This window comes from Hylobates moloch, unplaced genomic scaffold (genome assembly GCF_009828535.3).
Source record: "Hylobates moloch isolate HMO894 unplaced genomic scaffold, HMol_V3 SCAFFOLD_6, whole genome shotgun sequence".
NCBI lineage: Eukaryota > Metazoa > Chordata > Mammalia > Primates > Hylobatidae > Hylobates > Hylobates moloch.
The window spans coordinates 42,502,949-42,575,037 of NW_026652281.1; the positions used below are offsets into that span (position 1 = coordinate 42,502,949).

Here is a 72,089-nt window from a genome sequence, read left to right on the forward strand (position 1 = left end):
GAATTTTGTTATAAACCTATTTCAGTTCATTTTTTTTCCTTTGCTCTTTTTGTCATGATGAAAGTTTTCAAACATATATAAAAGTAGAGAAAAGAGTATCACTGTAGTCATCATTCATCATTAACCTCAATAATTACCAGCATATATTACGTTACCCTCACTTGCTCCCCCATGCAGTATAATATTAAAGCATATACAAAGTGTTATATTATTACCTCTATAATCTTTAATCAGAAATTTTTTAATGACAATTAGGTTAACGCCTCATGTTTCAAAATGATATTTCTGTGAAAATTGGTAATACCCTTAATAACGCAGCTTCATCTATAATCCTAGACTTGACTATGGGTAATGAGTAAGAAATAAAAATTATCAAAACTCTTGGACATTACCTGAAAAGGATATGCGTGATGATCATATCTTGTACAATAGGATTGCAGAAGAAATGTAGATGGAATTTGTGGACCATAGATATCTAACGAACAAGTAGAAAAATAATTCAGATTTAATTTGGGAATGTATTGTGTTCATACCACATACATTTCTTTGATATAAAAGTAGTAAGAAATTGATATTTGATAAACCCCTCGTATTCACATCCATAAATATGAGAAAATTATCAGCAAATCATCTATAAGAAATACAGGAAGAAAATACAACTCTTATGGCATAGGGAACTTAAAGCAAAACAGCTTTCAAACACTATAACCAAAAGAACACCAAGAATGAAAAAGGTTAAAAGAGAAGTAGTTGTTCACATAATTAGAGAAAAACAATTAGTTGAATAGAAAAAAACCTAGAAAATATAGCTTAAATATTACAGCAAACATCACAACTTAATAAAGTGATTTTGGAAAATCTCTAGGAAAGTATTGAAAACTAATTATTCTCAATCTTCTCTGAACATATACATAAGTGTTCATTTAGTCCTCTTGCTTTTGCTTTGACACAGCTCAGCCTGGGCAACTGTGGCATATTACATCAGAGACAGTGACACTCAGATAAGATGAGAAGGTGAAGCCCAGTAAGCCCTGGCTCAGTATATTGGAATTTCCTCCAATGGCATATGAGTAGTTAGATAGTCAAACCTCAATATCACAGTAAAAAGGTGATGTTCTAATACAGACTTTGAAGAAAATAAAAGTAAGTCCTAATTAAGAGAAATATTTCAATATGTAGAGGACATAGGTAATAATACATTTAATAATTATAGTACAATTTTATATACACATACATTACTAGATGATTAGAAATCTGGATTTTCCTTTGCAAAGAGGTGTTTCCATATGCTGCCACTGGTATCATGAACTAACCCACTAGGTGTTTTTAATTTAAGAGCTTAACATATCTAAAAGATATTCTCAATAGAGAGATCCATGAATATATGCTGTTTTTTAGCAAAGTGAATCACGCTGTGACTAAACTTCCTTTCCAAAAGGAATAATGGAAATTGCTCCAGAATTTTGAAACAACCAATATCCCAAAGTTCATTGATTTCTGTAAAGCTTTTAAAAGCCCCTTTCCATTAAGTTTATTCAGGGAAGCTATTATCCTTTCCGCTGAAGTTGTATTTTGAGGAATGTAATGGAGATCTATGAAAGAGATTAAATGAGGATTCAATGATAAGACGGTAGCATATTTTTACCTTTCCTTTTTTATCATTTCATTTCAGACATTGTGAGTACAACTTTGTGGAAATTAAGGTGCTTCTCCTGGTTCCAATAATAAAATTCCAATGAAAAAGTGGGACCCTACCTTCATCATGTCATCTTTTGGCCCATACTGAAATTTAAGGGACTTTTCTAAACTCTATTTCTAATTAATAAAAGGTAAGGTTTTTAATGAAAATAATAACTACCTTTTATAATTTAGTGCCAGTTATAATCTATATATGTAATATATATAATATTTATACATTGTATTTACTATATGTATAATACAAACAATACAATATTTATACACATGCACAAAATATATACAAGGCATACCCTCATGGATAGAAAAGATTAAAATTGGCACTAAATAAATGGTACTTACATACCCACACATTTACAATACTTCAAAGCTATTATTATCTCAATTTTCCAGATGCAAAAACTAAAGCTTAGGAAATTAACTAACTTGCTCAACACCATGTACCATTTAAGTGGTAGATGTAAATTAATAAAATCCTACTTTGTTACCTTCATAGCCCAAATTTCCCTCAGTACAATAGAAGGGATTGGGCTAACCCTTAGGACAAATAAAACTTGTTCACAGTTTTCATATATCTATCATTTTCTCATTTTTTATTTCTTGAAACGAATGAAAACAACTACAGGGCCTACAGCTCGAGGAAACTTTGTCCATCATCTTGCTATAATGGATTTTTTTTTTAGCAGTGTTCTATTCAAAATAATATACTATTATGCTTGGCCATAGAACAAACAAACAAACAAACAACATAAAACAAATACATACATACAAAAAAGAAACAAACAAAAAACCTTAGGAGCTAGTAGTAGGATAAGCTGAGTCTTTTTCCTTCACTGATTGACATCAAAGGAAAAAAATTGATTTATAATGTGAGAATTTTTCACTAGATGGAAAGCAGAAATCAAGAGCTTCCCCCCTCACCCAATGCTGATAATCTGTGAGTACACACTGGTACAGCTATAGAGCTAAAATGTTTAAATCCCATCACGAACGTTGTAAAATGAGCTCAGTCCTGAGCCCCCAGGCAGAATTCTGCCCCGCCAGCCCTTTTGCTAACTAGTAACTAAAGAATAAATGAACCCTGGCAGGCACAGGGTACTTGGGACCCTGTTCTAGCCTCTGGTCATGTCTACTCTGATTGATCCATGCCCAGGAATACTGGTGGTTTTGTGATTTGAAAGTCACAGCTGCTGTCAGCACAGATTGAATCACTTCAGGAGAAATAAACAGTTAAATAAATATGAAGGGAAATTTTAACTGATCATTGGATAAAACGAGGTTTAGCACAAAAGCAATGAAAGAAATTTCAAAGAGAAACATCAATAGCTTTGACAGTCTTTCAAACAAGTTTTACATACAAAATTAAATGATGCAGTGGAAAATATGTATGAAAAACAAATATAATAGAAAAAGTATGAATATATAAAATTCATATCTTAAATGTGAAATTAATTGAACAACTTAAAAGGTAAAGGAAAACTGGAAACATATACAGTTTATTTAAAAGTACAAATAAACAAGAAATACATTTTAAGAATTCCAAGTGTATCTTTTTTAACTTAAAAAATGTAGCATAATTGATCTCTTCATAGTGAAATCCTCCAATTTGAAGTGATTCAAACATTTGCTTTACAAATGACAATGGGATACTAAACCCACAGATATGTAATATTTCTTGGCAGTGACATTAAAATACATTTATAGCTTTTAAAGAGGTTTTATATTTTGCTAATTGTCTAGGGTTAGTTATGCTAGTTAATGCTATAACCATATAAGTCAGGATTGAAGATGTTACTGCCTATAAGATCAAACAAATTTGCAGGTGAACTCATTGAAAGACCTCTATTTCTGGATCATACATGATTCTTAATATTCTGTTCAAAATTAAGGTGCATTCTCAAGCCAAATTAGATGTTAATTACAATAATTATATTAAGTATGATTAAACTTTTTTCTTGATTCTAATTTTCTATTTAAAGTTTGCTATATCAACCTTATTATGCAGGTACTTACTGTTATCTTACATGTCCTTTGGAAAGAATAGTGATGTACGTTTAGATGCATAAATTAAATTAGGATAAAGTTTGGAACATTATATTATTAATTATTTGTAGAACAACTAGGTGGTCAAAATTGTTTTAGCTTTAGGGTTATTCTCAAGTAGTTTGCAATGAAGATTTTTAACAGGATCTTGCACCATATCTGGTGCTTCTTTCCAATGGAATATCATCATGTAAATATACTGTTTTGGAATTACAATTGAGTTTCTTTTAGCAATACAGGTGCAAATTGTTCATATTTGAACCACAATGCACACACTTCTTAAAAGCCCATTTAAAAAATTATGCTTTTAAAAATGTTGTTAATGGAAATATGCAACACTTTATAATTAACCAAACCTACAACAAATTAACGTGCTGATTGTGAAGGCAAAATAACACTAATCTATAATTACAATCAAGAATAGCAGAAACTGAAAACCATAGCCAACTCAAGACAAAATTTTTATGAAATGCAGGATCCAGAGAGACTTTTTAGTTGAATCCAAAGTAAACCAGACACATGTGCCCTATTATATCCTTTCTGAATTTTGGTAAGTCTTCATCATTTATTTAATAGTTTACTAGTTGTTTGCATATAAAACAAAATTATATGTGGTTTTCTGTCATGTTTTCAACAATGAATGAAAAAAGATCTTGAATGTTAAGCTTGAAAACTCCCACTGGCAGAGCAATAGTTACTCCATGCTAAGAATCATATTATAAAAGTTACTACTAAAGGACAAAACAAACAAACAAACTGGCAAAACAAAAGAAAACAATGTACTCTAAATCCCACGATGTCAATTTATCCTGGCACTTTCATTTTCACCCCTATACATTGAGGTTATTTTATTTATCATTTATCTTCCTAGAAAGAGAAATATTATTACATAGATGCCTGTGTTTATAAGATGGCATTGACTTTTAATTTTTATTGGCAAAGTGTAGACATTAGAGAATTCTAGCTGATCATTTGCAATAAATACACATTCTGTATGTTGGAGTTAGCAAAATAGTTAAATAATCTAGACTGCTTAGGTTCAAATATCATTTCCTCAGATTATTGACTGTAACCTTATCTATACCTCAATTTCCTCATTTTCAGAGGATAATAATCGTATCTATTTCCTAAAATGACCATGAGAATTAAATGGGATAACATATTTAGTATTTTACGTGGTATATGACACATAGTAAGGATTCAAACATTTTTCTAATACTGTTGTATATGGCTCTGTAATTATTTTCTACCCCTGCATGAACTAAAAGTCATAGAAAAACTGCATAAATGTTCCACATTAAAATACTGAATGCTTCTTCCTGCTCACTCCAAAATCTCTTTAACATCTTGCCACATTAGAGAATCAATTGTTTTATAAATTGTTTTGACTCTGCTTTAGTTTTGAATAAGAGTTCATAAAGATGTTATCATGTTTCTTAATGTGAAAGAGATGCTAATCATTTATATAATTGTTAAATATTCTAAAAGCATTTCTAGTGGTTTTACATGAACTAAGAACAAGAATTAGAGCACACACATGCTAGCCTGATAGAAAGTCACAATATCACTCTCTCATTCACTCACACATATCCTTAATATTCTATATCAAGCTCAAGAAATGAAATTTGCGTAATTCAATCCTATGATAATAATTTCTCTCAGATGAGATAATTTATCGTAGAATGAATAAATCGATGTTTCTGTTGCAAATTAAATACTTAGAGTTTTGTGCTTGGAAAGTGCCCTTTCCAGGCAATACATTTACTGGCACATAATTCCTTGTGGGCCCCTATGTAGCAACTTTTCAAATTCATTGTTAGATTCAGTTTGAGGAAAGCTTTGTATTCAGGGTGGTTCTTTTTCTAAAACGGGAATAATCTGTGACAATAAAGCCATTAGCACAATCTGTTGTATAATAGATTTTCAATAAATCAATGAAGGACTGAATGATTTGGTTGGCTGGAAGAGAAGGTGTAAGAAAAAGAATATCCATAAGAGCAGATTACTTTTCTGTGAGAAAATACAAGCAATTTTTTTTGATACAGAGTCTATATATTATTAAAGTTTGCAATTAAGGGATATTTGCCTAAAATATTCCTCATTATTAGAGTGGAAAGTAATTTATTTAGTTATATATTTTATTTTTATTTAACGCTTATTGGCTATTTGGTTTATTCATTACAAAAAAAAATTGGCAAGAAAATAACATAATTTTTTAAAAATAATATAGAAAATTAAAAATACAATTTTATAATATAGGGTAGACTTTATATAATCATATAACCTCTTTCACAATCCAGGAAGTTGCATTTGTTCCGTATCTTGTGGATAAAGGAAATAACTAGTAAGTAGATATGACGTTAGTGGTCACTTATCCAGATGTTCCCAAAAGATGGTCAAAGGAACTGCTAGAAGATTGGCTGCATACGAATCGAACCTCCCTTAAAAAAATTATAGGATAAAAATATGTATATTTTGCTCCTACCAAGTCCTTCTAATAAAATGATAAGCAGTCTAACAACTTTTTTTAACAAGAAAGAAACTTGGAACCCCCAAGACATTAAGAGGTTTGTTTAAATTCACGAAATTACTTAGGAGCAGAACAACTCAAAACAGTTAATAATCTCATTCTACTGCCAAATAACAACTTTTTATCATTACATTTCTCACAAAATTAATATTTGTGTTATCTTCAATGCATGCATCTTTTTAGTGTTTATAAAACAAATAATTTGCAAAGAAAAATAGAAGTTCTTTAAAGACAAGGAGTGTTTTTATTTATTTATTTATTTTTTGAGACAGAGTCTCCCTATGTCGCCCAGGCTGGAGTGGGGTGGCCAGATCTCGGCTCACTGCAAGCTCCGCCTCCTGGGTTCACACCATTTTCCTCCCTCAGCCTCCTGAGTAGCTGGGACTATAGGCTCTCGTCACCACGACCAGCTAATTTTTGTATTTTTAACAGAGACGGGGGTATCACCATGTTAGCCAGGATGGTCTCAATCTCCTGCCATCATGATCTGTTCACCTCGGCCTCCCAAAGTGCTGGGATTACAGGCGTGAGCCACCGCACCCAGCTAAGTTTTTTTTTACTCTTCTTCATACCCTTGGTTCCAAGGATAATGTTGAATCTTAAAAAAAATGAATTTTCACCTTGAATTAAATTGCTTTTTCAGAGATATTGCCCCAGAAAGAAAATGGATTCAATACTACTATACTGTTGTGTCCGGAATTGGTGGGTTCTTGGTCTCACTTACTTCAAGAATGAAGCCGCGGACGCTCTAGGTGAGTGTTACAGCTCTTAAGGTAGCGCGTCTGGAGTCTGTTCCTTCTGATGTTCGGATGTATTCGGAGTTTCTTCTGGTGGGTTCGTGGTCTGGCTGGCTCAGGGGTGAAGCTGCAGACCTTCGCAGTGAGTGTTACAGCTCTTAAGGCGGCGTGTCTGGAGTTGTTCGTTCCTCCCGCTGGCTTCGTGGTCTCGCTGGCTTTAAGAGTGAAGCTGCAGACTTTCGCTGTGAGTGTTACAGCTCATAAAGGCAGTGTGGACCCAGAGTGAGCAGCAGCAGGATTTATTGCAAAGAGCAAAAGAACAAAGCTACCACAGTGTGGAAGGGGACCTGAGCGGGTTGCCACTGCTGGCTCAGGCAGTCTGCTTTTATTCTTATCTGTCCCCACTCACATCCTGCTGATTGGTAGAGCCGAGTGGTCTGTTTTGACAGGGTGCTGATTGGTGCGTTTACAATCCCTGAGCTAGACACAAAGGTTCTCCACCTCCCCACCAGATTAGTTAGATACAGTGTGGACACAACGGTTCTCCAAGTCCCCACCAGACTAGCTAGATACAGAGTGTCCATTGGTGCATTCAGAAACCCTGAGCTGGACACAGGGTGCCCATTGGTGCGTTTACAAACCTTAAGGTAGATAGAGTGCCGATTAGTGTATTTACAATCCCTTAGCTAGACATAAAGGTTCTCCAAGTTCCCACCAGTCAGGAGCCCAGCTAGCTTCACCCAGTGGATCCCGCACAGGGGCTGCAGGTGGAGCTGCCTGCCAGTCCCACACCGTGCGCCCGCACTCCTCAGCCCTTGGGTGGTCGATGGGACTGGGCGCCGTGGAGCAGGGGGCGGCGCTCCTCGGGGAGGCTCTGGCCGCACAGGAGCCCATGGAGGAGGCGGGAGGCTCAGGCATGGCGGGCTGCAGGTCCCGAGCCCTGCCCCGCAGGGAGGCCACTAAGGCCTGGTGATAAATTGAGCACAGCAGCTGCTGGCCCAGGTACTAAGCCCCTCACTGCCCTGCCGGCTGGGCCGGCCTGCCGCTCCGAGTGCGGAGCCTGCCAAGGCCACGCCTACCCGGAACTCCAGCTGGCGGGCAAGCGCGGCGCGCAGCCTAGGTTCCCGCTCGCGCCTCTCCCTCCACACCTCCCTGCAAGCTGAGGGAGCCGGCTCCCTCCTTGGCCAGCCCAGAAAAGGGCTCCCACAGTGCAGCGGTGGGCTGAAGGGCTCCTCAAGTGCCACCAAAGTGGGACCCCAGGCAGAGGAGGCGCTGAGAGCGAGCAAGGGCTATGAGGACTGCCAGCATGCTGTCACCTCTCACTATAACAGGCATTTAGAATTAGAATATTAATAGTTTGGGTAAGTGATTATGGAGCATGGGGGTGAATTTAGTTGCAGCAGGTGTGTAATATTTGGAAGTCCGCAAGTAATTCTGACAAATCACCATTGAACTAAGCTTCTCTTCTCTCCTTGAAAATTATTGATTTATAAACAAATGCTTTATTTTGGAATGTCAGAAAAAGCAATAGAAATAAAATTTCCTAAATTAATTTCCCTAATTTAAACAAGACTAAAGATATATTTATTTTGCTGTTTATTTAAAAAACTCAGAGCTCTTCCAGTTTATGGACTCCATCCCAAGACACACAAATGAATTTTTTATGAAGTGTTTAATGTGCCTTATCTGTATACTGGAAATCTTGTGTCTAGTTTTTGAGTATGTTTCTTTCAAGTAGAATGTACTAATATTTTGAATGGTTTTTGTTCAACTTTTTGTCTTTTCAGACCTTTTCTCTTTTCTTCGTTAGTAATCTAATTTACTGCCTTAGTTGATAACATTTATAGCTGTAACTCTAAGTCCGGTATTTCTTAAGCTGTAGACATGCATTATAAACTGAAATTTATAAAGTTCAACTTGTATATTCCAGAGATGATTCTGACTCAAACTATCCTAAACTAAATTCAGCATTTTTCTTCTGTGAACTGTTTGCTTTTGACTTTTCTAGTCCAATCACTGGTGCTATCATCCATCTGGTGGATCAAGACAGAAATATGGATCTTTCCTAGAAATGACACATACTACTCCCAGTATTTCCAGTTAATTACCCATATGTTATGTCACCCCATTCTTAAACTTCTTCTTTGGCTTAATGACAAGTCCAAACTCCAAAGCAGGGCTACTGACAGCCGTTACGAATTTGATCCTGCCTATTTCTTCAGTCTTCTCTTCTGAAAATACAAGTTGTTTCCTGTTCTTGGGAAACTTCAACTCCCTCTATCTCCCAGACAAGTCATTTCCATTTAACATTTAGCCTTCAGATTACCTTCCATTACCTCCAGGCAGACTCCTGCAGGATCAGTGTCTATTCAGTGGATTGATAATGTTGTATTTTATTTCTCAGTTTGTTGGTCAGGATTCTCACCTCTGCTCAAATAAGCCATGTTTCATAGAACAATCTTACTGTAAATGAAATCCATAGCCCCATTACTAGTTTGCAAATGGTTAATAAGATTTTAAAAAGTAAAGAAAATCAAAAGTGTTTAGCAACTGTTTTAGCAATTTGACAGAATCCTCTTATGTTCGATGGATCATATAAAGAATTGGCTATGTATGTCTATTTCAATTCTTTGGCAGTCTATTTTTATTGTGTCATACAAAAATGTCAGTCAGTAAGGGAATCACTGCCATCAAGGAAGAGCAATGTACTATTATATCACTATAACCTAACACAGGGCTTTACTTACAGTATTTATATGTATTGATTTATTGCATGAATAAAAATATTAATGAAAGTTATATATATCTCAAACCTTACTTAAATTGTGTAACTAAGGCTTAGATGAAGCAGACATGTTAAATATTGAAAACCAAGAAATATGAAACACAACGCTTATGGAATTGCATCTTCTATATTTATGAGTAGTTAGCAACTTTTTCAGTTGCTTACATTACTTTCACAATATTCAAATTGAATAAAATCAAATTTTGGAACAATTCTTGTTCACAAAAAGTATCATTTGCAGCATTTTATATTCAAGAATATTGTATCAGAAATTATTACAAATTCTTAGGAACATTAAGCACTTTTACTGACCAAAAATACATACTCTGCCTTGAAGATGGACAAAGAAAGAGTCTACATAAAAAGTTTCACATCGCTGAGTCTTTCTCCCTGCAGTGTTTTTTTTGTTTGTTTGTTTGTTTGTTGCCTCTAAAGCCTTCTCTCTCCTCTAAACTCTTGCCTCTCACCAGTTTTTTTTCTGTCTTAACCAGGAAGCCAGGAAGGAATTTTTTTGAGCAATGCCTTCATGAGAAATGAGTGAGTGTTACTATGTTCATTAGCAGCTAACAAATTAACTTTTTTATTATTAATAACCATAGTGAATTACGTAGGTCTCCATTCAGACTACATCTTTAGGAACCAGACACTTGTTTTTAGGTGCTGTCGAGGTTTTTATGTATTGATATTTCACAGCTTACTTCCTCCCTAGGAATTGGCCTTTGCTGATCATGGCTGCCTCGCTTGAGGTTTCATCTTATTTCTAGGGATTTTTCAAATCCAAAAATTAGTGATGAATGGGTACAAATGATCAGTTTTACTGCTTCATTTTGCAACAACTCTGCAAGTCCCTCCTAGCTCTTTTGCATATCACGAGATAGACTGAGGTCTTTGTTGCAACTTTATTGCATTACAGCTTCTACTTCTACCCAAACCTGTTTTCTCCTTTCCATACAAGTGTGTTTCTTGAGGACACGCCCTAATAAACCATCTAAGTATATAAATACATCTTAGAAGTTGTTTTCTGGGGGAAACTGATTTAAGAGAATGAATGAAACAATTTACATTGGAGATATATATATATATGTATATTATATATATATACAGTTTACATTGGATATATATATATACAGTTACATTGGGGATTATATGTATATATATATATATATAGTTTACTTTTGAGATATATATATATATATATATATAAACAGGAAGCCATATATGAACATACCATGTATAGCCATATATAGAAGCCTGAAGACGCATATGTGAAGACACATAAACCAAAATAAGTTTAATAATATGGTAGATGTCACAAAGGAGAAATATATAAACTAGTGGTTCAAATCTATACCTGGGCTACTCACAAAGTATTAAAATGCAAATAGAATCTCTGTGGAGAAAAACACAACAGTGACTATTTAGTGCAGTGGTTCTGAAACTTTATTAAAACAAAATCACAATGTTGAGAACATGTAACAAATTCAGTTGCTTTGAGGCAGGGCTAAGGAATCTGTGTTTTACCAAAGAACTCAGTAAATTTTGCCTAAGAATATATAACATGCTCATGAGAGAAACTTTTCATAGCATCTGTAGGCAAAGTCTATGTATGTGTCCTTAGTGTTGAAGCAAAAAAAGGAAACAGGTTTAAAAAAGCAAGAAAGTTAAATGAGGAAAACTATTTTGTGTTTTTTTTCCCAAAAGAATCATGTAAAATTTTGCATAGCAAAATTTATATAGACCTCCTTTACATGTTTTTTTCTTTAATGTTAGTTAAATGAGATTGACTTGTAAAAATTTACCTCATATTGCAAACTTTTTGAGTACATGCCCTTTGGATTATATGAAAATCACCTCTGGCATTTTGAAGTGAGCAGAATTATTGCTTATCTTTGGGAAAAGCCAGTATGTTGGTAACGTGTGGAGTTTTTACCTCAGTGCTTTTCTTAAGCTACAGCATTTGTAATATTAATCATTTTCAGGCTTGCAACTGTTACTTTGTCCTAATGGCAAAACTGCTTGCTTTCATTCCAGATCTTTCCTTGGAATATCAGATATAAATGTATATTTGCCTTCTCTACTTTTCTGAGTACCCCATAGCCTTTTCAAGCTCAGCATATACAAAAGCTTTCCTTATTTTAGTCACCCAAACATGACCTTGTCATGTATTTGACTTTTCAGATAATAGTATCTTTATTTACTCAGTAGACCAAGCTCTTTATCAAAACATCTTTTCTTAATTAACTCTACATAGTTTGGTGTTAAATTGTTCCTGATGATTTTACTCATACATATCCCTTGGATATAACCCTTCCTTCTTTCCTACTGACTTGGTCTAGACCTCATTCACTTAGATTTTTGCAGTCATTTACTGGTTTCCCTATATTTGTTATCTTCCTTTTAATGTTCCACGTGGCCAAGAGGGTTACATTCCTGAAACTTCTGAATATGCCTCTACTTTTTTCAAAAAATAAAATTTCTAGTACCTTGGTAGCCTATTCATAAACCTTATCTTACCAACTCTTCAATCTACATTTTACATCAATGCATATCCAATACTTTGGTTATATAATTCTCTCTTGCCAACTTCCACGTGTAGATATAATATTTAATTTAAATTTAAACACAGAACTTTAAAAATATTTTAATTGATTCCTTTAAGTATAACAACCACTACATGCTAATATAACTGTTACATAGTTCATGAAAAGTAACTATGTTTTAAAAAATAATTTAATAATAAAGGTGGTATGGGTTTTACAAATCTGCTCTATGGCCTGGGAGAGGACAACTGGATTCTTCTATTTACTTCTGTAGTCAACCTATTGAGATACTTTTCTTTGGTTAAGGTGTATGATGAAAATATGACCTCACAGAGATATGTAAGTGGAAAAAGGAAGAGTGTTTAATAGTCTTTTCAGATGATCATGGGAATTATTTTTTGATATGATATCAAAACTGTACAAGTGGTGGTTTCTTAAGGCCTAATTATATCTGAAACTATAGCAATGAACTTTTCATACACTGAAAATCTATTGGCTTATCTTCCCTTTGAATGGATATTTTACCCATAATTATGCATTTGTCCTTCAGAAAATATTGGCTCATTTTGTTTCACAATTTTTTTCAAATGTTGAAAAAATTCATTACAAAATGGTGGCAAATAAAAATTTTGAAAAAAACCTATTGACTTGGAGGCTCAAATTTTATCACTGGAGACAAATCAGGTCTTTTTTTTTTTTTTTCCTATGACATGTCCTTCTCAATTCATTCATGTTCAAGAAATCTGCTAGTATCCAACTCTGAAAAATGCTAGTTTTTCTATCACTCCTTCTTTCAAGTAAAAACAGCATTCCATCGAAAAACGGCTGGTTGAGCCTACAACTCAAACAATCAAACGTGTGCATTTTTTTTAGAAACAACAATCATACTTTAGTATTCGTTGCTCTACGAATTCTTCCCGTTTTGTCACACAACATAAAAAGCATGTATACACAAGGATCAGGTTTTAATCTGAACATAGTCTCACTATCACTCCCTCACTGCCTCACAGAAGATAGTCATTGTAAAATAAAGCCCTTTTTTTAAAATGTTTTATTCTACAAGTCCTGGTGGTGAAGGATACAATGACTACTATTAGAATTTTGTGCCACTGCATCCAGTGGTTTTAATTACCAGTAACTTGACAACTTGAGAAGCCATATTGGAGCCTGGGTCAAAAGGAAAATATGTGTATGTTTTATTTATGTTTTAATGGTTCAATTTATTCCAGACTATTATTATGGTTTAAAAATATTGAAACATTAAAACATTCTTTTTTTTTTTTTTTTTGATGCAGAGTCTTGCTCTGTCACCCAGGCTGGAGTGCAGTGGTGTGATCTCAGCTCACTGCAACCTCTGCCTCCCGGGTGCAAGCGATTCTCCTGCCTCAGCCTCCAGAGTAGCTGGGACTACAGGCATGTGTCACCAAGCCCAGCTAATTTTTTTCCTATTTTTAGTAGAGACTGAGTTTCACCATGTTGGCTAGGATAGTCTTGATCTCCTGACCTCATGATCCGGCTGCCTTGGCCTCCCAAAGTGCTGAGATTACAGCAGTGAGCCACCACACTTAGCCTAAAACATTCTTTTTCTTAGACCCCAGTGTCCCTCAACATGGCACCAGTCTTTAATTAAAATTTTGTTGTTTTGTTCATCTTGTTTTTTTTAGTTAATTTTGATTTGTAAAATATTGGACTAAAATATCCATATGGTTTGGCCCTGTGGCCCCACCCAAATGTCATCTTGAATTGTAATCCCCAAATGTCAGAGGAGGGACCTGGTAGGAAGTAACTGGATCATGGGGGTGGATTTCCACCATGCTGTTCTCAGGATAGTGAGTGAGCTCTCCTGAGATTTGATGGTTTAAAATTGTGGCACGTCCCCTCTTGCTCTCTCTCCACTGCTCCTCCATGGTAAGACATGCTTGCTTCCCTTTCTCCTGCCATGATTCTACGTTTCCTGAGGGCTCCGAGCCATGTCTCCTGTTAAGCCTGCAGAACTGTGAGTCAATTAAATCTCTTTTCTTCATAAATTACCCAGTCTCAGGTAGTTCTTTATAGCAGTGTGAAAATGGACAAATAAAAATAGTATTTGTCTTGATTACTGAGTTTTTCTGTGCCCCCTTTAATTATACACTCAACAAATGCCTCAATTTCCTCACCCCAAACCCCACTCTAATCCCAAAATACCTTTGCTTTTGTAGCATCATTGTAAATATCAAAACAGTAAAACAGGCAAATGTCATTTTAGAACTATCATGAATCTTGTGGACCTCGTAGACTTCCTGAAAGGATCTCAGGGACCATCTGCAGGTCATACTTTGAAACCATGCATCAGGCTAAAATAATTAAAAAGTTATTTTAAAAAATTTTATTCTCATAATTCATCCCTCCTACCACATGTGACAAAAGAAAGTAAAACACATTGTTTTTCAAAATTGCCACTATCCCATATAAGAAAGTATATCGATTCTTCAAAAGATATACATGTTGGTTGAGCATGGTGGCTCACGCCTGTAATCCCAGCACTTTCGGAGACTGAGGAGGGTGGATCACCTGAGGTCAGTAGTTCGAAACCAGCCTGGCCAACATGGTGAAACCTCGGCTTTACTAAAAATACAAAAAGTAGTCAGGTGTAGTGGCGTGTGCCTGTAGTCTCAACTACTCGGGAGGCTGAGGCAGGAGAATCGCTTGAACCCGGGAGGCAGAGGTTGCAATGAGCCTAGATTGCGCCATTGCACTCCAGCCTGGGTGACAAAGCGAGACTCTGTCTCAAAAAACAAAACCAAAAAAAACAAAAAAGATACACATATTTAAAAAGAATTGTTTTAAGGGATTTTAAATGGATATATAGAACAAGTTAGGTGGAAACACCCTCAAAAAAGTTAGGTGAAACAACCTCAAAATACGGGGAAATCTTCCCGTATCTGTGTCCAATTCTAAAGTAAATAAAGTCAGTGAGCCTACACTATTCACATGTAACTCAAGAAAGGTCTTTTCAGAATGATTTTCTGAATATTGGCCATGACGCATGTAAATATGTAACAGGTGATTGTGAAGTTGTTCAAACTAACAATCTTTAACTGTTGCTCATTATCACTATCATTAGAGTGAGGCATTTCTAATTATCTCCAAGATTATGAACTTTTTGAAATTAGAGATCATACTTTTACTATCTTGAGGTTCCCCACACGATTAAGTATCATGATTTAAACACAAATGTTTATTAAAGTGAATTGAGTGCATAGGGATGAAGGTCTGATGACACGGATAATATGATTTTATTCTCAAATTCTATGAAAATTATATTTATTTAACTAAAATATATTTCTCATGCATAATCTACTCAAGTAAGACTCTAGAAGCTTGCTAAATTATTTTCAAAAACATATCGTAAGTTTAAATAGGTGAATTCTTAAAATAATTTATGTGAACACTGAACAATTATCCCTTAACTTGTACTTTAGTTCATCAACTTTGTATGCGAATAAATTCTATACATGGTCACATTTTCAAAATATCTTGTACAAACTACATTTTAGAAAAGGGTAATTAGAGATAGCCTTTAACATTCTGAGATTTTTTTTCATCACAGATATTAGGTTAATTATTAACCCTTTATTCCTACTGGTAGAGAAAAAAGTCAATATGTTATGATAATTGTCATGCCATATTTGTGCATTATATCAAATTAAGAAGTTGCATGAGGCCACCTTTCCAGAGTATCTAGAAAGACAGTTTTGCATAATTAAAGTTAGAATACAAATTGCCATAAGAGTGATTGGTAGGCTGTTTGCTAAGTAAGAAATGTTAGTGAGCAGTAATATCTGTGCTAAAGTCTAGGAATCATATAATTATAGCATATAATATAAACAATAATGTGGCTTATTAGGTTTCATAGATGTTCAATGTTAAAAGCAAGAGAGTATTTCAAGTAACACTAATAAAGAGTAGGAGAAAACTGCTGTAATCATCCTGTGATTAACGACAATCACAACAACAACTCATGACCTTATTCTGGGAAATATTTTCTAATAGTATATTCCATTCAACCTATCTCAAGAAGTAACAATTTTATTGCTGTACAGAAACAGAAAGACTAAAAGGTTCACATAAACTAGAAAGGCAAAGGATTTATAAACTAACAGTTTATTCCATAGAGGTTTTATATAGATGCATTGCATTGCTTAGTGAGGAAAATTCTTTTAGTTCACAAAAGGATTTAGACTGAAAAGTTCAAAGACTGGGCATTTTTAAAAGTATCTTTACTGCCTTAAGTGCTAAACTTTATGAAACTAAATCAGGGTTAGGGTGGAATGAAACTTGCTCTTTGGAATGAAAGTTCCTCTCTAACAAGACAAATGCAATCAGTTTAATGAACTCTTCTAGGAGACAAGTGAGAGATGGAAGAAATTACTTGTTCATTATGCTAATTTTAAAAAGAGAATCTAAAGCCTATGAAAACAAAACTGATTAAAGCATATCCAGTTTGGCTACTTAGAGCTGTGAAGCACAAAAATCCTCACATAGTGTGCAAGCCCTGGATATTGATTGGAGATTCCACATAATTACTATTTTTTGTGTGTGATGAACATGGGTTTTGGATTTTACCTATGACTTTTTGACTTATTAAACACATATGGGAAATAGAAATTCAAGAAGAGAGAGATCACTGAGCAAACCAGAAGGAAACTCTTAATTTTCCATTAAAATTAAGCAGCATATAAACTAAAGCATATGGGATAATTCCTAATGGTCTTCTTTTATGAAACTGCTAGGAAGTCCAGTTGAAACAGTGTTCACAATATATAATGCTGGCCTGACAACAGAGAAAAATGTTTTTCGCCAGCTTTTGTACATTAGCCAGTCAGAGGGAACTTACAGAGATATAAGAGTTTAATAATAATTTAACAGCTCTTTTTGATCCACCCCATATCCTTGGTGAGGGTTGGAAAGCGTTCCTTTTGCACTCACAGTTTCATTTGCGAGCAAAGGTCCTAATATATCATGAGATGTATGAAATTGAACTCTGAGCTGCTGAAAACAGAAAGTTTATTTCTGGGTGAGGTTAAATTTGATCAAATTCTTTCCTAAGAATCAAGAGATCAAGTGGACTAAAATTTGAAATTAATTCCACCTGAAACTTAATATGCCATATTAGAAAAAAGTTCATATTTTCCAAACAGTTTTATATGATGAAATATATCTCAAGCTATAAATACAGGACTGATGAAAACTCTAGAAATTTTACAACCTTTTTTTAAAAAAAATAGTTTGATGCAAGTGATATGGATTTATTAAGTAAATTCAGTACTCCCCACTGGCATTTTACCAGATCTAGTTCATATAACTAAAATGAAAAAAAAAAAAAAAAAACTGTCTAAGCAGAGCAGATATAAAACAGTTCACATTTCATGCCATTTTAGTAGGTTTTTCCTTTATTCTTAAGACTTTGTTTAACCAAGTCTTTCTCTGTGAGGAGTGTATGTGAGGAATTCAGCATGTAGGGACAATCAGTTACATTCTATATGAACTTAAAATGTTCTTTCCTTCTTTTAGTGTAAACTAATTGGGAAGACCATTTGTGCCTCAGATTTCAAAATAGTTAATGGTATGGACAAAAGTGCCAACAAATAAATAACATTGTATCTCTATTGATTGGATTTTTATCTTTGAAGATTATCTATGCTCCTTTTACTGATATTTTTAAAATAATGTGATATGCTGAATGAAAGCATCGAAGTAAAAGTCAAAGACTTTTTTCAGTTTGAGTTCTGAAACTAACACATACCAAAGTTAGGACATTTGGCAAAGCATTATCTATCTAAATACATTTCCTCATTAGTAAAATGGAAGAATAATCTGACTCTTTATATCTAACTCAGTGTTAATAAAGGACAATATATCCCAGAATATAATCTGCTAAGCTTCCTTCAGAGGAGTCAGTAAACTGCATATTATAAATATTATATATATATTATATATATAAAATAAATAAACAGAAAGTTTATTTCTGGGTGAGGTTAAATTTAGATCAACTTCTTTCCTAAGAATCAAGAGATAAAGTGGACTAAAATTTGAAGTTAATCCACCTGAAACTTAATATGCCATATTAGAAAAAATGTTCATATTTTCCAAACAGTTTTATATGATGAAATATATTTCAAGGTATAAATACAGGACTGATGAAAACTCTAGAAATTTTATAAGCTTTTTTTGTAAAAAAAAACATAGTTTGATGCAAGTGATATGGACTTATTAAGTAAATTCAGTACTCCCCCCTGGCATTTTACCAGATCTAGTTCATATAACTAAAATGAAAAACAAAACAAAAAAAAACTGTCTAAGCAGAGCGGATAGAAAACAGTTCACAAATTCTGGGGCCAGAGGTGACCCATATAATTAACATCTAAGGGTTCATCCCAAGAACCTGATTTTTAGCAAATGCCCCAGATGGTTTGAATTATTTGTAATATAATTTCTAAACAATAATGCATTATGCAAACTAGTAGTTCTATATATCCTATGCCTTTAGCACACATAGTTTTCCTAAAACAAAAATTGTACCTACTAAAAGAAAGGGCATTAGCACCCTTAGTGCAAAAGCAACATAATGTAATCTTGATCTGTAGCCTTACAGAATATTCTTACTCCCTTGTTGTCATTATTTCTACACTTATACTTCTCATTTGGTTTTGTCCACATGCGGGAAGCAGCATATACTATAAATCGTGCAAATTAACTATCTTAAGATTTGCAACCACTCAGTAGCATCTCGGCTTTAACTTAGTTGTTCTCAAAGTGTGGACAGGGAGCCAGAGGCATCCTGATCACCTGAAAACTTGTTTGAATCAGAAAATCTGGGGTGGCATAGAGCAAGCTGTTTTATAAGCCCTCAAGGTGTTTAGAGTGGATGCAAATGTATGGGAGCCATTGCTTTAGGATAACTGGATTAAGGGCCACTGTTGTAGGATAGCTTGACTAACAACTTAGGATACTTCTGACATTAAGTTTGATCTTCAGTGAGAAAATGAAGCACATACTCCTTAACACAATTTACACATTGTATTTATCTTTTCTTAATTCAGGATAATTGTGCTAAGACCAGTGTTGTTTTTTTACAACTTATGCTATCGTCAAGCCACTCTATGTCTCCTCAAAGGCTGCCTAAAGAGTCCTTAACTCTTGTATTTTGACATAGGCTTTAAGACAACTCCGGATAACCGTTAAAGATAAATTTTCTGGTAGGAGGTATCTGCATCTTTTAGCAAAAGGCTTGATTTTTTTCTATACCTAATTGTACTGAAAGATTAGCTATCTTTTCTCTTCTATTGGAAACAGAGATAAGGGAACTGACTGGAGTTTGCTTTCAGCTGGAGGCCCACAGGGGAATGAAAGTTATGCTAATGGTATGCTGAGAATTTTATTCTGCCACAATTTGAGATCTGCATCTAAAACATATAAAATAAATTTTATGCATCTAATTTTTATCCAGTCTTTTAGAGTCATAATTTGCGAGATAAATTAAAGAAAATTAAGAAATTAATTTTCTTCCATCATTTTTACCAGGCTTATTATGGGGAAACATCCATGCTATTATGAAAATGTGAAAGAAAATCATTTTGTGGTTGTTGTTGTTGATAATAAGAATGACATATTTCTAGACTACTGTATACCAAGATGAGGTATTTGTAACACTGGCTTTGTGTAGTATACTGAACATGCTTCAGCTGAAATACACAAATGAAAGACTGCCATTTTATCATCCGTCTTCTTTTGATTTTCTTTTTCTTTCTCATTTTATTTTCCTTCTGCCAATGGTTCTGTTCTGAATTCTCCTTTTCTTGCCTGGGCCATGCTACAAAATACTTGCTATTCTCATCGTTGCTGCCCACTTGGGCTGGTTTCTAGTTTTCTTGGCTAGATATACAAAGGGACATCCCAATTCTATCCCACAACACCAGCAGTTCTGCATTCTCCAAGCACATGGTTAATGTAGGAGAACCTAGATCCAGAAAATAGCATGCTGCTCTCATGAATACGACTAACTAGTTCAGGATAGATTCATCATCCAGGGCCAATCCAATTCCCTGCCCCAAGAATTAGAAGAACAAATACATATGGAATGGAGACGCAAACTTGGGAGCTGGGGTCAGTCATGTCTTATTGCGTAAGTAAAAATCGTGAGACTTTGTCTTTGATAACAGAAGAGAAAAAAACTGTGCTCAGAGAGTTACAGAAGACAGAGATGGAAAGAAAGGATCCTGATCCTATTTTAGTCCTGGTTCTAATTTATTCTTGATGTTAGGATTTAGCCCTATATTGGGGTCTGAGATGTCGCACAAATACATTTCTTTTTTGTAATAGGCTAACTCAATGGGATTATATTTCTTTCAACCCAAATTTCTAAATTAATTTAATATTATCTTCTAGTTTCTTATTGAAGATGGACAGTTAAATTGATTGTTATGAACTGGGGCAAGAAATCTAAAGAACATGTCACACACTTCTGCTGTTAAATGTGGTTTGAGTTCAAAACGTTAATAAAAATGAGTGTTTTACAGACAACCTACAGAATGGGGAAAATATTTGCAAACTATGCATCTGACAAAGGTCTAATATCCAACATCTATCAGGAACTTAAACAAATTTACAAGAAAACAGGAAACAACCCCATTAAAAAGTGGGCAAAGGACATGAACAAACATTGCTCAAAAGAAGACACACATGCAGCCAATAAACATAGGAAAAAAACAATATTACTCATCATTAGAGAAATGCAAATCAAAACTTCAATGGCAAACCATCTCACACCATTCAGAATAGCTATTATTAAAAAGCCAAAAAACAGATGCTGTTGAGGCTGCAGAGAAAAGGGAACGCTTATACACTATTGGTGGGAGTATAAATTAGTTCAACCATTGTGGAAAGTAGTATGGCAGTTCCTCAAAGAGCTAACAGCAGAACTACCATTCAACCCAGCAATCCCTTTATTGGATATATACCCAAGGAATATAAATCATTCTATCATAAAGACACATACACTTGTATGTTCATCAGAGCCCTATTCACAATAGCAAAGACATGGAATCAACCTAAATGCCCATCAATGGTAGACTGGATAAAGAAAATGTGGCATATATACACCATAGAATACTATGCAGCCAGAAGAAAGAATGAGACTATGTCCTATGCAGGAACATGGATGGAGCTAAAGGCCATTATCTTTACCAAACTAATGCAGAAAGAGAAAACAAAATATTGCATGTTCTCACTTATAAGTAAGAGCTAAATAATGAGAACACATGCACACATAGAGGGCAACAGCAGATTCTAGAGCCTTACCTGAGGGTAGAGAAAAAGGAGGATCAGATACAATAACTATTGGGCACTAGGCTTAGTATCTGGGTGATGAAATAATCTCTACAACAAACTCCCATGCCACAAGTTTATCTACATAAACAAATCTGCGTATATACCCCTGAGACAAAAAAAAGCTTAAAAAACATGAAGTTTAAAAACTATAGTCCTTCTTGGTAAAGAACTTTGTGTTCTTTATTGACATTTTAAATATTATGGTGCTCACAACATTTTTAATTCATTGTGATTTAAAATAATGTTCCTTTGAAAATAATTTAAGTAGTTTATATTGTTAATTATGGTTTTTAGATATTTGCCATATATTATAGTTAAGAATAAGCATACAAGAGATGCATGACATAATGTTCTGCTCTCATACATACACACATTGCTAGATGCCTTTATCTATTCTGATCCACAATAATATAGGAACCAAACATTCAAAATTAAAATACTAATAATGTTAAAAGTGAAAAACGGGCAGAGACATTTTGAATTTTACTCTAATTTCCAGAATAAAATGAATTTGTTATGAGTTCTATATTGTAGATATGTGAGTGGCATGTTGAGCATAGTCTCATACTATTGTTTTCTTCTTAGCATAGTTTTGGATCTGAAATAACGTATATGAATATGTATATAACAAAATAAATTACAGTAAAAAAGAGTGAAAGTTTTTTTAGGTGCTGATTCTAAGATACCTTCCTGATTTCACACTTCCCTTCTGAAGAAGCACCATTTTTATAGTTCTTCTTCCAAATTTCAGCCATTTGGTTTATTAACATAAGAGTGCAAATTTATCTGCGTCTCGTTTCTCTAATTCTTTTGTCATCAAATTAATTCCAGAATGTATATTCTTTCCATATGTTTCTGGATAGCGGTATTGTTTTAGACAGAATTCTTATAATATCTACCTAGAAGAGGATGAGGGGGACTGACATTTATTGATTACTTATTAAGTGCCAGTCAACTTCTTTGGATTATTAAATTATGCTTCCCACACAACACATACTCATAAATTTACATCTTGAGATTAAGATTTTCCCCTAAGTAACTGAGGCTCAAAGTAATTGAAAAACTTGCTGAACATCTTAGACCTTTGAGAATTGAAACTGGAATTTCAATCAGAAGCCTTGTGCTCTTTCTAATACATCTGTCACCTGTTTCAAGTAAACAGTAATGTGCTGAATATACGGAACTAAATTTCACATCACTGAATAAATGGTTTGATACAAATATTTGCTTGATAGTGTAGGACTGACTTTTATAGTCGGAAACCATTGTATTTTGGCCAAGTCACAGTTTTTGCATTTGTTGCAGTCAAATAGAGACATGTGAAGGAATAGATGATTCTGCCTTATTAATTCTATGCAAGTAAGTTATAGAACTTTTGATTCAATGGAAAATTGTTCTGATAGATCTTTTTGATGTTTAAGAATGTACGCTTATGTTTATCTTAAAAAGATGAGGTATAGGTATAGAGCATAAAATGAGCATCTTAACTAATTACCTTTACCTTTCAGTAGGCGTTATGCTCTCCTATCTGAGAGTTTTAAGTGTTTGATATATATCGTCTTCACCTAGAAGAGAGGCTTTGGTGTTAATATATATTGCACATTTTACTTTTAATTCACTTATTTGAGAGAAAAATAGTCAGAATTTTTATAAGGTGAACACTAAAAATTGGTTTGAAATGCAACTATAAGATATGAAGTATGTGCATTTTATATATTAGCACATAGAAAGTAATGAACTCTATCTACTCTCTTTAATAAATGTACTATATCCAGAACAATGTAACTATAATAGCCAGAATATGATGACATTTAGTTTCTTTAAAAGTCACAACTAACAAGGTATGCAAAAAAAAAAAAAAAAAAAAAAAGGCTATTTTAAGTAGGGAATTTCCTAAGACAAAGTAATAGCTTTCTTCTGAGTCTATCTTTGGATACCCCGAGAAGACTTGATTTTTTTGTATGTGTTGGATGCTTGCCAGATATATGTGCCTTCCTGTATGTTGAATTATTAAAAGGGCATGAGTCCAGGAACTCATTATGCACAAACACTGTTGTAGTCCACTGAAGATTGACGGTCAATTAGAGACACTACATCTTGGCAAACATTTTGGAAAAATTTTTTTTTGTCTCTCTGATCCAAACAACATTTGGGGGAACCAAGCCACATGATATGGATGAAAATAATTCCCTTCTATTTAAACACCAGATAACAGGCATATGACCCATCTTATTAATGTTTTCTGGAAAGAAAAGAAAAAATAAAAAGAAAGAAAAAGAAAGAAAGAAAGAAAGAAAGAAAGAAAGAAAGAAAGAAAGAAAGAGAAAGAAAGAAAAGAGAGGAAGTAAGGAAGGAAAGAAGGAAGGGAGGGAGGAAGGAAGGAAGGAAGGGAGGAAGGAAGGAAGGGAGGGAGGGAGGGAGGAAGGGAGGGAGGGAGGGAGGGAGGGAGGGAGGAAAGAAGGAAGGAAGGAAGGAAGGAGGAAGGGAAGGCAGGCAGGAAGGAACAAGGAGGGAGGAAGGGAGGAAGGGAAAGAAGGAGGGAGGAAGGAAAGAAATATGTATCATGTAGGTCATTTATGCAGTCCAGAATAACTGGGAAATTTTGTGCCTTGACATATATTACCAACTTTGGTTTCTAGCAGAGGTCCAACAAATCTTTTTATAAGTTAACTTTCTAATTGTTATCTATTATGGTACCTTTGGCCCTTCTCACTTTCATTATCTATTACTGATGACTTCTTATGTTGCAGCCACATACACTTTGTGACAAAGTGATAACACTTTGTCTCCAACTCTTATTATTTCTAAGTTTTTGTACTATTGAGAATCTTGCCCTGAACACCTAGAAGAGACAAAAATACCAACATTTCTTCTCCACATTGTGCCAAGCAGTTGAATTGACATGTTCACACTCTTGGAAAGAGACATTTTTCAACTATCTAGGTGTCAGTGAACTTTAGCAAAAGCTATACATTACATTAAAATTATTTTTTGGAATGTAGAGTAATCTACATGCATTTTTCATTCACAGTATCTGAAAGTGTAGTGTGCTTAACTCATGTGGTCTTCTAAGGCCTTTTGCTGCCTCAAGACAAATGAATGACACATAAATCCGTGCAGAATAAAAAGTATTAACACGTGATTGCTTTGGATTATTGTTAACAGCAAAAGCATTTTTTTTTTTTTTGGTATCTGTGTTGTGTCTTTTTTTTTCCCTGATGAGATACACATTTTTCCTCAATAGGCTAACTGTTTAGTGACATTCCACATTCATAAATAGTAGAAGCCTTTCTAAAAGCATGGATTTTCAACAATTGCTTTTATCAAATGTAACATAAGCCTTGCCTCTTTCACTCATATCCTTTCTCCTTGCAATGATATCCAACAGTTAACAAGAGGTAGACAAGATGTCTTTTGGCTTTAAGATCAATACTCTATGTAGGCAAAAGTCAAGACCAAAAATGAATTATTTAAGTGTCAGTTTCTTTTTGAAAATCTGTTCATGAAGCAACTTACTTCTATTTAGTCTGAAGCAGCAGCAATAGCAACAATCAGAGTCAATCTCAGGAGAGAGCAGAGAGCCATATGTTCTAGACTGACAGAGGCATTCTGTAAATAGTTGTGCTAAGATTGAAACTTGAGTCCAAAAGTTGTGCTATAAAGGACTGTACTCTTCTCTCATTGTAGTACATACATGTAAGCACTAAAGGTCACATTTCCTAGCTTTGGGTTCTATATGACTAGTTTTCTTTATGCATTGTTGTTCTCTGGTTTTTGAAAACTGATGCTAATTCAATAAGTGATGTGCCATGTATTTGAGGGAGAAGAAGTAATGTTGTAGGAGTATATCATCATAATAATGCTACATAACAAAATGACTCCAAAACTCAGTGGTTTAAACAATAAGCATTTATTATTGCTCACAAGCTTACTGGCTTCCTGAACTGTGCTTCAAGTTGGTTCGCACCAATGCATCTGAAGGTTAGCAATGAAGCTTAACTGATCTCTGCTAGGCTCTTTCCTGTTTCTGGGGTTTTAGGGAACAACTAAACTGACTTGGATCTGCTCCACACAAAGTCCAGCAGTTCAGCCTAAGCAGGAGGCCAACAGAAGAAAAAGAAAGAAGAAGGCAATGAAGACTTTTAGACCCAACTTTGACATTGGGACATCATTATTTAAATCATCTTCTTATTTTTTTAATTTTATTTTTTATTGTTTGAAGACAGTCCTTCTCTGTCACCCAGGCTGGAGTGCAGTGGCACAATTGTGGTTCACTGCAGACTCAGCCTCCCAGGCTCAAGCGATCCTCCCCTCTCAGCCTCCTGAGTAGCTGGGACAACAGTTGCATGCCACTGTACCTGGCTATTTTTTAAACTTTTAGATGATGCTCTTAGACAAAGCCACGTCACAAGTCTGTCTCAAATTTATTGTGTAGAGGAATAGACTCCTTTCATGGATAGTGGCTGCAAAGTCACAATGCAATATGGATAATGAGGAACATGAAGAATCAGAATTGCTTTTGCAATAAATCTACCAAAAAGAACCCTGCATATACTTAAAAGATATAAAAATGTGTCCTATAAGTGTTCAGTCCTCAATTCTAACCTTTATAATGTAGTATTCAATTTTCAGTAGACTTGGAAATTATCTGGAATTAATTCCAGCTATCACAACAAAAATTTTCAACTAAGGTTTATTATTATTATTATTATTAAAAATAGAATGTTTGAGTGCAACATGAAAGTTACATCTTTGCGTTTCAAGTCTAACACTGAACTGTGTAACTGCCAACCTCCTAAAACACTAAACTCGGCAACTTGGTGTTATACTCTAGGAATCTCTCTTTGGAACACACATCAATGTAACAAAACATCGTTTTTAATTAACAAAATGCCAGGCCCATATGTTGCCCACATCCTCATTGGAACTCCCGTTGACATCAACAAGAATATCTTGTGCAGCATATGGTCTTAATAGGTAACAATTTTAATTTTGAAGAATTATTTTACTTTAACTCTCAAGCAGTAGAAAAACATTTTAATTTTCCTATAGTTATTCTTTTAAGCCGTCTGAAAGTTTATTTTCAAAAACATTGTAAGACATTTTAAATGCACATTGATTTAGACAGAAGACACCCTTCTAATGCTGACACATACATTAAAGCAATATTATGCAAAATAATATTTGAACAAACATTTCCATTAAATATAGTAATAGAAACCGTTCCTTGTAATAATTTTTTTCACTTTTAACTTTCTCATATTTTATTTTTATGTATGCTTGTCACTTGAGGAAGAAAAACTTAGCTGAGTTTATAAATGTTGTTCTCAAGTTTTATCTGTAGGTGAAATGAAAAAAGATTTATAGCCTCAAACAATTTACGTTTTATTTTACTAAAATAAGTTATAGTGGGCTGACATCATCCAAGAATGTACAAAAATGTAGAGTTCAATAGCACAAATTTTAGAGTCTGACAGAGATAAATATTAATTCAAGTTCTGCAATAAAATGACACAGATAACTATAAAGTTTCTCACCAAAGCCATAGTGTCTTATCTGTAATTCAGGTATAATAATGCCTGCATATGTAGATGACATGAGAATTAAATGAGCTAACACACAAAAAGAGTTTGTATAGTGCCTAAAGAAAAATTACCCAGCTAGATGTGGCGCTTCACACCTGTAATCCCAGCACTTTGGGAGGCTGAGTTGGGAAGATCACTTGAGCCCAGGAGTTCGAGAGCAGCCTGGGCAATATGGCGAAACCCTATCTCTACAAAAAAATACAAAAATTAGCCAAGCATGGTGATATGCACCTGTAGTCCCAGCTACCCAGAAGGCTGAGGTGGGAGAAACACCTGAGCCTGGGGGGTCAAGGATGTAGTTATCTGTGATTATGCCACTGTGCTTCAGCCTGGGCAACAGACCAAGACCCTAACTCAAACACTAAAAAAAAAATAAATAAATAAGTCTATGAAAGAAAAGAAAAAAATCACCCCCCAAAAATAAAATAATGTATACTAAGAAAACAGAAACTTTTGTGTTTTGTATTTGTTTGTGTCATTATTGGGGATAACCCTCTCATTCACTTTTACCTTCTTCATCTTCCTTATTCTTCTATCTTTTCCTCCTTCTCCTCCTTCTTCTTTCTTTATGTTAAGAATAATATTAACATTAGAAAAATGTGATTACTACAGACAGAATAGAACTGTTGATTCATTGCTTAGTATTTTACAATCTTTCCTCTTCCCCTAGATAAGCATGATAGTAATTGTGTAAGATCATAGATCTAATTAGCATTGCATTTGGTAACTCCAGGTGTTTTGTTCTTGCCCTTCTTTATATAGGTTGTTGATCTTGCACATAAGGCTTTTCATAAACCATAAGCATCAACTCACTCCAGAGAATCACCTGAATGACCTGGCAAGAAATTCACTATCACTTTTCCCAATTACAGAAAACCTTTTGTGAGGTGGGAAATTAAGATGACATTTAAATTTTTCTTAGGTTTGCTTCAGTAAAGTTTGGACTATAGAGAACTAAGTACTATGCGGTTCATAATAATAAAAAGGGAAGGAAGTGATTGAATTAAATGTGTTAACTTCTCCTTCTTCAAAAACAACTGTATTAAAAACAAATATTTTTTAAAATATATTTTTACATTGTTTTTAGAAATTTGCTTAAGAAGTGTTATTTAAATTATCACAGTTAAAATCTCTTATAATCCTTTAGCACAAAGAATTTTTGTTATCAGTGGTTGTCAGTTTTCTTTCTCAGTGTATGTAATAGAAAACATACAAAGATATAAACATTATATCATGTTTTGTGGAAAAATATTTATAATAGTAAAATATCTTTACAGACTAAATTTAAATAATTAGATAAGTACTTGTCATCTAGGACATGAAAAAGTTTCACTCATATAAATTAAATTTCTAATTCTGTTATAATGTAATTTTTAGGGTGTTTAGAGTTAGATTGAACTTTGGATTTAGTTAATCAGCTTTTCATATCTATTATGGATAGATTTAATACAAAGTTTATCATTCTTATTTTATACAATTGGAGAGTTTGAAGTTTACATAGATATTTGGAGGCAGTCATAGGATGATTTGTGTTTACAGGGATTTGTACAAGAGAGTATGGAGTAATGGAGGAGAAAGGTAAAGAAGGTACTAGTTTTAAAAACAGTGAAAATGATGTGAACTACAGAGATTCAAGACATACATCCCATCAGGATTCACTCTGCATTCTGAATAAATGGGATATTCGGGGCTCATAGCACAGAAATACCTGGGTGGGAACCAAAGACCCCCGCTGCCTTTTTAAAAATTATCAATATCTTTTATAGTGAGTATAAATTTTAAATTATATTGTAAATTTACCCTCTGGAAGAGTGTGATTAAGGGATTTTATGACTCTTTTAAAGGTACTGCTGTTTTCCTTTTTGAAATTATGACTAGAAGAATTTTAAAATAAATGTCAAGATTTTGTTGTGTTTATTGTTAAGGTTTAAAGTATATAGATGTATATTTATACACCACATAATTACAGATCTCCTCCTACAGCTAATCATGCATGCATATCCATTACACTCGAAGCTTCTATTCCTTAATCAAGCATTCTGTGATTATGCAAATTTGAGAGATAATGAGGTACACTGTATAAGAGATAGCAAATCAGTGTTATTAAATAAGTCCTGAAAAATAAGAAAATTGACTTTTTTTGGTCCTGAAAATCTTAGAGAGCTTTCACAATTAGTAGATTAGTCACAGAGAGGGAAGTAGCATATTTTCATGTAGTGTATTGGTTTTTATACTTGCTTTATTTGGTTGTTTTCTTTCCTCATTGTCTGTGACTAAATATTCCCAAAATTTCTGGTCACAGCTAGTAATTAGAAAAACTATAAAGAAACTCAAAGAGGACTTAACCACATATGCTCGTCATGCCTGTCTATTGCCTACTGCTAGGACAGAATGTGTTTTAAGGAATTCGTTTTCACGCATCATTTGCCTCATGAAGACTTCGATGGTTTCAATAGTAGTAGAATTTTAGGTTTTGGCATTTTTTAGCAGGAATATGTTTGGCAGTAGAATATTATGCAGATATCAAGAAAGCAAATGCATTTTTTCATAATTTGTTATTATTTATACTGCTGTTGAGCCCTTCCATGTAACTTGTTTTCATCACTGCCACGGACTATGAGTTGGTCATTTGCAAGTTGAAGTGTGCTTTGGTGAAAGAATTGTTTCTAAATTTTGTTTCCCTGTCAGAAGAGAATATATGGCTAGGGAGGAATTGGAACAAAATACCAATGTGTTATATTATCTAACTATCTCTATTCATAGGTCTTTGTTAATGGTGGCTTAGCAAATAGTTATTCTGCAAAAACAACACATCATATGTAAACATTATTTTCTCTAAGAGATAAGGACAATAATTACATATTATTTCAGGAGATCAATAGGGGTCCAACAATGTGTTGTAATATTGAATTTGTTAAAGTGCTCCTCATCCAAGAATATTTTCTCTCGCTACATGTGATGAAGTCCAAGATGTCACTCTTTAAATTAACTTACAAGAGGCCCAGTAAACCACCTACAAGTTTTGTTCATGATAGTTATGAATAAATAGTAAGACACTTGATTTCATTTTACATATATAATACTAATATGCAATTATATATATTTATTAAAACAAATGAAATTCAGTGAAAAATTATGTTTATAGTTTGATTAGAATAGTGTTGAATCTGTAGATTGCTTTGGCCAATATGGTCATTTTAAGCATACTGATTCTTCCAACCCATGAGCATGGAATGTTTTTCCATTCATTTGTATCATCTCCAATTTCTTTCAGCAGTGTTTTGTAATTCTCCTTATAGAAATATTTCACATCCTAGGTTAGATAAACTCCTAGGTATTTTGTGTGCATGTATGGTTATGGTAAATGGAAATATGTACTGGATTTGGCTCTCAGCTTGGATGTTGTTGGTGTATAGAAATGCTACTGATTTTTGTACATTGATTTTGTATCCTGAAACTTTACTGAAGTCATTTCTGAGTTTGAGGAATCTTTTGGCAGGGTATTTCTAGGTATAGAATCATATCATCAACAAAGAGAAATAGTTTGACTTCTTCTTTTTCTATTTAATGCCTTTTATTTCTTTCTCTTGCCTGATCACTCTGGCTAGGACTTCCAGTACTATGTTGAATGGGAGTGGTGAGAGTGTCACTCTTCTTGTTCCAGCTCTCAAGGAAATGCTTCCAGCTTTTGCCTGTTTTGTGTGATGTTGGCTATGGGTTTGTCACAGATGGCTATTATTATTACTTTGAGATAGGGTCTTGCTCTGTCACGTAAGCTGGAGTGTAATTGTCAAGATCACAACTCAGTGCAGCCTTGACTTCCTCAGGTTCAAGCAATCCTCCCTCCTCAGCTTCTGGGTAGCTGGGAACACAGGCATGCGCCACCATTCCCAGCTAGTTTTTGTATTTTATGTAGAGACAGGGATTCACCATGTTGCCCAGGCTGGTCTCAAACTCTTGAGCTCAGGCAATTCACCTGTCTCCAGACTCCCAAAGTGCTGGGATTGCAGACATGAGCAGCTCTTATTATTTTGAGGTATGTTCTTTTGAGGTACCTTGTTTTGAGGCCTAGTTTGTTGAGGGTTTTTGGGATAGAGGGGTGCTGGATTTTATTGAAGGATTTCTCTGAGTTTATTCAGTTAACCATATGATTTTTGTTTTTAATTATGTTTATATGGTTAATGATATTTATTGATTTGTGTATGTTGAACCGACCTTGGATCCCAGAAATGAAGATACTTGATGGTGGTGAATTGACTCTTTGATGTGCTGCCAGATTTGGTTTTCTAGTATTTTGTTAAGGATTTTTGCATCTATGTTCATCAGGAATATTGGTCTGCAATTTTATTTTTGTTGTTGTTTTGTCCTTGCCAGAATTTGGTATCAGAGTGTTGCTGGCTTCATAGAATGAATTAGAAAGGAATTGCTACTCCTCGATTTCTTGGGATAATTTCAGTAGAATTAGTACCATCTCTTCTTTGTACATTTGGTGCAATTCAACTGTAAATGCATCTGGTCAGAAGCTTTGCTTGGTTGGTAGAATTTTTATTACTGACTCAATTTTGAACTCAATATTGGTCTGTTCCAGTTTCAGTTTCTTCACTACCAATCAAGCTATTTCTGTACTTTACTTTTGTGTTCTGATTTAAATATTCACTATCCATGTTGCAGAGCAGAGTTCTCTGAACCTCTTTTGATTCTGAGTTCTGCCCAATTTATGAATTCTTTGCTAAAATAAAATGCTGTTGAATTTATTTGTGTAAATTTTTTTGATTAACAGACCTGGTGTCAGCAGTGGTATGTATTTTTGATTGGCATGCATAGCCTTCTAAAGTAGAATTAAAAATTTACCTCTCTAAAAGGCTGTTTACAAAAGGCAAATGAATCTTGAGCTCAGAGAAATATTGAAAGATTTCCCTGTCTGGGAAGAAAGTTGCTAATGAATTTTAAATTCTCACTGGAGTTTATAATCTAGGATTTTTTGATCTCTGCCAATTTATTCCCATGATACAGGGACCTGGCTGTTAAAGTATGTTCTGGCCAGCAGACAAAATGAACTCCTTGTGGCTAAAGTTAAAATGAACTCCTTGTGGCTAAAGTTAAAAGCAGAATCAGGCAGCCATAGCAAGTAGAGAGAGTGGCCACATACCTTGAATGTTGAGATAATGAGTCTCTGTTCTCAGAAAGCTGTTGTAAAGGTATCACAAGACTACCTCTTCTGCAATCAAACAAAACCAGTTCTTTTTGTTGGTGCTGAGATAAACTGCAGCTGAATATTCCCAGATGACCACCAACCAGCTCACCTGAGGCCAACCAAGGAAGAGAGATTCATTGTTTAAAGGCCATCCAATTTGGACACTACACCTGATCCGCCCCCCAGCCCCCAACACCTTGCAGGGTTTTTTTGTTTGTTTTGTTTTTTGAGACAGTTTTCCTCTGTCACCCAGGCTGGAGTGCAGTGGCACTATGTCAGCTCACTGCAGCCTCTGCCTCCCAGGTTCAAGTGATTCTCCTGCCTCAGCCTCCCGAGTAGCTGGGACTACATGCATGCACCATCACATCTGGCTTTTGCGTGTGTGTGTGTGTGTGTGTATGTGTTTAGTAGAGACGGGGTTTCTCCTTGTTATTCAGGCTGGTCTCAAACTCCTTGCCTGAAGCAATCTGCCCACCTCGGCTTCCCAAAGTGCTGAGATTACAGCTGTGAGCCACCACACCCGCCAAGGTTTTGCCTTTATAATCTTCTACACCCTGCTTGCTCCTTGGAACACACTTTCGTTTCGCACAGAAGCCTGCATCTTCCCAGTCTACAGATAGCTTTAAGAAAATAAAGTTCTCCTTTTAACATTCCACAGCCTTTTATTAACATGGTGAAGCCTGTAAATGGATAGCTAAATTCAAATGAGAGGTACCTAAGAAAGATATAAAGGACCTAACCATTCAATCTTTCAGGCACGGACCCCCCCAAAAAAGGAAGGATGAGGGCTAGAAAAGTATCAAACAATTTATTAGAATATATCCCCAAGTATTTCCTCAAAAGAAAAATAATCCTGATTGGTCTGTCATTCAAATTTGTAAACAGAAAAAGAATGAACTAGTCCTGAGTATAAGGTAAGACTAGAAACACTATTAGTAAAACGTTTTGGCCTATCCATGCTGAGTCTGGGCATAGGAAGTGCTTTGTCTACCCTATTCATTACTGAGCTCTGCCCTGCACTCTGTAATCTAGTTAAAACAGAAGCTGGGTTAGGAAGGTGCATATATAGCTGAATTAGCCTTGGAGATTCACCTCTCCTGCATTCAACTGATTTGTTTTGTTTTGGGTTTTTATTTTTTTTATTTATTTATTTTTTTAGATGGAGTTTCGCTCTTGTTGCCCAGGCTGTAGAGCAATGGAGCCATCTTGGCTCACCACAACCTCCGCCTCCCAGGTTCAAGTGATTCTCCTGCCTCAGCCTCCTGAGAAGCTGGGATTACAGGTATGCGCCACCACGCCCAGCTAATTTTATATTTTTAGTAAAGATGGGGTTTCTCCATGTTAGTCAGGCTGGTCTCGAACTCCCGACCTCAGGTGATCCAATTGCCTTGGCCTCCCAAAATGCTGGGATTACAGGTGTGAGCCACTGAGCCCGGCCCTCACCTGGTTATTTTAATATTCTTTTTAAGAGAGATTTTCTTCTATCAAATAAAACTCCATTTGTAAGTATGACTCCCTCCCTGCATCAGGAAAAGAAGGATGACTAAAATTACTAGAAACTCTCGCAAAGAAAAAGCATGAGCTTAAATGTACATAACTAGCCTTAACTTTAAGGTACTTTTTCTCTGCAGACATCTTGTCTAAACTAGGCCTTTACATATACCCTTCTTTCTTTGTTTCAACAAATGATAGTATTTAAGTCTGGAGTCTAAGCTCTATGCCTTTGATACATGTTTTCCTAAGAGCCATTCCTTTGGAAATGCAAATTTGAGAGAGATGATTCGCCAAAAGTAGAATAAGAAAAGAGAAAGACAAAAGGAAACTATTTGAAAACTGGCACATGAAAACTCTTCTTTTTTCAACAATTATTACTAGAAAGCTTTGACCATCTCTATAGGTAAACTTAATTTATCCCATCTTCTAAAAACATAATTTATATTTAGCTATTATTCTCTAAATTAGTGTTTTACATTATAGTACCTGATTTTAAATGAAAGTTGTAAGATTTGTTTCTGTCTCTATGTTTGTGTCTCTGTATGTGTGTTAAGGATATGGAATAGTTTCTACCTCCAGATGATGTTGCCAAAATTAATGTATAAAACAGCTCTGTTTAATTGGCTCTATTTTATAACACTTATAAAAGCTAAGTATTCCTTAAACTTTTAGAAAGTTAGGAACTAATTTGAAATGTTTTCTACACATATAAGGCTATAGAATTATGAGTTTTAACATAAGAAATGTGCAAGTGAAAGTGCAGTGTCCTTACTTTATATACATTAAGGACAGCAGTAAAACAACAAACCCAAATATATAACATTTTAAGAATCTTGCTTTTGTGATGGCTGCCTAACAATCATATTCTGTAAAAATGGCTAAGAGGGAAATAATTTGATAATGGCTACCTTTATTTTGTGTTATAATATGCCTACTTAAAAATAGCTTCCTGGATGGGCGCCATGGCTCACGCCTGTAATTCCAGCACTTTGGGAGGCCGAGGTGGGCAGATCACGTGAGGTCAGGAGTTCGAGACCAGGCTGGCCAACATGGCGAAATCTTGTCTCTACTAAAAATGCAAAACAAAATTAGCCAGGCATGGTTGTGGGTGCCTGTAATTCCAGCTACTCAGGAGGCTGAGGCAGGAGAATTGCTTGAACCCAGGAGGCAGAGGCTGCAGTGAGCTGAGATAGCAGCATTGCACTCCAGCCTGGGCAATAAGAGTGAGACTCTGTCTAAAAAAAAAAAAAGCAGCTTCCCAAATCTCCTTGATCACTTACAACCTTAGAGGTTTGCTAAATTAAATGATAGATAATAATTGAATATCTAGTTAGTTTCCAAGTAAGTTTAAATACTGAAACATTAATTACTGAATGTTCTTATTACAGAAGAACTAAAGATATTTGGGTCTGTTAGCAAACATGTCCTGTGTCACATTGAAAAATATAATATGAAGAAGTACATGCTTCTAGGAATTATGATTCATAGATTTGTCAGTCTATAAAATGCTAGTTTGACAGACAGTTAAAACTAGAAATATTAAGAAAAACAACTCTGTACTTGAGAAAAGTAAGACATGTTTTTGGTACATGAAGTTATAAAGTATGAAGGATATATCTTTGCTAAGAAAAAAATAAATATTTTTCCCCAAAACAGAATGATTGATTGTTTCACAATGGAAAATAGAAATAGCATAGGACAAACAGAATGGATATAAGAAATTTCTAGAAGATACGTGGAAGAGAAATTTTGGAAAATGAACTCTATGTGTAGCAAAGCTGGCTAAGATCTGAGTGGAGATATATATATATATATACACACGCACACGTATATATATATATATACACATATATGTGTGTATATATATATATACACACATATGTATATATGTTGATGCTCTTGTTTGAATGTTTGTGTTGTCCAAAACTTTGTTGTTGAATTTAATTGTTTAATTTCAATAATTAAATTGTTGAAACTTAATTGTCATTATAATATTATTAAGAGGTGGGACCGTTGGTTAGTGATTAGGCCATAGAGGTGAGGGCAGATCCCTCATGCCTCTATAAAAGGGCTAATTCATCTCTCTTTTGCCTCTATGCCCTTGTGTCTTCATTATGTGAAGACAAAGCATTCTTCCTCTCCTAAGGATGTAGCTTCAAGGTGACATCTTGGAATTAGAATTGCCAAACCTGCTGGGCCCTTGATATTGAACTTCCTATCTGCCAGAACCGTGAGGCAATAAATCTCTTCTTTACCAATTACCCATTCTTAGGTATTCTTTTACAGTGCTTCAAAATAAACTAAGACATTTACTGAAAAAGAAAAGGATCAACCTTACTATTGAAAGTACATGGCTAGAAAGTTTTCTTAGAGTATTGGTCTGTTCTTACTTTGTTAGGTTTTTGGTTACTTAAGAAAACTGTATCCTCTCTATTAAAAGAGCTAAGATTTTTCTATAATTATGTAACTTCGCATATTTGCCTTTGAAGTCTTAATTATCACTCTGGTTAAATAAATGACTACTATCAGAGAGACTTGTAATCCTATTTAATCGAGTGTTTTACATCTAATTTTTTGACAAACTTGCCAAAATCCAATTCTAAATTATGTCTTTTTGACTCGGACTAACTTTACAATCTTCCAGAGGGCCCCTGCAAAAGCTTTCAAAAATTTATTCTCTCTCCTCCTTATGAAAAGAGAGATGTTAAACTAATTAGACTAATTTGACATTGTTAAATTTGCATGAGGAGCTTTGTCAAATAAGATTGATGTTTAGGGAAGCAGATAACATGGAGCAAGAATCACACTCCAGAGCCTGATTTTCCTCTATGTAGTTGTAATCAGCTTTTCACAAAACTCTGCTCTCCATCCCCAGGATCTCAGGATCACTACTGACCCTAAAGGCCCTGCATGCACTGCCTCTCCACCACAACTAAACTCAGATGTCGCCATGAGAGCTGGGAGGTCGTTTTGCTTCCAGGTAAAATTGCTCTGAGGCTGATCTCTTCCTCTAAGTTTCTGTGTTCAGGCCATATGGACACTTTCTTTGCATCATTTTTCTGCTTAAGATCCTTTACTAAACTCTCCCCCTAACCCTTCTGTTTAAAGTCTTCACCAAGATGAAGATGCAGAGAAAAGGGCTGGCGGGAATGTAAATTAGTTCAGTCACTGTGTAAAGCAGTTTATTTTCTCAAAGACCTTAAACAAGAACTACCATTCAACGCAGCAATTTCATTACTGAGTATATATCCAAAGGAATATAAATTGTTCTACCAAAGGGACACATGCATTCATGTGTTCATTATAGAACTATTCATAAAGGCAAAGACATGGAATCAACCTAGGTGCCCCCATCAGTGGTGGATTGGATAAAGAAAATGTGGTACATATACACCATGAAATATTACACAACCATGAAAAAGAATGAAATCCTGTCCTTTGCTGCAGCATGGATGCAGCTGGAGGCTATTATCACAAGCAAATGAATGCAGGAACAGAAAACCACATACTTCATGTTCTCACTTATAAGTGGGAGCTAAACATTGGGTACACATGGACATAATGATGTGAGCGAAATCACTGGAGGCTACTACAGCAGGAAGAGACAGAGGGGGCAAGGACTGAGAAATTTCCAATTGGGTACTATATTCACTACCTTGGTAACGGGATCATGTGTAACCCTAACCTCAGCGTCATATAGTATACATACAATATACCCATGGAGCAAACTTGCACATGTCCTGCCTGAATCTAAAATAATAGTTGAAATTATTAAAAACAAAACAAAACAATCAAAAAATTTCACCAGAGAGGTGGGGTAACGTCCCTTGAGCCATGCACACTTCCCCTTGCCGGCCACTGGAGGGCAGTGCCGCAGCCCCAATCCAGGAGTGTTGGTGTTCTCTTCCTGGTCCTGGGATTCTGCAGACTCCACCCCTGACTTGAGACACCCCTTCTCTGGCCCTCACGTCATATCCTTCTCTTTCTCAGGCCAGGTCCTTCTGTCCCTTAGGCCTTCCCTTTGCACTCACCCATCTATGCTGAGAAAGGTGACCTGGGCCTGTTTTGTGCCATCCGATGCTCTTATGCCCCAAATTCCATCCAGCTGGAAATGTGCTTTTCTGGAATGCAGGCATTTTATTTCATCTTTCTCCTTTGAATATGTGTAAAGGGGATCAGGTGTAATATGGTTTCAGTGTATGTCCCCTCCAAATCTCATGTTGAAATGTAACCCTCATTGTTGGAGGCGGGACCTGGTGGGATGGTTTTGGATCATGGGAGCAGATCCCTCATGAATGGCTTAGCACCCTTGGTGATCAATGAGTTCTGGCTCATGAGAGATCTGGCTGTTTAAAAGAGTGTGACACTTTCCCTCCTTGCTCCCTCTCTTGCATGTGACTTGTCTGCTCCCACTTCACCTCCCGCTATGATTATAAGCTCTCTGAAGCCTCACCAGAAGCAGGGCAAATGTTGGTGCTATGCTTGTACAGCCTGCAGAACAGTGAGCCAATTAAACCTCTTTTCATTATAAGTCATCCAGTCTCAGGTATTCCTTTATGGTAACACAATAAATGAACTAATGTAAGGAGAGAGACACAGAGTAACTAAGAATCATAAACAACCTGAGAAGGAAGACAGAAAATAAGGAAGAATCATAAACAGATGGCAAATTAGAGGATGGGTGAGAAATTTGCAAGAAGACAGGAAGAGAGAAAAAAAAATTGGCAGGAGCAGAAAAGAAAAAGAGAAATTTAGAGAAAAACTATCTCCAAAGAGGTAAAAGAGAAAAAAATACGGAGAGGGACAGTAAAGTGGGAGCCACCTCAGAAAGAGAGTGAGGGGAGAGACTGAAAGCTTTGGAGCCATGGCAGACAGAACAAGGCGGTGTTGGAGAGAAGCAAGAGCAACTGGTGACAAGGAGGGCGAAGGGAGAACCACAGCAGAGAAGACGCATAGGAAGCTTCCCCATTCACCACTTCAGTCACATCCTCAACCCCACGCCTGGTCCATATTGACTGTTTGGCATATTTCTTCTCCTTGGCCACCCATTGTCTGGATATTGGTGACAATGAGACCCCGAGGAGAGAGCAGAGCCAGAAGGTGGGAGGTGTGCTGAACTTGCCCCTGTGAGTGGTGCTTAACCCTGTCTTCACATTAGGCATTCTGCACATATATCCTTTTGTGCTGTAACATTACACTATTCAATTAGTCAGGTTGGGGCTCATCTTTAAAGTTGATTTTAATCTGTATCCAGCATTGAACATCATGGCTCATTGACCTCTGTTTCTGAGATCAGCCTATGAAGCTGGAGGCAGGAAGGGAGTTATTCTCTGCAAGTTTGGTCAGGGCCTAGTCTGTGCCTTGAAGGGGAGCTCAGTCCAGCCCAGTTCCCCACTGCTGCGGCATAGAACTGGGTTTAACCAGGACATAAGGAGTTCTGAAAAAAGAGGTCAGACACGAATTTGTTGGTTTCTCGTAAAAGTTTATTGTCCCTTCAACTCTCCTGGTACAGTGGGCAGCAGAGGACCATCTGTCCATATGGCGAGGTCTTCCTTGTGAGTGTGGTTGTGGTGCAGGAAGGGACTGTGTTTATTCTAAGCATTAAATAACATACTTTTGACATTCAGGATTGACTTCTAACGACTCATGTTACCCAAAGAAGAAGTCCAAAAGAGGGGAGAAAAATATGTCAGGATTGGCTCTTACTGGGTAAAGTGGTATTCTCAATTTATGTGTTCCTTCTTTTCTGAAATGGGCAGGCATTTGAGTTGCTAATGTTCTCCTCACTCTGCCTGACATGTTTGCTTGCACTCACCATGCCTTCCCTCAGTCTCTCTCATCTTCAGTTAGATTCCATGCCATAGTGAGTCAGTGACATGAACTTGTGGGGAGACATGGTCCTGATATGGGCTTCATATCCAGTCGTAGATTAGAGATGGGGTGTTGGCCCTGTGGTGTCACTACTGTTGGGCAGCAAAAATTGTTTAGGGACCACAACTGGATGTACTGTCAACTCTCTGTAAATCAGGATTAGAAAAGCTGCATGTGAAACTCACATATTAATGTGCACAAACACTTTCGAAATTCTAGAAAAGGAGACCAGTAAGGGGTTAAAAAAAAAAAAGAATGTTTCCCTTCTTTGTTATGTTGGTATGAATATACTACTGAGGTATATTCCAGAAATTATATTAAATTTCAGGAAGTCTGATAGTCCTGGAATAATATTATCAGTCATAATTCTAGTTATTATCATAAAATGTTATATGCCACAGAAACAGCCAATCTTCCTTGTCAATTATATTATTATTATTATCATAAGCCTTAGTAAGATATTTAACCATAACTATTTAAGTATTGTAATCCAAAGTCAGTTAATTATTTTACTCTAGTGCTTAACTGGAAGCTTTTGTTAGCAACTATAATATGAAAGTGTTTTGTCTTTAAGAAGATTCATGCAAATGACTCTAAAAAGTACGGGTTTCTCATAACTTTAAGATTATACCATTGGACTGGGTAAGAATTTCTAGAACTCTAATTAGGAGACTGTTTGGATCATAAAACTGTTAACCCAATGTCAATCAGAACAACCATTAATTTAATACCAAGAAAATGCCTTGATATGTTTTTATGCTAAGTTATTTAGTACTAAAACTATTAGAATATGCAACTGAAATAAACTCCAGAAGATTGATCCAAGTCAAGTCACCTATGATAATCTATTTAATAAACAGTCCTAGGCATCTGATTTTGAAAAACAAAATTGGTATCTAAAAGGATATAAATTCAATGTTAAGTGTGAACTCAACTAAGACATTTGCTTGGTTCTTCCTGAGTTCTTAATGCTTCCATTATGAAAACTCTGTACTCCATATTTCATCATAAAGTAGATCAAATGATACATTGTTGTTCAAAAAATTGGAGGGGAAACTGTTCTAAAATTGCAAAAATGGTTTGTAACCAATGTTTAGTTTTTCAAGCCTATAAACATGGTAAAAAAATTACAACTTTAGGTGGGACTTCTGACACCTGGTGGACCATTTGGATAGACAGATTTCATTTAATTGCCACTATCAGTGGGATATCAATATGTTTTTATAATAGTTTGTATATTCTCTGGTTGGATAGAAGCTTTGCTCTGTATTATAGAAAAGCTCTGACAGTCACTTGCCAAACTATTGCAAGGCTTTAATGCTTTATGCCGGAGTGCGTTTTCTCCAGATAAAAGAAGCTTTTTTAATCCACCAACTGAGGACAACCAAACTTCCTAATCTAGAGCCCAGCGATTAGGTCTTCTGGAAATGATATCAGGGAAAGACTACCCTTGAACCTTGTTGGAAGGGACCATGCCAAGTTCTTACCAACCATACTGCAGTAAAATATTAAGGCCTTGAATCTTAGGTCTGTCTCACAACTCAAGTATTCCCTTTCAGACTTTTGGAGCTGTAAAATTGTTGAAGACCTTAAGGTAAAACTAACCAGGAAAGTTTCTCCCCAGAATTAAAGGACATCCTAGATGTGGAAAACTTTTCAAAGATCACAGATCAAGATTTAGGTTCTTTGCCATCATGAAAACCTTATATATATATTTTTTGAGATGGAGTCTCACTCTGTCACCCAGGCTGGAGTGCAGTGGTAGGATCTCACCTCATTGCAACCTCCACCTCCCAGGTTCAAGCAATTCTCCTGCCTCAGCCTCCCAAATAGCCAGGATTACAGGTATGCACCATTATGCCTAGCCAATTTTTTTTTTTTTTTGTATTATTTAGTAGAGAAGGGGTTTCACCATGTTGGCCAGGCTGGTCTTGAACTCTTCACCTCAAATGATCTGCCCACCTCTGCCTCCCAAAGTGCTGAGATTACAGGCATGAGCCACTGCACCCAGCCATTTTTTTCTTTTTTCTTATATGTTGTTGTCCTATTTTTTTCCCTTTCCCCACAGAAAAGCTAATGGGACCATAATAAGTCGATGGCTTAAGCAAAGGCTCATGCTGTAGCAAAACACCAGAGCAACTATTGAGTTTGTAGGCTAATGCCAAAAAACACAAAAACAACAAAAACAGGAAACAATTCCACTATTACTAAGGCCTGTCCACGTTCCCAATGACAATCACCTTGAAGCACCAAAAGAACAGTGGAAATCTATCTTTGATGTTCTAGACATCACTGCCAATGGCTTTGCTATTAATAACATAACCACCACCAAATATAGAAAACGTATCTGAGAGATGCCTGCAAATGGTATGTTGTGCTTCCAGGCATCATGTGCTCAAGACCTGGGGACTATCTATCTGGTATATGTAATTGCTTATATAATTCTGTTGGATTAAATCCTTTTCCACTAATTGTGGCTGCATACCCTTACAGCATGTTACAAAAAGATGACAAAAAAAAAGTTAATTTTCTACTGAATCTTGTTCAGAAGTTCTGCTGACCTATGAGTGAACAAATTTAGCTGACTCATATTCAAATAACACAAGGCGGCCTTCCTTTTCAGCCCCTGAGGGCCTACATAGGGTCTGCAGAGAATTTCTTACTCTATTCTGCCTTCCTTACTGACTCAGATATTTGGACTGGCTCATTCACACCTTTTGAGTAGCTTCCCTTTGAAAATTCCTATAATAAGACAATCAGCAACAGAAATTAGTAAGAGTCTTAAATGTTTGTATGCAGATATACATCATGCATTAAGTGGTCTCACTTTGACTAGAACAGCAAGAATGTAAACAATCATTCAACTGAACTGAGGTTCTGACTTGTGAGTTCCATGCTGAGACAAAACAAGTGCATTATAATGGTGACACAGTGAATTCACTACCCAAAGTTTCGGTCCATCTCTCAAGATTGAGAAGCTGACAAAAAGGTGGAAATTTTTAAATTATATTTGGCATGAGACTATCTTCATACCTTTCATTCCTATGTAGTGAACTGCAACCTCTTAGTATGCAAACAAACCGAAACCTAATACGGGAGAATATATTTTTGTAATAAAGAGCTGGATCTTAGCCAATCACAAAAGCTTAGCAGCTAATGGATCAAGTCATGTCTAAATAAGACAAATGCCTCCGTATAACCATTTCAGCTATTTCTGTACTTACTTCCAGATTCCAATATAAATGCTCACTGCCCATATTGCAGAGAGGAGCTTTCTGAACCTTTTCTGGTTCTGAGTGCTGCGTGATTTGTGACTCACTCTTTACTCAAATAAACTCTGTTAAATTTATTTTCTCTGAAGTTTTTTATTTAAAGAGGGTAAGGGGACACTGCATCTGTCCATAAGGAAATAAATGTTTCAGAAAGTTAAATGAGATTCACAGAAAGCCTTTCTTGATGGCTTTAAGATGGTTATTGGAAAAGCTAAGATTAGAAGAGACTTTTTTTTTTTTTTTGAATGTGAAAGATATATTTGTTTCAGATAAAATAGAAGTCAGATGTATAAGAACAATGTCTAAGTGCTAATAGTTTTGATCTTCATTTGTTAAATTGTGTTTTTTCAAATGTATTACATCATGTTGATTATTTACATCGGATGCTTGTATTTGAAGAGAGTCCCATAGTGTTTCACTTTTCTAAAATTCCCATTAATTTTTCTCTTTTTTCAACAGTTTTGTCTCTCTTTGTTATCAAAAAGTTTAGTTTATATCTTGAAGTCTTTTTGGTTACTACTGCAAGATTACAGTAAAATTTGTCATAGGGTAATATTCAAAGATTCAACGATTTTTTTAATTAAGATATTTTTATTTCTCCAAATATTTCTTGCCACCTAACAAATGATATTTCTCCTCCTTGAGGAAGGAGTGAATAGAACCTTGAGGAAAAAAACAAAACAAAACTTAAATTTTGAAAAAAATATTTTAGCTCATAGGAGGTGGGTTTTTGGTTGGTGTTGTTTGTTTGTTTTTGTTTTTGTTTTGTGACAGAGTCTCACTCTGTCACCCAAGCTGGAATGCAGTGGTATAATCTCAACTCACTGAAACCTCTGTCTCTAGGAATCAAGCGACTCTCTTGCCTCAGCCTCCTGGGTAGCTGGGATTACAAGCACCTGCCAACACACCTGGCTAATTTTTGTATTTTTAGTAGAGACGAGGTTTAACCATGTAGGCCAGGCTGGTCTCAAACTCTTGACTTCAAGTCATCTTCCCGATTTGGCTTCCCAAAGTGATAGGATTACAGGTGTAAGCCACCGCACCCAGCCTCATAATAGATACTTTGATTTGAAGTCAAATACTTTTGACTTGAAAGAGCTGAAAATATAGACAGAGATTTGTTGAATTTTTAAGGACTCTGTTTGGAATATTCAGACAAGCTTTGTATTGCTGAAGTCTAGATTACCAGATAATAGATTTGATGAGAATAAATGGTGGAGTCAGGAATGATACAGGATCACCTTAGGCAGGAGGGCCATGGAAATACTAACCCTAGATACGTTGAGGAGAAATTCAGTAGCAGAGGGCTTGCTTTTTGCTTCCCATTTGAAAGGCTGAGAGGAGACTGTATTAGTCCATTATTGCACTGCTATAAAGAAATACCTGAGATTGGGTAATTTAAAAAGAAAAAAAGGTTTAATTGGCTCATAGTTCTGCAGGCTGTACAGGAAGCTTGGCTAGGGAGGGCTCAGGAAACTCACAGTCATGGTGGAAGGCAAAAGAGAAGCAGGTATGTCTTCACATGTCCAGAGCCAGAGGATGAGAGAGAGGTTTGGGGTGGGGGGTGGTGCTACATACTTTTAACAACCAGGTCTCATGAAAACTCTATCACAAAAACAGCACTAGAAGGATGGTAGTAAACCATTAGAAACCACCCCCATAATCCAATCACCTCCCACCAGGCCCCACCTTCAACATTGAGGATTACATTTCAACATTAGATTTGAGTGGGGACATAGACCCAAATGATTTCATTCTGCCCTGACCCCTCTTAAATCTCATGTTTTTCTCACATTGCAAAATCCAATCATGCCTTCTCAAGAGTCCCCCAAAGTCTTAAGTCCTTCCAGCATTAATACAAAAATGCACAGTCCAAAGTCTCACTTGGGACAAGGCTAGTCCCTTCTGCCAAGAGCCTGTAAAGTCAAAAATAAGTTAGTTACTTCCAAGATACAATGGGTTACAGGCATTGGGTAAATGTTCCCATTACAAAATAGAGAAATCAGCCCAAAGAAAGGGGCTACAGCCTCCTTGCAAGTCTGAAACCTAGCAGGGGAGTCACTAAGCCTTAAAGCTCCAAAATAATCCCCTTTGACTCCATGTCTCACACCCAGGGAACACTAGTGCGAAGGATAGACTCCCACTGTACAGCTCTGCCTTTGTGGTTCTGCAAGACTTAGCTTCCACAGCTGCTGTCAAGGGCTGACACTGAGTGCCTGTAGCTTTTCTACATGCAGGGTATAAGCTTCTTGTGGATCTAATATTCTGGGACCTGGAGGAAGGTATCCCTCTTCTCACAGCCCCAGGAGGCAGTGCCTCAGTGAGGACTCTGTAAGGTGGCTTCAACCCCACATTTCCTCTCTGTGCTGCCTTAGTAGAGGTTCTCCATGAGGGATTTGCTCCTGTAGAGTGCTTCTGCCTCGACCTCCAGAATTTTCCATACATCCTCTGAAATCTAAGTAGAGGCTCCTAAGTATCAACTCTTGCATTCTGTGCACCCATAGGCTTAACATCTCATGGAAACTCCATGGCATATGGGTTGCACTCTCTGAAGCAGCAGCCCAAGTGGTAACTGGCTACAGCTGGAGTGGATGGAATGCAGGGACCAGAGTCCAAGGGCTGCACGATGTAGCTGCACCCTAGGCCTGGCCCACAAATCCACTCTTCCCTCCTGGGCTTCTGGGCCTGTGATGGGAGGGGCTGTTGTGAAGTTCTCTAAAATGCCTTAAAGGCCTTTTTCCTACTGTGTCAGCTATCAGCATTTGGCTCCTCTTTACTTATGCAAATGTCTGCAGCTGGCTTGAATTCCTCTCCTGAAAATGACCTTTTCTTTTCTACCACATGGCCAGGTTACAAATTTTCTTAACTTTACACTTTGCTTCCCTTTTAAATATAAGTTCCAGTTTCATTTCTTTGCTCACACATATGAGCTTATGCTGTTTGAAACAGCCAGGCCAATGCTTGAATGCTTTGTTGTTTAGAAATTTCTTCCGCTGGGTTCCCTAAATCATCACTCACAAGTTCAAAGTTCCACAGATCCCTAGAGTTGGGGTACAATGCCACAAATTTGTTTGCTAATGCATAACAAAAGTGACATTTGCTCTAGTTCCCAGTAAGTTCCTCATTTCCATCTAAGACTTCCTCAGCCTGATCTTCACTGTCCATATCATTATCTGCATTTTGTTCACAATGATTTAACAAGTCTCTAGGAAGTTCTAAACCTTTCCTCATCTTCCTGTCTTCTTCCTAGCCTTCCACACTCTTCCAACCTCTGCCTGCTACCAATTCCAAAGCTGCTTCCACATTTTCATGTATCTTTAGAGCAAAGTCCCACACCTCAGTACTCATTTTCTGCATGTATTCATTCTCACATTTCTATAAAGAAATACCCAAGACTAGGTAATTTATAAAGAAAGGAGGTTTAATTGGCTCTTGATTTTACAGACTGTATAGGAAACATGGTGGCAGAGGCCTCAGGAGACTTACAATCGTGGCAGAAATTGAAGAGGAAGCAGGCATATCTTCCATGGCCGTAGCAGGAGGAAGAAACAGAGCGAGGAGATGCCACACAATTTTAAACAACTAGGTCTTGTGAGAACTCTATCATGAGAACAGAATCAAAAGGGGGAATCTGCCCCAATGATCCAGTCACCTCCCATTAGGCCTCACCCCCAACATTAGGGATTACAGTTTGACATGACATTTGGGTGGGGACATAAATCCAAACCATAACTGATACCATCTTACATCAAAATTGGAAAGCCACAGCTTAAATCTTATATTTGAATAAATACATATTCAAAAGGATCTAGATTTTAAAGCAGAAATAAGTTCATTCTGACTAGTAAAGATTATTATAAAATATCAAAATTTAATATTTTGTTATACAGGAATGTGTTAGACATCTACCATAGTACATAGAAATAAAACAATGTTTGTGTTCTCATTGAACTGACTTCTAGAGTGGTGGGCTAGGATTAAGTTTTCAAATATCAGTATCAGTAGAAATAGTTGCTTCTTAGCTAAGTAGAATTAACGTTATTGATAAATAGTTACCTTTGTGTACATAGATGTACTTAGAAGTAGTGAATACACATTTAGAATGTAAATTTAGAATTTCCCTAGATGTTTTAGATACAAAAAGAGAACACTCTTTATGTAAGGAGGCACACAGTTTTATTATCCTAAGAGCAGCTACTAAAGCATAGAGTCAACAATTATCTCTTTATTTGGTAACCACTATCATGGTTCTTGATACCTAATAGATGCTCAGTTTATATTTTAAATGTATTAACAAGCTATCCATCATCAGTTATTAGAAATACTTCAGTATGTCTAGGTTTGAAATGCTTAGTTACTTAGTGATTTGTGTGTGTGCGTGTGCGTGTGTGTGTGCGTATGTGTGTGTTTTATTTTAGCTGCATGCTCTTTGATAACAGATAACTAAAGAAAGGAAAATTACCATTGTTCTATAGAATAGGTGAAGGAGCTTACTGGAGAGTAGCACTGTGTTCATGGGGTCTTAGAGTTGGGTCATCTTCACCTATTAAAAAATAACAATGAGATCATTAGACTTTACACAGTAACCCAATAACAAAAGGGATACACATCATTGTCTCCCATTGAGAAGATGAGGTAAATACCAAAGACACACTTTCCTCTATTTTGTAACTATTCCAGGGTTTGCTTTATTTTTCAGTTATGATTTATAACTATGGGGGATCCCTAAACACTTACATGCTTTTAAATTATCATCTTTGGCCTTCTGGAAAGATTTATGTACATTTGAACAGCTGACATTGACACAAAGTTTTGTTTAGCATGGAATTGCTCCAAGAATTTTAGTTTATACTAGGGAGACCACTTGTCACCTAATGGTATTGTACATGACACTTCTGTGAAGAAATTTATAATATTTAACCATCTGCAAACATGTATGAAACAACAGAGACGGTGAAGATACATAATAAGGCTTTAGTTGACCTTTTCCTTTTTAGAATTAATGAAACTTTACTTTCCCTGTCTCCACCACACAAGGGCCCACTGTTGCTAAGTGCCAACCCTGTCACCTACATAATGTTCATCAAATATTAGCCCCATCATAAATGGAGCCATTGCAGGAAATGCTTGCTGCAATCTCTAACTAGCAGTAATTTCTGTCCTGCCCACCTCCAAGAATACTTGGAATAAGTGTAAGCTTGCTTTTCTTATTTTTTTAATCAAAGAAAGACTCATCACAAAAAAAAAAAAAAAAAAAAAAAAAAAAAAAACTTTGAGCATTTGAGCAACTTAGACCTAACTGGGAGTAATGATCTGGAGAGAGGGTGCCGAGGGAAGTTTGTTTTATATTCATGAATAGGTGATTGCATATGAAGAGGAAACAGAGCTGATAACTACTGAGAGAACTATGAAAGCCATTATTCACTTAACGCCTGTATATGCAACTATTTAAAAAAACACTTATTTTACAGGGTTTAAATACCAATAAGGAGAACCCGGAAAGCATATCACCAGGTTTACTTACAAATCCGTGAATAGTTTTGCTTGGTCCATTTTAGGATTGAGAAACAGCTGTACTCATTCATCGCTGATATCATTATTACTTACAAACACAATTTTATTAGGTGAATAAATGCAAAAGACTTTGACTGCACTGTGCTAAAACAGAACAATTCAGAGATACTATCCTTTGTAATCTACAGCAAGTTGAACTAAATTTTACAGGGATATTGAAGACATGAATAATACAAGTTCATAATTATATCTTAGTAAAAAAAAATCTTGGGTAAAAAAACATACAAAATAATTAATAATAATAATAAAGAGTTTTGCCCTGTCAGTTGTCATAAAAAAATCGAAGTTATTTCGGGAAATGTGATTGAGAAGCAAATTGTTTTTAATAAGTTGAAATCTTAAATATTTGATTTTTTGACATATATAAAGGCATTTAGTATTGTCAAGCTAAAGAATAAAAATTATATGATCATATCAATTGATGTCGAAAAAGCATTTGACAGAACATCCAGTCTAAACCATTAAAATCTTCAGCTAACTTTATATTTAGTGGTGAAAAAGTGAATGCTTTCGTATATTATAAGTGAGTTATATGCCTTATTCAATATAATACTGAAAGTTTTAGTCATTGTAATAAATCAATAAAAAATAAAGGTATACAGACTAAAAGAAAAAAAAACCAAGCTATCATTATTTAAAGATGATATGATTGTATATGTAGAAAATCCCAAAGAATCTAAAGCCACTTATAAACCTAATAAGTGAGCACAGCAAGGTTGCATGACACAAGACTGTAATGAGGAGTATGAGTTCAGTTTTTGAGATTTGAATATAACAACTTTTAACCTCCACTTCTCCTTCTCCTTATGCCCCACATCTGATGTGCTGTTGAGATAGCCTGGGCGGTCCATCATTTGACACCAGTAGAGAATTCAAATGTAGGAGCCCCTTTCAGTGTGCAGGAACACTTAAAGGTTCACACCCCAAGCACAGTAAAAACCCAGGCTAATTTTTTTTTTTCTAATTCATTTTAGACCTACTTAACTGGTTTGCCCTGGTCCCCCAGGGACTTCACTTATATCATGAATAAACTTTTTAATACCCTCTTGGTGTGTGTGGCATCATCAGCCTCCAAATCTGAGCCAAACTTTGGGAAGAGTCTGCCTGCCTTTGTGGATGACCATAAAAATTACCAATATGTTGTTAATACAAAACCAAAAACAATTGTACTTGTATATACTAACAATGAACATTCAAACACCAAAATTAAAAACAACAAATAAAAACATTTACAACCATGTCAAAGAAAATGTAAAACATAAGTATACACTAAACAAACTATGAACAAGAAGTGTGTGCTAAAAATTATAAGATTTGAATAGAGAGACATCCATGTTCATGGAGTAGAAAACTCAAAACAGCAAGTATACTATTTTCCCCCAAACAGACCTGTAGATTTAATGGTGTAAGTATAACAATCCTAGCAAATATTTTGTAAACACAGACAAAGTTATTCTAAAATTTATACGGAAAGTAAAGAAGCTAGAATACCCAAAATAATCTCAAAAATGAATGAAATGGGAATAATCACTCTATTAAATATCAAAGCTTAATATATAACTACATTAATCAAGATAATTTGTTTTAGTGAAGTGATAGACACATAGGTCAATGGAACCAAATACACCACTGATTTTTGATAAGGAATAAAAGCAATTCAATAGTTAAAGGATAGTCTATTCAATATATAGTGCTGGAGCAATTGGTTATTCATAGACAAAAAAAAAGTGAACCAAAATTTCACATCTTATTAAAAATTAATTCAAAATGGATCATGGATATAAATATACAACATAAAGCTATACAACTATTTAGAGAAACAAATGAGAAAATATCTGGGGCCTAGGGCTATGAGGAGTTCTTTATCTTTCCATAAAAGATAAATATATAAATTGACCTCGTCAAAATTAAATATATTTGTTCTGCAAAAGCTCATGGGAAGAAGATAAAATGACAAGCTACATTCTTTGAGAAAATATTTGTGAACTATGTATCTACCATAAAATTAATATCTAGAATACACAAAGAACTCCCAAAATTCAGTATTGAAAATTAAATGAATGAAAATTAAATTTGAAAATGGACAAAAGTCATGAATGGACATTTCACAGAAGAAAATATTCAACATCTTCAGCCATAAGTGAAAGGAAAATTAAATCCACAATAAGATATCAGTACATACTTATACATAACAGGATAACTTTAAAAAATCATGGCAACAACAAATGATTGAGAATACAAAAAAAAAGGGGGTCACTCATACCTTGCTGGTAGAAACGTAAATGGTACAGCCAATCTGCAACATATTTTGACATTTTCTTATAACGAAACATGCAAGTACCATACTAAATAGCAATGGTACTCTTGTGTTTTTATCCCAGAGAAATAACATTTGTGTTCACAGAAAAATTGATACACAAACATATATAGCAACTTTATTTGTAATAGCCAAAAACTAGAATTTTCCCAGATGTTTTTCAATAGGTGAATGGTTAAACAGACTGTGGTACATATACCATGCAATATAACTCAGCATTAAAAAGCAATGAACTAGATACATGCAACAACTTGTATGACTTTCCAGGGAATTGTACCGCATGAAAAAATACCAATCTCAAGAGAAATAGAGACCGTATGATTCCAGTAATATAACATTTTTAAATAAAAACTTTAAAAAGTGAAGGACAGCTAAGTGGTTACCAGTGGATACAGAGAGATGCAGGAGGGATGTGAGTGCGATTACAAAGGTCAGTAGGAGAGATCTTTGTCCTGTTGGAATTGGTCAGTGTTTTGCCTGTGTAAATTTAGCATGGAATTAAATACACATACATAAATGAGTATAAGTAAAATTGGGAAAATCTGAATAACCTTGGTGAATTGTATCAATGTAAATATGCTGGTTTTTGATACTGCACTATAGTTTTGCAAAATTGGGGAAACTGCATAAAGTGTACATGGACTCTTTATTTCTTACAATTGCATGTGAATCTAAAATTATGTCAATACAAATTTCAAAAAAGAGAAAAAACTTTGGTTATCCAAAAAGTAAAGAAACACTTAGTTGCATTAAAGACATCTATTGATTCACTGTTTGTAACAAATATCTCATTAGTATTCTTGCACAACTCAAAATGTTACTTGTTAAAACATATGTTCTCCAATTATAATTCAGTCTATTTCCTAGTGAGTCCTAATCATAATGCCTTTAGTACAAACAGTGCCTTTCTTTGAAGTTGCTTTTATTCACATTGTATTTAGTGAAAAGTGTATTCAATTAAGGTCTATGAAATCTAGAGACATAAGAATTAGCAGGATATAAAAGGAGAAATTATAAAATACCTACTTTTGTCACTTTTTAGGATTTCTAAGAATTACTTATTTTCTAATAATTTTACTTACATACTTATAATATATTAATATCAAGGAAATTTAATTATGGTTCTTGAATAAAATGTCTCAAGTTCTTCTATTGTATCTCATAGTGATATAGACATATAAAGTAAGTTCCATGTTTCACTAAATTGCCAAAATTATAACTAGCCTTTAATATTAACTATCATAACACACATCCTTAGACTTTGACAGTCTCCACTTCGTATTTCTTTCTAATTTCACATGCAAAATTAATACTAAATGTAGAGTATAAGGAGTGTTTTTTTAAAAAAACTAAATTAAGAAAAAAGGTCACAATGAATGAAATATGATTAATATTAAGAGAATGAACTTTCTAATGTCATCAAAGATGAAGCTCATTTTACAATTTTTTTCCTTGTTACTTCAGTGATAGCTGATAATTTCTAATTCTGTTGGAAAATATAGAAATGATGTCTGCATAATTTGTTCTAGTGTCAATCTCAGAGATTAGCCATTATAAAATTAAAACTTTAAAATATTTAGTTACTTTAAAAAGTAGCATAATATATAAGTATTGCTCATAGGTCTTATTTTAGAAATGCATTGCTATTGTTTTAAGGAATTCAATCATTGTTTTACTTTTCTGCAGAATTGTTTAAATATATACTGTTTAAAAGTTTGTCCCCAGAGAATGACATGGAATGCAATAGAGCAAGGTCTCTGGGCTTTTCCTTATATAGCATAGCTAAAAAAAGAGAAAAAAAAACGAAAAGAAAACATCATAGAAATGACCTCTGCCTCTGGCATAAATATATTTCATTAAATGCAATATTTCTTCAGTATAACTATGTTTGTATACATATAAGTAAGTAGTCTATGAAAATATATAATTTTCAATTTTTTATGGTTGGCACAACAGCAAGAGACAATTTTTAAAATCTCATAAATCAGCCTAACAGAAGTTTCAAAAAAGTTAGCCAGATAATACTGAAGAAAGCTTAGAAGTTTCTTACTGGACCATTGATTCAGTACATTTTTAAATTTTCAAAAACTGGAATAATTTAATGTTTACTTCAGAGTATAGAGATTGACTTATATAAAAAGATTTTCAATTAAAGTGTTATTTTTTTCTATATAGTGCTAAATTTCTTCCAAAGGTTGGAAAACTTTTCCAAACAAAATCTTGTTTTTCTGAGATATTTTATTTGAGATTAGCAAATATTCTTGGTATGTCAAATAACAGTGGAAAGTATTCTAAAATCCACAGTAGAGGGAATACCAAACAGAAAATATCTGTTAATTACCAAAATCAACCCACTAAAATAATAGTTTACATTGTAAATACTCTTATAGCATATTCAATGTTTACATAGTTCTGGGGAATTTCTAAATGACAAAAAGTAAAGTGAAACAAAAACTTAAAGCCTTTTTAAAAAATTACTAACAACATGTTAACATTATAAATTGTATTTATTTTAATTGAAATGATTAATACAATTAATTGTATTAATACAAACACAACATTTCAAGTTGCAGAAATTTCAATGTAATAACAGAGACTTGAGTGCTTTTTTTCTTTCTTGCATCATTTATAGCAAGTCAGCAAATGCTGCCAAACCTTCTTCCAGACCCTTTTTATCCTCATCTTTCTACTGTCAAAGATCTATAACTCATGTAGACCCTTAAGTGTGGGTCCTGGATTACAAATTTTGAGCTGAATTATTAAGGTTATATCTTGACTGTCATTTCCTGAAGTATCACCCTTCATCTCCCTTTATCTTCTTTAACTTAATAACTATTTCCAGATGAAACTTTTCTTATAAAAACATTATTTCTTAAACATGCAACTCTTTCATTAAGAGATTTCAGGATTTGGAACGTTCTCTGTTGTCTTCTGTTTAAGCAAACATTTTATTCCAGAGCACTTACCAGCTCCATTGCTCTTTCTAGTGTTTATTCTTATAGCCGTTTGCATTGTTGGTCAGCTGTTTAATAAGATTTTATAATTTATCCATTAGATGGTCAATATCAGGAATATAAATAGATAACATTATTTTTAACTATTTAATTTCACTATAATTTTGAACATATAACATGTTACAAGAGGAAACATCAGCTCTTTGATTAGGTATGTTCCTATTTTATTTAATTTTTGCAGCTATTTTAAAAGGATTGAGTTCTTGATTTGATTATCAGTTTGATCACTGTTGTTGTATAGCAGAGCTACTGATTTGTGTACATTAATGTTGTATCCTGAAACTTTGCTGAATTTGCTAACCAGTTCTAGAAGATTTTTTGGATGATTCTTTAGGGTTTTCTAGTATATCATCACAAACAGTGACATTTTGACTTCCTCTTTACGATTTGGATGACCTTGATTTCTTTCTATTGTCCAATTGGTCTGGCTAGGACTTCCAGTACTATGACGAATAGAAGTGGTGAAAGTGGGCATCCTTGTCTTGTTCCAGTTCTCAGAAAGGATGCTTTCAACTTTACCCCATCTAGTATAATGTTGGCTGTGGGTTTGTTATAGATGGCTTTATTACCTTAAGGTATGTCTCTTCTATGCCAGTACTGCTAAGAATTTTAATCATAAAGGGATGCTGGATTTTGTCAAATGCTTTTTCTGCATCTATTGAGATGATCATGTGATTTTTTTCTTAATTCTTTTTATATGGTGTATCACATTTATTGACTTGTAGATATTAAACTATCCCTGCATCCCTAGTATGGAACCTACTTGATAATGGTGAATTATGTTTTTGATATGCAGTTGAATTCCATTAGCTAGTATTTTGTTGAGGATTTTTGCATCTATGTTCATCAGAGATATTGGTCTGTAGTTTTCTTTTTTCGTTATGTCCTTCCCTGGTTTTGGTTTTAGGGTGATACTGGCTTCATAGAATGATTTAGGGAGGATTCCCTTTTTTTTTATCCTGTAGAATAGTGTCAATAGGATTGGTACCAATTCTTCTTTGAATATCTGATATAATGCAGCTGTGAATCTTTCTGACCTTAACCAAGCAGGTGAAAAATCTCTACAAGGAAAACTACAAAACACTGCTGAAAGAAATCATACACGACATAAACAAATAGAAACATATCCTATGCTCATGGATGAGTAGAATCAATATTGTAAAAATGACTGTATTGCCAAAAGCAATCTACAGATTTAATGCCATTCCCATCAAAATATCACCATCATTCCTCACAGAACTAGAAAAAACATTCCTAAAATTCATATGGGACGAAAAAAGAGCCCACATATCCAAAGCAAGGCTAAGCAAAAAGAATAAATCTGAAGACATCAAATTAACCAGATTTCAAATTATACTATAAGGCCATAGTCACCAAAACAGCCTGGTACTGGTATAAAAGTAGGCATATAGATGAATGGAACAGAATGGAGACCCAGAAATAAAGCCAAATACAGCCAACTGATATTCGACAAAGCAAACAAAACATACAGTGGGGAAAGGACACCCTATTCAACAAATGGTGCTGGGATAATTGGCTAGCAATATGTAGATGAATGAAACTGGATCCTGATCTCTCACCTTATTAAAGGTCAACTCAAGATGGAACAAGGACTTTAATCTAAGACCAAAAATCATAAAAATTCTAGAAGATAACATCAGAAAAAAATCCTTCTAGACATCGGCTTAGAAAAAGACTTCATGACCAAGACCCCAAAAGCAAATGCAACAAAGACAAAAATAAATAGATGAGACTTAATTAAATTAAAAAGCTTCACACAGCAAAAGAAACAATCCACAGAGTAAAGAGACAACCCACAGATTAGGAGAAAACCTTTGCAAGCTACACGTCCGACGAAGGAGAAATATCTAGAATCTACAAAGAACTCAAACAAGTTCAGCAAGAAAGAAACAAACAATCCCATCAAAAAGTAGGTTAAAGACATGTATAGACAATTCTCAAAAGAAGATATACAAATGGCCAACAAGCATATAGAAAAATGCTCAACATCACTAATTATCAGAGAAATGCTAATCAAAACCACAATGTGATATCACCTTACTCCTGTAAGAATGGCCATAATCAAAACATAGAAAAAAAAATAGATGTTGCTGTGAATGTGGTAAAAAGGGAACACTTTTACACTGTTGGCGGGAATGTAAACTAGTACAAACCACTATGGAAACAGTGTGTAAATTTATTAAAGAACTAAATTTAGTTCTGCCATTCAATCCAGCAATCCTACACTGGGAATCTATCCAGAAGAAAAGACATCGTTATACAAAAAAGATACCTGAACACACATGTTTATAGCAGCACAATTTGCAATTGCAATAATATGGTACCAGCCCAAATGCCCACCAATTAATGAGTGGATAAAGAAAATGTGATACATATGTGTACCATGGAATACTACTCAGCCATAAAATGGAATGAAATAATGGCATTTGCAGTAACCTGGGTGAAATTGGAAACTATTATTCTAAGTGAAGTATCTCAGGAATGGAAAACCAAACATTGTATGTTCTCACTCATCAGTGGGAGCTAAGCTATGAGCTTAAGAATGATACTCAAAAGCTTAAGAATGATACAACGGACTTGGGGGACTCAGCGGGGAAAGGAGGGAGGGGGATTAGGGATAAAAGACTACACATTGAGTACAGTGTACACTGCTTGGGTGATGGGGGCACCAAAATCTCAGAAATCACCACTAAAGAACTTATTCATGCAATGAAACATCACCTGTACCCCCCAAAAAAACCTATTGAAATAAAAAATAAATTTAAAAAAACACATAGGAAAAAAATTGCAACCATGGATTAGGCAAAGATTTCATAAGCTTAACAACAACAACAACAAAAAGAAACATCACAACTGTGGCCTCAGGAAAAAAAAGGATCATAATGGACTACTATGAACAATTATACACTAACAAAATAAACTAGAGGAAATGGATAAATTACTAGAAACATACCACCTAGAAAGACTCAAGAGGAAATAGGAAGCCTGAGCAAACTAAAAACAGAGACTGAGTAGTAATCTAAAACAACACCAGAAAGAAAGGCCCAGGACCAGATGGCTTTATGACTGAATTCTAGTGGCCATTCAAAGAATTAACATGAAACCTTAAGGTTTTCCAAGAAACTAGACAAAGAGGAAATACTTCCAAATTAACTTTATGAGGCCAGTTTCACTGTGATACGAAAGCCAGACAAAGATACCACAAGAAAATAAATCTAGGCCAACATCTCTGATAAACATAGATTTAAAAATCCTCAACAAAATACTAGCAAACCAAATTCAACAACACATCGAGAGTATACACCATGACCAAGTAAAATTTCTCCCTGGGATGCAAGTTTGTTTTAACCTATTCCCTCAGTGTGATATGCCACATTAACAGAGTAAAATATAAAAACCATATTATTATCTCAATAGATGAAACAAAAGCATGTGACAAAGTTCAACATTTTTTCATGATCAAAAAACCTGTCAACAAAATAGATATTGGCAGAAATTTCTCAACATAATAAGGACCATTTTTAAAGCCAGAAGCTAACATCATAATTCATGGGGAAAATCTGAAAGCTTTTGCTATGAGGTCTGGCAAGGTAACTTTGATTTAATATACTACTGGAAGTGCTAGCAAGAGCAATCTAACAAGGAAAAGAAACAAACAGCACCTTAATTGGAAAGCAGAAGTAAAATTATCTCTGTTAGTTGATGGCATGATCCTATATGACGAAAACCCTAAAAGACTCCACAAATTGTTAGTACTAATAAATGAATTAAGTAAAGTGCAGGATGCAAACTCAACATACAAAAATAAGTTGCATATCTTTATACCAACAATGATCTATGTGAAAAAGAAATCAAGAAAATAATTCCACTCACAATAATTTCAAAAAGAGTAAAATATTTAAGAATAAATTTAACCAAGGAAGTGAAAATTTGTATACTAAACACTACTAAACGTTGATGAAGGAAACTGAAGAAGACACAAATAAATGAAAAGATATTCCATGTTAGTGAATTAGAATTGACATTATTAAAATATCAATGCTACTCAAAGTTATATGCAGAGTCAGTACCATTCCTATCAAAACTATCATGGCATTTTTCACAAAAATATAAAAAATATATAAAATTTATATGAAACCACAAAAAAAATAGCCAAAGCAATCTTGAGAAAGTGAAACAAAGTTGGAGGCATTACATTTCCTGATCTCAAATTATATTAAAAGATATTGGATCAAAATGGTATGGTAATGGCATAAAAACAGACACATAAACCACTGGAACAGAGTAGAGAGCCCAAGTAAACCCAAGCATATATGGTCAAGGAATTTTTGACAAGGCCGCCAAAAAAAGAAATGGAGAAAGGACAATCACTTTAATAAATGATGTTGGGAAAACTGGATATTCACATACAAAAGAATGAAAATGGTCCTTATCTTATACCATGCACAAAAATCAATTCAAAATGAATTAAAGACCAAATCTTAAGACTTGAGACTGTAAAATGTCTAGAAGAAAATGAGAATGTCTCCTTGATATTAGCCTTGGTAATAAATTTTTGGATATAACAATACCTTAGGCAACTAAAACAAAAATAAACTAGTGGACTACATCAAACTAAAAAGCTTCTGTACAGGAAAGGAATCAACATGAAATAGCAGCGTAGATATTGAAAGAAAATATTTGTAAAGTACACATCTTACAAGGGGTTAATATCTAAAATAAACAGGGAACTCACACAGCTCAACGGCAAGCAAACAAACAAAAATAAAAAACAAAAAAATAAAAAGACTAAAACAACCAATTTAAAAATGGGTAAAGGAACTTCACAGATATTTATTCCAAAGGAGACATGAAAATGACTATTAGGTGTATGAAAAGATGCTTAGCATCACCAATGATTAGGGAAATGCAAATCAAAACTACAATGAGATATCACCTCATACCTGTTAAGATGGCTATTATTAAAAAGACAAGAGATAAATGTTGGCAAGTGTGTAGAGTAAAAGGAACCCATGTACACTTTCAGTAGGAACATAAATTGGTACAGCCATTATAGAAAACAGTAAGAAAGTTCATCAAAAAATTAAAAATTAAGCAACCAAATGATCCAACAATCCCTCTAACGGTTATATACAAAGAGAATTAATTCAGCCCCTTTTCGAAGGATTTGTGTTCCTGCGTTCATTGCAGCATTATTCACAATTGCCAAGATATGGGAAAAATCTGAATGTCCATTGTGTCATATGTACACACACACACATGCACACACACAGTGAAGTATCATTCAGCCTTATAAAAGGAAACACTGCTATTTGCAACAATATGGATTAAACTGGAGGACATTATGGTAAATGAAATAAGGCAGAGAAATTAAAATACTGCATAATTTCATTTATATATGGACTCTAAAACATGTCAAAAACACAGAAACAGAGAATAGAATGGTAATTACCGGGGGTAGACAGGCAGAGGAAATGGGAGAAGTAGGTCAAAGATTGCAAACTTGCAATAATCTAAGATAAGTAAGTCAAGAGATATAATATACAGCATGAAAACTATAGTTAATAATATTGTGTATTATGCAGCTGACTCTTGAACAATGCAGGAGTTAGGGGCACCCAACTCCTCACAGTAAAAAATCCACACATTACTTTTTGAGTCCCCTGAAACTTTACTGCTAAGAGCTTACTGTTGACTGGAAACATTACTAACATAATCAGTCAGTTAATGCATATTTTGTGTTTTATATCTATTATATGCTGTTTTCTTATAATAAAGTAAGCTAGAAAAAGAAAATGTTATTAAGAAAATCACAAGGATGAGAAAATACATTTACTAGTTACTAAGTGAAAGTGTATCATCATAAAGGTCTTCATCCTCACTGTCTTCATTTTGAGTAGGCTGAAAAGGAAAAGGAAGAGGAGGGGTTGTTTTTGCTATCTCAGGGATGGCAGAAGTGGAAGTGGACCCACACCATTCAAATCCATGTGGTTCAAAGATCAACTGTACTGAAAATTTGCTAAGAGAAGATTTTAGGTGCTGTTCCACACACAAAAACAAGATACTATGTGAGATGATAGATGTGCTAATTTGCTTAACTACAGTAATCATTATATTATGTATGTATATACATATATATCAAAACATCATTTATACACCTTAAATACATATAATAAAAATTAACTTTAAAAAAGAAAATATTGAAGTTGAAAAAAGAAATAGTACCAAAAACCACATATGCCCAATACCCAAGTAGAAAGATTTTTTAAATTTTGTTAATAGTTTTGATTTTTATCACACAATGATCTGATAATTTGTGTGTGAAATTTCTGCTATGGAATTTAGTGATTTTTCTGTCACATAACAAAGGATCAATTGTGTATATTTTATGTGTATTCAAAAAGAATTTTTTTCTATTAGTAGAATGAAAAGTTTAATATATATCCTTATGATCTAATTTTTAACATTCTTTAAGTTTCTTATATTCCTCCTTATTACTTATCTTTTTATAGTGAGAATGGTGTGCACTGACCTCTATTATTAGTATGGTGTGGGTCTATCTATGCCTCCCTGGATCTTTTGCAGTTATTTCCTTATAAAGCTGGTTGCTGTGTTATTTAGTGCATAGAAAACCATAAACGCTAAGTGTTTAATACAAGTAATTCCTTTAGGATTAAAAAGTACCCTTTTTGTCATATTTAATGCTTTTTGCTTGAATTTTACTTTTCCTTTTATCGTCTGCCAGATACAATTTTGCCCATTCTTTTATATTTAGTATTCCTATTTGTTTTAGTTATTTCTCTTGAATGCAATATGTTAATGCATATAAAATGCCAAATTGAAAATATTTTGCTGTATATAAGTGAATTAAGCACATTTATATATTTTACATACCTTTTATATTTGGTCTCAACATGTCCATAATGTTTTATAATTATGTGTATTATATTATAGTTACTTTTTTCTCATATATATTTGTTTTCTTTAAATTTGTGTATTTTTATTCATCATAATTTTTAATGACTTCAGTATTTTCTTATTTAACCTTCAACCATATTTTTTATCAGTTTAATGGCATCTTTCAATTATGCTTATTGCCTATATTGCAGCTGATGAGTTTATACTAGGTTACTTTGTATTTCCTGAATCTTCTCACTTTTAATTGCATTATTTATACTTTGCCACAACATAAAAAATGTGTGTATTTGTCTTACACCCTTGAGATAAGTTTTGTGTTAGTTGAGACCTAGAATTCTATCTATCTAAACATCATCATCTATCACTTTTTTATCTTTCAAAATGCTCACTAGAAATTATTTTGCTGACATTTTTCTAGTTATCTCATGGTTAGATCAAGTTGTCCTGGAGTAAATTTTGCAAGATGGGATTGTGGATTCAATATACTCTGAGCCTTTGTGTGCTCAAAACTGTCTTTCTATAGGCTTGATACAAGAAGGACAATTTGGCTTTATATAAAATGTCTACATAACATTTTTATTAATTTCGAAATTGTGACTCCATTGTTGCATTATTTCATATGTTACTTTTCGAAGATGTGAAACGTAATTCTTTTCAGTTATTTTGTCTTTTCTCTGGAGTCCTTGTGGGTTTTTAAAAAATCTTTGAAGCATTATAGTTTTAATTGGATATGGCTTGGGGTTGATTGAGATTAACTTACTCACACTTGCCATGGTACTCTTCTGCATTTAGATTTAAGCTTTTATTTTTAAATTCTGGAAAATGTTCTTAGAGGATACTTCTAAATATCACATGTTGGATTTATTTGTTATTCTTTTTCAGTGGCTCAAATTATACATTTATTATAACTTTTCTTTGCTTTTTTCCATTTTATTAATTTATTCTGTAATATTTTGTACATCTTTCATGATCGCATTTTTTTTCTTAGAAGCTTTCCTATCTTTTTTCAGAATTTAAAGATTTCAAATTGATTCCGCTTTCCTTTTGACACCTCTTAGTTTGTTTCTAATTTTTGAAATAAGTTCTCCCAGCCCCATTTCTTCTGTAAGATCAATCTTATATTGGTTTTCTTTCATTATTTTGTACATTTCTAATGTTAACTTTTGAAATCAATGTGTTTTTTTCTCATATGCTTGTTTATGTATATAGATTTAGTTTGGAATGTTACAGTTTTGCTAGTTTTTTTCATTATATACTTTCAGTAGCTGTGGAGTATTCATCCTCATATTCTATTATTTTAATAATTTGTTATAGAATTATTATTTTTTAAAATTTTGTTGTCTGTAGAATTCTTATCTCAATGACATCTGTTTTCATCATCATAGCAAAGTACATTTAGTGGAGGGTTTTTTTTTTTCCCCCTTGGTAAGGGAAAGATTATGTCTTCCACATTTTGGTTATCTCGAGAAACCTAAGTGCCACTCCCCCTTTTGCTTCACCATGTAATGATCAAATGTCTACTTTTTTTTTTTCTTACCTTTTACTTCCCCAGAAGCTGTGGCTTTTTAATTCTGCCTCCTTATACACTATGTAAATATTTATATCTCTTCCTGTAGTCTGTGCTATGATCTCCCAGGACACTTTTTGAATACTTTTATATACTTACTGTGAACTTTCTCATTCCAGTGGTGGTTATACACAAATTTGAATCTATTGCTACCTCCTCTCTTCGTCATTCCCTGCAGTTTTTCTTGGACGTCTCTTGCTTGCCACAAGTCTTGCACTAGGAATATAACGACTTTCTGTTGGGATATAGCTTGTATCTTTTTACATTCCAAGTAATTTGAAGTTTGTGTAGGCTTTTTCACGTATATTGAGTCTGGGGACTTCGAGCAAATTTATTTGTTGTTCCATATTGCATTTGCAAGACTTGAGAAGCAGTGCATGGGAGTGAACTGGGTCATGCATTAGGCAGCTGTCATTCTCCTTGGCAAATGAGAAGTCTAATTGCTCTTTTGCTTCTGATGCAAAGACAGTCATCAGTTTTTATTCTTTGTCTTCCTCTATGTAAAGTATATATTATTAATTTGACATTTTCTAAGTTTTCTCTTTATCTTTTGTTTTTAGCAGGTTGACTATGCTATGCATAAGTGTGGTTTGCTCTATTTATTTTGCTTGGAATTTCTGATCTCCTTGGGTATGTAAGTTCATGCTTCTTTACTAAATTTGGAAAATGTGTTATTTTTATTTTCTCTGTATATATATTTATGTGTGTATATATATTTGCATATACATGATACATTTTTATTATTTTGTTTATTTATAATTAATTACTTACAGATAAGTTAGACAACTTGATATGATACCCTGGATCATTTGTTTTTCAATTTTTAAAATTAACTTCTGTTTTTCAGTTTCTATAATTTTCATTTATCTGTCTTTAAGCTCAGTAGCCCTTCCTTCTGCTCCATCTTCAACTGTTTTTTTTGTTTGTTTGTTTGTTTGTTTGTTTGATACGGAGTATCGCTCTCTCACCTAGGCTGGAGTGCAGTGGCCCGATCTCGGCTCACTGCAAGCTCCGCCTCCCAGGTTCCCGCCGTTCTCCTGCCTCAGCCTCCGGAGTAGCTGGGACTACAGGCGCCCGTAATTTTTTGTACTTTTGGTAGAGACAGGGTTTCGCTGTGTTAGCCAGGATGGTCTCGATCTCCTGACCTCGCGATCCGCCCTCCTCGGCCTCCCAAAGTGCTGGGATTACAGGTGTGAGCATCTTCAATTGTTTTTTATGTTTGTATAGCCTTTTTTTTTTTTTTACAGATGGTGTCTCACTCTGTCACACAGGCTGGAGTACAGTAGACTGATCATTGCTCATTGCAGCCTCAAACTCCTAGGCTCAAGAGATCCTCCCACTTACTTCTGCTTCCTTCATAGCTAGGACTATAACTGTGCACCACAAAGCTGGCTAATTTTTATTTTTTGGTTTTTTTTGTAGAGACAGGGTTGCATTATGTTTCCCAGGCCGGTTAGGAACTACCAGGCTCAAGTGATCCTTCCACCTCAGCCTTCCAAAGTGCTGCGATTACAGGCATGAGCTTCTCTGCCAGCCTAAATTTTTTTATTTTATACATTATTGTTTTAAGATTTCTGTTGTTTCCTTTTAATAATTTTAAATTATCCTCTGAAATTATCCATTTGTTTATTCATTATAACCATATTTTCTGTTATTAGACATTTTAAAAATAGCTACTTTAATGTCCTTGCTTTCTAATTTTATCACCTTATCATCTTGATGTTGCCTAGTAATGTCTGCATTCCCCCCCTCCTAGTTATGAAAAATGTACTTATTCTAGAGATTAGTATTTTTTACTGAATGCTAGTCATTGTGGAGGATATAATTTTCAGTGTTTGGAATTTGTTGTATTATTTTAAGTGTATGCAGTTTTCTGATAGCCAGCAATTAATTTACTGTTGAATAAGGTTAATTTTTGAGTTTGATTATGGAGGTTACTTGTGCAGAATCTGAGAGCAAAAGAACTTTTCTCTAGAATGTGCATAGCTAACTCATATTGCATAAATACATTCATATGATTTTATTAGCGTTTGAATAAAATGTTTGGAAATATGTGTAAGTAATGGGGTTAAAATTAATTGGAAGTTAATGAAATGTTAATTGGGCATCTATTTTTATAGGTTTAAGGTAAGTAGGATAATTGGCAAGAGGAGACAATAAAAAAATAACATTACTTGAAGGTATACACAGTGTATCGAGAGACAGTACGGAGAAAAAAATTACTATACCTGAGTGAGTTAAATTCTACTTTATACAAGGGCATTGTTCAAATGATATCAACCAGTAAAAGAGGTGAAGAAAAATGCTCTGAAAAGCTGGAGAGAGCTTGACGGCAATAATCACAAGAAATAAAGAGTGATAAACTAATATACTAAAGAAGGTCATTGAATTTTCTTTTTAAGAAAATTTGCAAAGACTGTTGGGAAAGAAAAAGCATTAGGTTAGGTGGAAAATACTATTTTGATGAGTTTGGATAGAGGAAGACAGAAATAGTCAGCATTTTTAAATTGATAGGAAAACTTGAACTAGATTATGGCTTGAGGTGGAGATTTTAGCAGAGAAGTATAGCTAAATATATAATTTTCTACTTTGAACACTTGAACTGCAAAATTACCGGACAAGTTGTAGTGTAGTATCAGCAGCACAGGAAGAACACCCATTCTTTTGGGCATTAACAAGTATAGTAAAAAATACATGCAATTAAATATATGGGGATTGAATTAACATAATTATGTTTCTATAGGGAGAATAATTTTGGGGGCCTATGAGACGTGAATGTGCAAGTTTTCTAATGCAGATGTAGAAAGGTAAAATTGTCAAAAAGAAGATAAAAGAAATGATTTGCAGGAGAGGGGTAGTGTGATAATGTAGAATTTAAAAGTTCCTTTAGTTAACCAGGTGCTTGCTACATGAAAGAGTCAGATCAGAATAGGCTTTAAAAAAAAGTAAGGGCCAGGTGCGGTGGCTCACGCCTTTAATCCCAGCACTTTGGGAGGCCGAAGTGGGCAGATCACCTGAGGTCAAGAGTTCAAGACCAGCCTAACCAACATGGAGAAACCCCGTCTCTACTAAAAAATACAAAATTAGCCGGGCGTGGTAGCACATGCCTGTAATCCCAGCTACTGGGGAGGCTGAGGCAGGAGAATTGCTTGAACCCGGGAGGCGGAGGGAGGTTGCAGTGAGCCGAGATCAGCCATTGCACTCTAGCCCAGGCAACAAGAGCAAAACTCCATCTCAAAAAAAAAAAAACAAAAAAAAAGTGAGGAGCCAGGGATTGGAGATATTGAAGAAATGAAGAACAGAGGTAGAAAGAGTAAACCTATAGGGAGAATTAAAAAGTTGTGGTCAGGGTTTCAGAGGCAAAAGTAATTCTGGACTGTGAAAGGTCCAGGTCAAAGTCCTGAAAGTCAATAGCTGAAGTAGATTGGAGGGTGGACCACAACTGTAAAATCAGGCTTCCCTGAAGAACAGCATAGACATCATCTAACATGGTGCCAAAAGTTGCATTCAGAAGAAAAATTATAGATCAAGTATGTGTTTTGTGTTAATGTTCTCAATAAATATGAGTGTATCACCAAAAGGTTACAGTCATAGTCTTAAATTGGGGGTTCAGATTGTGTATCAAATCATATGAAATTCAGTGAATGTCATTGAATAGTTTGTTAGGAAAGAGTGAAATGTTAATTAGCTGGATAGGATGTAAGAACATGGAACTAAAGCTTGGAGAGGTGGGATTTCATGAGAAAAAGGAGAAAGTTTTTATCAGAGAGCTGCAAAAGACACTCTTTTTTGAGAGGGATGGTGGTTGAAGAGGCAGTTTTCTGTTAGTGCATAAAGGACATGAAAACAGGGATGCCCTCAAAGTGTTCATTATTTCCCCCAAAAAACATGTTTTTAAAATTAACAGATTATCAGAGGATGGCCAAGCCTGTTCTTCATCTTCTATAGCTGTTGGAATATATGAAAGGTCTCAGGAAAAGGAGGTGAAATCTATGAGGAAAAGTGTTTTGTTTTCTTCTCATTTTCCTTTCCCAGCAGCCATCTCCAGAGAGCATCTTGTATTTTACTATGCAATCGTGGCCTGCAAAATCTGTGATTGGAGAGAAATTTCTTCTTATGAAAGATGAGAGTATAGTAGAAAGGGATTAGAGGAGAACTCAGACCTAGCCTCTCATACTTTTCTGAATGACCAGAATTACAGAAACTTAACTGCAGAATAGAGGGTAGTAATAAAAAGTTTTGAAATAGGAACTGCTGAAGAAGGAAAGAGAACCTGGATTATCAACTCCCTGCATTCCTCTATATCTCGTTTCTTCCCACAGGCCCCATTCAAAGCCCATTGCCTTCACAGGAGACAATTAGACTCTCTTGCTATGCCCACTCAAATATTTTTTTTAACATAGGGCAATTTAGATGCTGTAAGCTTGTCTCCTTAAATGTCTCTCCAAGACCATTTACTGTCTCTATGGCATGTTTTAATGTGCTGCCATGTTTTCAGTACTTGGCTGCCAGACCCTATTTTAATACTGGCATATCTCTTGCAAAGGAAGCAACCTGATTCATTATTATTAAGTTATCTTTTTTGGCAGTAAGTGCTGCCTGACTCAAAGATTATGTAGAAGAAGAAGAATGTCCTTTCACAATCATGGTTGCCTCTTTGACGTTTTCCTGATAAACTTGTTTTGTATTATCTCCTGTTTTCTTTGTAGAGCTTTTCTTCCAAGATTTCATTACAGCATGGGTGACAAGGATTTTGTTGTTGTTGTTTAAGTAAGTTGGCATGTACTAAATTACCTCCGATAGAAGAAGAACTCAATCAAAACTGACATTGTCTGTCTAGCGTTTTACTAAAAGCCCACTAGGTTGTGATATGTTTTAATGTTTAGACTTCAGTTCTGCAATGAACATTAAATCAACAGCTCCAGCCTGCATAACAATTCAGGGAATTAGCACAGAGCATGGAAACTCTTGAAAATAAGGTGTGACCCTGCTGAAGATAATTCTGGCTTCCAGGCTTTCATGGAGGATATATTAACTCGTTAAATTATTTAAGCATGCTGCATACAAATGCTGACAGGGATTCAAAGGTTTGTTGCCTTTTATTAATCACTTTATTACTCATATCATTCTTTCACTAGAGGCATTAGAATATGTGTGATTAATATCTTATTTTTATTGTTCTTGTGAGCAATGTTCATTGGCTCTACTCTAGAGAACTTTGTTTTCTTTCAGGTAAATGTGAACAGAACAATAAATAATTATCAAATCTTGTTGCTGTTTGCTGTGATTGCACAGTGTCTCCTAATAACCGTGGCCATTACACCTAGTTCAGCCTGTGGCACAGATGGATGGTACTGAGATAAGGTGTCTCCACTTAACCTGTTGTGAGGTGAAGAGTCTCTAAAGATCACTTGACTTAAGACAAAGCTTAGCAGCCTTTAGAGTGTTCCCTAGTTACTTCACTGTTCTCCCATTTGGTGGCTATTACATTGTAATCCTATTGATTTGGTCTGAATATCAGATCAAGAACCATTTCTTTCATTCATTCTGCTAAACATAGGGAGAGATGAGGGAAATTTTAGAAGATTCCATATTTGATATGTCAAATATTGAGCTTAGTATTGCATAAGATTCTTGCTCTAATCTGGAAGACAAAGCCACTGGGAAAATTATAATGGTCTACATGCTAGGTAATTTGCTTAGCTTTTAGGAGAATAAATTATTCTGGAACATGTTTTGAATTGATTTAGGAAAAAAAATCCAGATTTAGATGCATTTTATGTACAAATGTCTTAACACCAGGCATTTGAACATTACTATTAATGTTTCTTTCAAAAAATAAATTTTAAAAAGCAACGTTTACTACATGAATAGTAAGCAAGCTAAACCTGAAGAAAAATGGAAACAGTGTACACAGAAGCATGTTTCATAGTTGAAAATATCTAGTCTCAGTTCCTGATTTTTTTTGCAGTCCCTAAATCAGCAAGTAAGTGTCTATTTTTTTTTCCTTAAATACCCAGGTAGTTGTCCCTGACACTGGGGTTCTTCCCCTTCTCTGCTGCCTTGCAGTGTATTTCTGGGCAAAGAAGCTCACCACAGGAACCTCCACGGAACATCATGATTAGAGTTAACTCCTCACCATCCCTATGGCTTGATCCAGATCCTTTACAAGCTTGATTGCATGCACAATGTACCTGGTATTTATTGACCCCGCTGGTTTCCTTCTGTCCAGTGTGTTGCTATTGCATGCTTGTTCTTTTTTGGCCTTCGCAAAGGTAATAATAATCAACCAATTGGGAAGAAGATTGCCCCACAAAAGTCAGTGCCATCTCTCTTATCTTGATTTCCGTTTTTTGGCTGTCTGAATTCTATAAAATTTAGCTATCAGTAACAGCAGATGTACAAAGGAAAAGCTATTGAATTAAAGCTTAGATTTATAAGCGGCAGCAAGTCAGCACAATAGTAAAAGAAAGAAGTGTGGATAGGTTCTCACAAGTATCATAGCTTTGTGCAAGTTATCTCACCTCTTTGGCACCACTTTGCACACTCCTTGTGTGTTTCAGAAGGTAGTTGGGGAGAAATAGGATGGAAATGGCACTTGGGAAAAGAGCATAGTATATGGGAAGCTTAGCAGCTTTTAAATGCAGAGAGACAAAGTTTCAAATGTTGATTATGCCACTTATGACATTGAGGAAATTATTAAAACTTATGTTTCCTTTTATCTATTAAATGAGAAAAATATTAGTTGCTTTATTTTGTTTAAAAGTTTTTGTGGTTTCATCTAAGGTTCATGACCCATAATAGAATTTCAATAATTGACATGTCATAGTTTATTTTCTTTAATTTTTTGGTCCAGATTTCCCTTTCTTGAGGACACGCGTCATTTTATTCTTTGTATTTTCAACACCTGGAGGTTGTGAACATAATAAACATGTATTATGTGAATACATGAGTGAATAGCTAACTCACAGTATACTCTCAGAGAAATATAGACTTTTGTTAATTATCTTAACTCTTATTTTATCTTTTCTAATAAGGACAGTTATCTAGTTTCTCATGATTCAGCAAATATGGAAAAAGTAAGTTTAGAATAGGGCTTGAAGATCTCTGGGTAGGAATATAGACAATTGTAAAAGTTACAACTGACTGGTTGAGAATACAAAAAAAAACAACAACTGAGAAGTATTTGTGTATAGCCCTTTCTATAGCTCTCCAGGCCACAGATTCCATCTGGTGTCATCATGTTACAGAATAGATCAGCATTCATATAGATAGTTACTTTGACTTTTAATGGATAGAAAAAACTACATTAAATTCATTCCACTTTAGAAGCCGTAAATGTGTGTAATATGTTTTAGAAATATTTCTATTAAAATGGTTAGCTTTAGTGCTTGAAAAGTTAAGCTTCACTTATCTGTAAAATTAACATGTGTGTACAGATCATTCCCCATCAATGTCAGGTTAATAGAGTGTTCTGCCTATTGTCATTACCAATCATTCTTCTGCCACCCCTTGGCATTTTTGTCCTACCAAAATATCCTACAGTGATATATAGATCTTTTAATGAAGGTTCCTTTTAGGAAAGTTGATAGTAAAATTTGCAAAGGCCATCTTTGACATGTTTCAGTTGATCATTGAAACTTTTGTGTTTCACTCTGATGTCAGTGAAATCCCCAGGCCGGGCCTGGCATCAGTGCCATTGTATATGTTTGTAATCTGAGCCAGACATCTGTGAGTGCATGAAACAAGCCCCAGGGCAGGAAGGCTGGCATCTTTCCACCTGAATGACTGTTTAAGTAAAAGCAGCACACGGGAGAAAGACAGGCTAGTCTGTTTTCCTTGTAATTGGTTTTGGCTTGAATATATGCAATTCATAAACTGGCTCAAAGGCTGTTCATTTTCAAGAAGACAATGCTTTCACATAATGCAGCAGTCAACAAAACCTGGAATAAACAGTTGAGTTTTAACTATATGAATATTCTAAACTTTTCCTTATATGCATACCACATCTCCCTCATTCCCAAATAGACCACCATATCACTCACCACACACACACACACACACACACACACACACACAAACCTAAAGTATGTAGCAATTTCCTTGTATGTAGCAATTTCCTTGCTTTCTTGTCTTTTTTTTTTTTTATTATACTTTAGGGTTTTAGGGTACATGTGCACAATGTGCAGGTTTGTTACATATGTATCCATGTGCCATGTTGATTTCCTGCACCCATTAACTCGTCATTTAGCATTAGGTGTATCTCCTAATGCTGTCCCTCCCCCCTCCCCCCACCCCACAACAGTCCCCGGAGTGTGATGTTCCCCTTCCTGTGTCCATGAGTTCTCATTGTTCAATTCCCACCTATGAGTGAGAACATGCGGTGTTTGGTTTTTTGTCCTTGCGATAGTTTACTGAGAATGATGTTTTCCAGTTTCATCCATGTCCCTTTAAAGGACATGAACTCATCATTTTTTATGGCTGCATAGTATTCCATGGTGTATATGTGCCACATTTTCTTAATCCAGTCTATCGTTGTTGGACATTTGGGTTGGTTCCAAGTCTTTGCTATTGTGAATAGTGCTGCAATAAACATACGTGTGCATGTGTCTTTATAGCAGCATGATTTATAGTCCTTTGGGTATATACCCAGTAATGGGATGGCTGGGTCAAATGGTATTTCTTGTTCGAGATCCCTGAGGAATCGCCACACTGACTTCCACAATGGTTGAACTAGTTTACAGTCCCACCAACAGTGTTAAAGTGTTCCTATTTCTCCACATCCTCTCCAGCACCTATTGTTTCCTGATTTTTTAATGATGGCCATTCTAACTGGTGTGAGATGGTATCTCACTGTGGTTTTGATTTGCATTTCTCTGATGGCCAGTGATGATGAGCATTTCTTCATGTGTTTTTTGGCTGCATAAATGTCTTCTTTTGAGAAGTGTCTGTTCATGTCCTCTGCCCACTTTTTGATGGGGTTGTTTGTTTTTTTCTTGCAAATTTGTTTGAGTTCATTGTAGATTCTGGATATTAGCCCTTTGTCAGATGAGTAGGTTGCAAAAATTTTCTCCCATTCTGTAGGTTGCCTGTTCACTCTGATGATAGTTTCTTTTGCTGTGCAGAAGCTCTTTAGTTTAATGAGATCCCATTTGTCGATTTTTGCTTTTGTTGCTATTGCTTTTGGTGTTTTAGACATGAAGTCCTTGCCCACGCCTATGTCCTGAATGGTATTGCCTAGGTTTTCTTGTAGGATTTTAATGGTTTTAGGTCTAACATATAAGTCTTTAATCCATCTTGAATTAATTTTTGTATAAGGTGTAAGGAAGGGATCCAGTTGCAGCTTTCTATATATGGCTAGCCAGTTTTCCCAGCACCATTTATTAAATAGGGAATCCTTTCCCCATTTCTTGTTTTTGTCAGGTTTGTCAAAGATCAGATAGTTGTAGCTATGCGGCATCATTTCTGAGGGCTCTGTTCTGTTCCATTGATCTATGTCTCTGTTGTGGTACCAGTACCATGCTGTTTTGGTTACTGTAGCCTTGTAGTATAGTTTAAAGTCA

The 72,089-nt window shown here is 35.0% G+C and overlaps 1 long non-coding RNA gene across 1 annotated transcript; it reads right to left on the bottom strand.

The window, feature by feature from the left end:
* Window positions 1–25,600: 25,600 nt before the first annotated feature.
* LOC131383715 (uncharacterized) lies at window positions 25,601–32,581 on the bottom strand. The gene is made up of 3 exons (XR_009213949.1): window positions 32,434–32,581; window positions 27,795–27,848; window positions 25,601–25,790 (listed from the first exon to the last, which is right to left on the bottom strand). It is a non-coding gene; the product is annotated as an uncharacterized LOC131383715 (long non-coding RNA).
* Between the last annotated feature and the right edge of the window lie 39,508 nt (window positions 32,582–72,089).